The following is a 72089-nucleotide window of genomic DNA, read 5'->3' as shown; positions in this document are numbered from 1 at the left end:
CGTACCGAAATTAAGGTATACCAAAATCAATGTAAGGTAATGTATGAATTTTTTTTATACCGAAATTAAGATATATCAAAATCAAGGTATACCGAAATCAAGGTAAGGTAAATGTATGCATTTTTGCATACCGAAATTTTCGATAAGGTATAAGGTATGGATAAAATATTAAGGTATACCGTACCACCCACCCCTAATTAAAAATAATAATATTTTAAATAAATAATTTTAGTGTAAATATAATCTCAAACCAAATAAAATAGTATGTTTTTTTAAATTGAAAACATCCTTTATTAAAAAAACACACATTTAAAACACCTGTGTTTTTTTTTTTAAAGAAAAATGGTTAAATTGTGTAACCATTTAGTCTCATGCGGTGTTATTAATAATTTTTGCTGGTTATTTATATTTTTCTTTTTACTCCATTAATGATTAAAATATTTTTATTTTATTTTTATTAAATATAAAAAACATTATAATAATTCAACCTACTAAAAACTCAAATATTTTATTTTATAATTTTTTTATTTATTTTAAAAATCCAATAAAAATCAAACAATATTATAGTTATCCATATAGTGAACCAAATAAAATATATATTTTAATTTAAAATACTTTTGTTTTATAGAAAAGTAAATACATTTTAGAATGGTTTGTTTGTTAAAAGAAAAATGGTAAAAATTGGCAACCATTTAGATAATCTTTACTCTATTTTTTTAATTTAAAATACTTTTTATGAGAAAAAAAAGACATTAAAAAGTTGTTTGTTACAAGAAAATAGTAAAATTTTGTAACCATCTATTTTTAGATTGGACCCCAATAAAGTGGATATGAATAGAGAATGTGACAAAATGTATTGAATCGAAATTATTCATTTCCACCAAGAATCTTGTCACCCTACTATCTATCTAATATAGATCCTATTTGAAAATTAAAACTTAATAAATAATTTATATTTTTTAGATCTATTTTTAAGATAATAATTTTAAATTATAGTATTATTTTTTATTTGTATAAAAATTATTATTTGGCTAATGATTTAGATTTTTGTGTAATTTTTAACTTTATTTGGAAATTAGAAATTCTTTGTATTTATCATCTAGATTATTTTTTTACTGCAATACAGATTATTTTTAATTAATATGGTTTTAATAAAATAATAATAATAATACTATTAATAACATATATATATATATTCTTTTAGAATTAGGCAGTTGGTATTTTGCTATTTTAGATTCATAATATTTGTAATATAAAACTATATCAATTTTAAAAAGTAAATGAATAGTAAAAATAAAATCCTAGGCAAGACACATTTAAAACATATTAAATAATAAGAATGTCAGGAATTTAACCTTAAAAAATAAACCCCAAATGAATGCATTCATATTTCATTCCACTCCCAAACAAATACAAAATCAACTAATAAAATCACACTAATATTTCTTCTTTGATGCTGTCAATTTTACACTACAAGAGTATAGATGTAGATTATTACACTTGTGTCAGTTCCTTAGTTTGAGTTGATATTTCTAGATTGCTTCCTCTTGTGTTTGGGCAATCTACTGGTCAGAAGACGTTACTAATCTTGTTAGTTATATCGACAGCCTTAACCGAAGCAATTCTAAGACACTGCATGACGACACTTTGCAGGACACCCACACCACCAGCTTTTTGAATTGCACAAACATCACCATTGGTGTTGATTATAGCTGTCATTCTTCCTCCCATAACAGCCTCTTCACTGTGTGATGGATCAAGAACCTATACAACCAATAGATTTAATACAACATTTGTAAAAAAATCCATTTTCGTTGGATCTGCAAGCATATTACTGTGTTTTCATTGCCAGCAAATGCAAAAGACACTGCTATAGGAAGATGGTGTATTGTTAAAGGAAGTGGCTCCTTGACCTGTTAAAACAAAGAAAATTAAACATTTATTATGATATCATAAATGAATTAATATTCACCAGTAAATGTATTTAAACAAGTCAATTAAGCTGTAATAAAACTATTATACTTTAGCTATAGAAGTTGAGATATTCTCAAAGGCCAGCTGAATTGTGCAGCATTGGCCCAAATTGGAATCACCTAGGTGCAAAAATTTTGGATCCAAAAATGTATTTGGTATTTGAAAACTAAACTTAGCTAGACACAGATTCAGAAATTTGTTTGTTTGTTGTTTTTCATCCTGTTCCGAGTATAAAAATAAAAATTACAAGTGTTTACTAATGGGACCAACGTACAAACTAAGGAAATATATTGACAACGAAATATATAGTGGCAATGTGGAGTCGATTCTTAATGTGTAGTCATGACTCATGCATCTATAATGTCATCAAAGTATGATGAACCTATAAGATCAAAAGTAAAAAGGTTAGTACAGAAAAATAGCTAACCTTGAGTGAATGCATTACAACTTCCTGACCATCTTCTCCTCCTAATGAGCACTCAGGTCTCCTGAATGTCATCAAAGCAGCAATGTTTGCAGCATCAACAAGATTTCCCTGCACTATCATGTTTATGTTTATGTATCTAAATCGACAAATCATATGCAACCTTTGTGCCGTGCTCACAATAATTTCAAGCTATCATAGAGAGACCAATTTAGACCTGACTTTAAAATGAAGCTAAAATTCAATAATTATTACCTCAAACCATGGTCAACTATCCAATCCAATTCCACAGTATATTCTCCTGGGCATCCTGCTTCAAAAGAAGGATCCGCCATAGGAGAAAACTCAGTGAAGATTGAGAGTGTCCCTTCATTACGTCTGTCTCTATATGGCCGAACTAGTTGTGAAGACACAAATCCCATAACATGAGAGTCTGACCAAGCTGCACCTCTGATTATCCATCTTCTCTGCACAAACATCACTTTTAGTATTCTGGTTCAAAATGAAGACTATGTAAACACAATCCATTGTGAGCCCTACTTAATTAGGTAGGCTTAAAGATGTTCCACATGCTACATTGTACAAAGACTTGCCTGCCAAACTTGATTGTTATCCATCTGTTCTAAGATCAGATTTCAAAGCAGTCTCTATAAATATTTTCTCATGCACTATAATACTCCACGTATTACCTAGCCTTTGTTCCATCTGCTACCAACTGTAAAAGTCGAAATAGGAACCTTATGCTCCTCTTCACAGTTGTAGCCTGCGAAATAATAGATGTGAAGAGATTCATCCAACTTTCAATAATCCTTTTTGATGAAGATTACCAACTAGGGTTTTGTTTATCAAAAAAATTTCAGAGGACTATAGAAATAAAAACTTACCTAATGTCTATGAGAAAGAGGGAAAATATAACCTAATTTGATGTTTAAATAATTTAGTAATTTTATTAAATATATTTGAACTAAGCGTCTTCTTCTTCAGTCTTCAGACCCCGCAGCAGGACAGACCAGAACTAGACTTCTTCTTCTTTTTGGGTTCTTCTTCCCAACCGTCGTTCTTCAGTTATCCTTCTGGGTTGAGCTCCACGGTCGCCATTGTTGCAGCGGCTAGGACTGAAGCAGGCAAACGGCACAAGGTCTGGAATTTCAGCTTTGTTTGATTTTAAATCTCTCTAAGTCTTCCCTATTTCTAGTGAAGTTAATTCTTGTCTTAGATTATGATTCTGGTTATAAATTCCTAAGATATCTCGCTTGTGTTCTGCTATAGCTTTCCAGGTTCAAGGTGAGTCTTTAGTTGTTTTGAATCTCCCGCATGGCTTATTCTAGCTCATCGTCTTAACCATGCTGCTAAGATCATCATCCAACAGAAAAGGCCTATATAGGAAAGCCCTCAATGAATTCTCAACATCAACATTTCAAATTCTTAAAAAACCCGACAATAAAAACATCAAATTTATCATCCATTGCAATACCCAGATTTCCAAGAATGGTCGAATCGGTAATATTAAGGAAGCTGAGGATATTTTTTCACAGATGCCCAACAAAACTGTCGTCTCATGGACTGCAATGCTTACTTCTTATGCTGAGAATGGTCGGATCAAAGAAGCACGTAGAATGTTCGATGAAATGCCTGAACGAAACATTGCATCCTGGAACGCAATGATAACAGCTTATGGTCGTACTGTCAATAGAATTGATGAAGCTAATCTGTTGTTCATGCAGATGCCTGAACGAAATGCTGTTTCTTATGCTGCAATGATTTCGGGATTTGCTCGGGCAGGTATGTTGTCTAACGCTATACAATTGTATTATAAAACGCCTGCCAATTGGAAGGATCCTGTTTGTGCGAATGCGTTGATTTCTGGGTATTTGAAGGTGGGTGATTTAGAAAGAGCTGTTCAGATTTTTGAGGCTATGTCTATCAAAGATGTAGTTTCTTGGAGCTCGATTGTGGACGGATACTGTAAGCATGGAAGACTCGATGAAGCTAGAAAACATTTCGATGTGATGCCAGAAAGAAACATTGTCACTTGGACATCGATGATCGATGGTTACTTGAAGATGGATTGTTTTGAACAAGGATTTGGACTCTTCTTAGAAATGAGAAATGAACATAGTAAAATAAAGACCAATCCCACCACAATTACCATGCTTATTGAAGCTTGTGGGAACAATAATAGATTTAAAGAAGGTCAGCAAGTTCATTCTCTGGCTCTAAGAATGGGACTTCATTTTGATGTTTTCTTGGGTAATTCTCTCATAACTATGTATTGCAAATTCACTTCTTTAGATTCAGCCGCCAATATATTCAGTTCCATCTCCCAGAAAGATGTGGTTTCTTGGAACTGTATGATTTCTGGTTATGTTCAAGCTCAAAAGATTCAAGACGCCTACAATCTGTTTCAGAGAATGCCAAAGAAAGACGTTGTTTCCTGGACAACCATGATCACTGGATTCTTCAGCAAAGGGATGACCCAGAAATCGGTTGAGTTATTCGATATGATGCCTAAGAAAGACGATATTGCATGGACGGCTATTATTTCCGGGTTTGTGAGTAACTTAATGTATAAAGAAGCTATATTTGAGTTTGTTAAAATGCTAGGTTCATCAGTTAAACCGAATCCTCTCACTTTAAGCAGTGTAATTTCTGCTTCATCCTGTTTAGCAGCAATAAACGTTGGTACCCAATTCCATGCTTACGTCGCAAAAACAAACATGGAATCTGATCTATCCGTTGCAAATTCACTCATCTCAATGTATTCGAAATGCGGGAATGTAGAAACCGCGTCTATAATCTTCCATAGGATCATATCTCCGAATGTCGTATCTTACAACTCATTGATAACGGGTTATACACAAAACGGGTTTGGTAAAGAAGCTATTAAGGTGGTGCAGAGAATGCTTGAAGAGGGTCAACAGCCAAACGACGTTACTTTTCTCGAGATTCTCTCGGGTTGTGCCCACTCGGGGCTATTGGAGGAAGGCTGGTATTACTTCAGAGTCATGAGGGATTCGTATGGGATCGAACCGGGTGCTGATCATTATGCATGCATGGTTGATCTTCTTGGAAGAGGTGGTTTGGTGGATGATGCGATGAATTTGATCGAATCCATGCCGGTTGAGCCACATGGTGGGGTGTGGGGTGCGCTTCTTGGTGCAAGCAGGACACATATGCGGCCAGATGTGGCTAAAATAGCGGCTGATCGTCTTTTTGAACTCGAATCGGGTAATGGTACACCTTATTTGGTACTTTCAGAGATATATTCTTGTGTGGGTAAGCAATTGGATGGGGAAAAAATGAGAATAACGTGTAGAACTAAGGGGATGAATAAGAATCCTGGTTGCAGTTGGATTATTACTGAAGGTTAGATTTGAAATGGAGAGATGCAACTCATAAATGGTGATCAATTCATCATGCAGTTTGGCGCATATTTTTTGGTCGAAGATTTTACATTATTATAAACTCTAGCATTTCTTGTAAAAAGTTACATAATGGATCACTACAAAAATGAATTTATGCAGTCATCACAGTTTGTAAAATTAATAGTTATTCATGCAACAGTATAAATCAGATTATTTATAAAAGAAAAAGAATGAGAATAAGAAAAGTGGTCAAAAGAGAGATTAATTAATAGTTATTCATGCATTATTTGCACTATTTTTTTTTTTATATAAAAAGAATGAAAAAGAAATATTTAATTAATAAATATATATATATATAATTTTTATTTTTTATTCCTTTTATTAAATACGTTTTAATTCATCCGTCTAATATATATATATATATATATATATAATACTTAATTTTTAAAGTGTCCGCATTGCCGGGTTGAGAGCTGTGGTTAATTTGGATATATATGTAAAAGTAAATAGATACTTGAGTCGGATTGTGGGTTGATTCACTCATAAACTTAAAACGGTTAAAAATAACATTAAAAATGCTATATGTATGTTTTGAACTTGCAATCTAAGAAAACAAGTACAACCCTTTAACCAATTAGGCTAATAACAATTTATTTTTTAAGTGCAACACCAAGTTAGATGAACGCGAGACATTTTAACAATATAAGTTCAACTTTTTAACTAATTAATATATATATATATATATAATGATGCTTAATTTTTAAAGTGTCCGGATTATTGGGTCGAGAGCTGTGGTTAATTTGGATATGTATGTGAGAGTAAATGGATACTTGGGTCGGATTGTGGGTTAACCCGCCCATAAACTTAAAACGATTAAAAATAAAATTAAAAATGCTATATATATGTTTCAAACTTGTAATTTAACAAAAACAAGTACAACCATTTAACTAACTAGGCTAATAACACTTTATATTTTAAATTAAATACCAAATTAGATGAACGCGAGACATTTTAATAATATAAGTTCAACTTTTTAACTAACTAATATATATATATATAATGATGCTTAATTTTTGAAGTGTCCGGATTGCTGGGTCGAAAGGTGTGGCTAATTTAGATATATGTGAGAGTAAATGGATACTTGGGTCGGATTGTGGGTTGACTCGCCCATAAACTTAAAACGGTTAAAAATAAAATTAAAAATGTTATATGTATGTTTCGAACTTATAACCTAATAAAATAAGTACAACCATTTAACCAATTAGGCCAATTAACATTTTATATTTAAAATTCAACACCAAATTAGATGAACGCGAGACATTTTAACAATATAAATTCAACTTTTTAACTAACTAATATATATATATATATAATGATACTTAAATTTTAAAGTGTGTGGATTACATGGTTGAGATTTATAATTTGAATATATATGTGCGAGTAAATAGATACTTGGTTCGGATTGTGGGTTGACCCGCCCAAAAACTTAAAATGGTTAAAAATAAAATTAAAATGATATATGTATGTTTTGAACTTGCAACCTAATCAAAGTATATATATATATATATATACACACAAAATTATAAAATTATTTCAACAATCATAAGCGGTCTAGCGGTTAAAGTGTTAAAGTGTTAACATTTCATACTAGTGACTATGGTTCAAATCCCTACAAAAAGAAGTAATTATTACATGTGAGTGCGCAAACCTTGGTAGTTGAAATGGAAGTGAGAATGTTGGCTTGAGTAACACAAACATTGGTGAAAAAAAATCTAAGGGTTCGTTTTGGATTGAATAATGCAAACATTGGTGATAAAACCTAAGGGTTCGTCCATGGAGAGAATGTCGGCTTAGAGTAAAACAAACATTAAAGAAAAAGCCTAACTGTTCGTCCACGGAAGGTGATTTAGGGCTTATGATCATGTTTAAGAATGCACTCTCGAATTTAGTTATTAAAAAATCAAAATCATTATAGATATAAAAAATATAAAAACTTAAATGAATTGGTTAGATGATTTTTTTAATATTCTTATTTTTTTTAAATATATTATAATAAGTAATATTAGACCCATTAGAACTTTATATTTGATTGGTAGTTTGATCCAAAATTTAATGTTTAAAGATTTATTTTATCGAAACTATTTTTACTTCTGCCTAATAAATGTTTTCAATTTATATGATTTTGGGTATGTTTAATTAAATAACCAAACAATTTTAAATAAAACGAGTGAATAATGGTAAGTTTTGTCATATTTTTTAATAATTATATAAAAAATATAGAATTAAATTATAAAGTCAAATTTTTAACGTAATTTTTTTTGGATTTTTATATTATTACACGTGCAAATGCACGTGCTACATCTTAGTTGAACTAATAGTATAAATAAATACATTTAAATTAATTTTGTTCTTTTATTATGAATTATTATTATTTTCTTTTTTCGTCCGTGCAAAACTTTAGGCGCCGACATTTCTGGCTAATTTCGGCAGCACTTTTGGATAATTCGTCGGCGTAAGGCTTCGGCATCACTACTCGTCCTCAATGCAATTCGCCTGCACAATATCTCTGCCTTTTTGCCATTAAAAACGTATTGAAAAGGTAAAAACACATACAATTCATTTAAATTTTGCATCCACCTATACCACCATCACACTACTGCACCCACATATACCACCATCATTTAAATACTATTGTAGGTAGCACGTGCGACTTTGAAGTGTGCCTTTGATTCTTAGAGACCCCTAACTTGACACGTATAGCTTCATTTTAAAGCTTTTTATTTGGATAGAAATGAAGAAAGTTAAAAGTTCAAAATACTTGGAAAAAAAAATCTATACCGACAATAAAAAATATGTTAATAAGGGAAATTATAGTAAATCTATTTTTATTTTAAAAACATTATAAAAGGATAACTACAAATAAAGACAAAAATGAGGATTTATAATAGTAGTAAACAACACGATTGAGATACTATTTTTTTCTTCTAATTTTGATTATTATTATTTTGGTGTTTAATAGATTAATATATATTATTATTCAATTTAAAAGTCTTTTATTGTTGAAAAGATGAATGTAATATGCAAGTATAATCCGAACAATAATTTTAAAATAATTAATATTAATATATGAAAAACGCAAAATAGTAAAAGAAAATTAAAATAATTAAAGATCAGACAAACGAATAAAAAGATAAAAGAAGAGAAATTGAATTAATAAATGAAAAAAAATACCAAATTAGTTCATTTATGAGATTACATAAGTTTAAATAATTTTTATCAGTTCATATGTTTAAATAAGTTTTTTTTTTCTAAAATAAAAGATTATATAATTGTTTTGTAATAAAAAAAATTAAAATAGATAAAGTTAAACTTCTTCCAAATAAAACAGCATTAAATGATTCCCTCAAGAAAAGTTTTGATTTCTGCGTTTTTGGCAACGTCACGTGGAATCTGTAACCGAACATAAATAAATATTAATTTATCGGATTAAAAAAAATTAAAAATTAAAATCTAACCTTTCCAAAATTATTTTTTGCTTTTGGAGAAGCACCAGCTTTCAATAATAATTTTACTACATCAATACTTTGACCTTCTTCTACTGCTGTATGCAATGGCTATTGTCCAAAAAAAAAAAAATAATAATTTTTTAATTATAAATAAAAATTTATGCAACATTATTGTGAAAAACAAAAATTATATTAAATTTTAAACTTATGCTGTCACCAAATTTGTCTGCTGCATGTGTCATTGTACATGTCACCTAATAAATAGAGCGTGTATCAATTTCTCTCTTTTATTTTAAATGGTACGTCACCAAACTGAATCTAATAATTTTTCTCTCTTAATTATTTTTTTATTTAAATAAATTATTTAATATTTTCCCTTCTTTAATTTTATTATAAAATTATTATAAATATTTACTTAATTTGAAATTAAAAAAAATAAATTTATAATTTTAACTCAATTCAAATTACTAATCTTCAACCTATATATATAAAACGTTATATAAAAATGAAAGTTATAATATTATTTACAAGGTAAATTATAATATATATCTTATAAGAATAAAAAGAGACTTTTTGTTTTTTTAAGAGAAATAAGAATGATTTAAAGAAGATAAATAATAATTTAATAAATTATGAATATATATTTAATTTTTATTTTATATGTATTTATATTTATAATTTAATATATATTTTAAAAAATATGTACATTTATATATTTTATTAATTTGATTTATTCCGTTCTCCTTATTATTATTTATATTAAAAATACATAAATAAATTAATTAACTATTAATCTTAAAAAATTAATAGATGAAAAAAATTAATTAAATTAAAAAAATTAATCATGTTCATATTTAACTTCTTATTCTTTTTTATATATATGTTTATTAATTTTTACAGTTATTACTTTTAAATATATATATATTAATTAATTTAAATATACAATTATAAAATTAATAAATAAAAAGAGAAAAAAATATAAATAAAGAGAAGAGAGAGAAATTATGAATGAAAAGAGGAGAGATAAATAAATATTTTAAAGAAATTAACTTAGTCACTAATTACTTTCACACGCTACACTTTAGTTATAATATTTTAGCTCACCCTATCATTACTCTTAAATTAATATTATTATGAGCTAATGCTGCATGCAAGGTTGTTTTAACAAAGAAAAAATTCATATTAGAATTTTAATATATTAAAAAACTTTGCAATTAATATTTTATAATATTAAAAAACTTACTGTTTTATTGTACTTATCATTAGCCTGTATCATTCTCTTAACAGTCTGATTATTAGCATAATTGAATAAAAATTCAACCATATTGACATATTCTACAAATAAATATTAATAGAAAATATTAAAGATAAAAATATTTATATATAATTGTTATTTTAAATTAAAAAATCAATAAGAAAACTAACCAAATTCAGTGAATATATTAAATCCACTAGCTTTGTGAAGAGAAATTTGTCTAACCAAATTCAGTGAATATATTAAATCCACTAGCTTTGTGAAGAGAAATTTGTCCAAATTCATTCTTTGACTCTATGTTAGCTCCCTTTTTAACAATAACTATATTGGATAAATGTGTTTAATATTTATTAATACAGTTTTTTTAATTTATTTTATTAACATATATAACTTACCTCAGCACATGGTATATTAGTATATAAACATGCATAGTGAAGAGCAGTATCTCCCCTTATCCCAGGTTCATTTATATTTCCTGTAAAATTATGTAAAATTATCTGTATAAACAACAACAAAAAAATCAACAAAATTATGATTTTTAATGTCTAACATCAAAATATTCTTAGATAATCAATTAGAGGTTAATATATTAAAATGTATCAATAAGAACAAATTGTATATTCAAACCTAATGCAACATTGACATTGTCACACGCAATGGCTTCAGCCATGTCTTTAAAATTGGGAGCAATATCATATTCAAGTATCACTCTCTATAATGTTTTCAAATAAATTCATTATTGACAAAAAAAAAAAAAAAAAAACAAAAAAAAAAAAAATTATGAATGATTGTAAGGTGTAAAACCCTATTGTATTTATAAGGGTTTATCTCTAATAATATTTGAATATATATTATATTGACTTGATCAATTTTTTTTTTTTCAAAATGATAGTACCTAATAATTTGAAAGGAATAAATCAAATAATATAATTTTTCCCTATTTAATTTATTATTATTCAATTATTTGATATTTTAATTAAAAGTAACAACTTAGACCATTTTCAACCCACAAACCCATTCTCAAACCCAAAATGCAGTAAACGTCACATCAAACAGTAATTCATCTCCAACCTAAAAACTCATTTCCAAACCCAAAAGAATATTCTTAAAATATTCCTTTCTTACACTAACTTTTTAACATTATTAATATTATCTATATATTTATCAACTTTACATATTAACCCCAATCTTTTCTCATTCATTTAATAATATTAAAATAAAATTATATATATATATCAATAATTCATAAACAACAAAATAATTCAATAATACATTTAAATAAACAAACATATTATATTAAAACAAACATTATTAATAAAAAATATAAAATAAAATATAAATATAAAATAAATAAAATTTTAAGTATAATACAATTTAATGATTTAATTAAATATTTAAAAAATATTATAACCTTTTATCTTAAAATTAAAAATTAAAAGACCAATAAAATGTTTCAAATAATTCATTTAAATAAGTTTAATATTTAAAGTAATATAGTTATATATTTCAAGGATTTAATTAACTTTTCATATAAAAAAATATGCAGTGTGAATAGTAACTACGCATATATGCGTTTATTTTTAGAAAGAGAATTTATATTCTCATTTTGCAGTGACATTTGCCGTTCGGTTGGAGCACAAAATGGAGCTGCAAGAAGGTTGGAGAAGCTCTTACTCTAATTAAGCTGTTATTTTTATTATTAAAATATCATAATATTTTAATTATATATATAATTAAATTAAAGTATAAATAATCTTTTAAAATTATAAAAGTGTTATATATATATATATATAACAAAATAATATATTTTTAAATTATATATTAATATATACTTAAATATAAATATTATATTTAAAGAAAACAAATTATATATATATATATAATTTTAAAATATTATATATATATATATATATATATATATATATATATATATATATATATATATATATATATATATATATATATATATATATGAGAATAAAATTAATAATTAATTTATTTTATTAAAAAGTCTTTTTAATTTATCAATTTTGAAATATATTAATTTAAAATATTAAATTAATGGAATCTTAATTTGTTTACTAAAGTAACAGAATTAACTATTTTTATTTTTATTTTTTTATTTTAATCATAATAATTATTGTTATTAATTTTTTCAAATATTCTAATAAATAAGAAAATAAGTTGGTGGGATGAGAAATAATTAATAATTTTCATATTTATTAAATATATTTTAAATCTTCTAATAATACATAGGAAAATAAGTTGGTGGGATGAGAAATAATTAATAATTTTTATATTTATTATATATATATATATAAAAAGTTATAAATATTTTTAATATATTTAAATTCGAATAATAATTATTTTATTTTTTTAATTATCTATTATGTTTTTTTAAAAATAATTGAAGAATGTATGCCAAATAGCCTGAAATTAAGGAATAGTTAAAAGAAGGTACACCGTATGCTGTAGTTATTTTATATTAAAAATAATAATATATTAAATACAAAACCTAATACTAAATAAAAATAAAGAATCCAATGGTAAAAAAAAAGTTTTCATTTTTTTCACAGTGACTTTGTCATCAGTTCTTAGTAATTTTTTTTAGTAATGTTAATAATATTTTCTTGTTAAACTAGCTAGCTGTATATTTACATGATTTTTTTTTCACTTTATTTTATTAATTAATGAATTATTATTTTATTTTATAACAGAAGATAGATATTAGATTAACTAACTGATTTATTAATCTATAAATACAGCTAGTCATTCAATCTCTTCCTACTTCAATTTACTTCAGACGGTAGCGGTGGCACTTCAGGCGGCAGCGGTGGCACTTCAGGCGGCAGCGGTGGCATTTCAGGCGGCAGCGGCCGCGACACTTCTGGCTAATTTCAACAGCATTTTCGGCTTTTCGGCTATTCGGTCCGCGCGCAAGGCTAGGCAAGGCTTCGCATCACTGCCCTACAAACAGTTAAGAATTATGATACAAAAATATTATAGGAAATTTTAAAAATATACCTATATATGCAAAAAAGAAAAAGACGGTATACTGAGTCGTGGCAGCGTACCAGCATTAATCATCGAAAATCAAGAAATAGTCCATAAACGCAACAAGAACGCCAAGATTATAAATATAAGGATCTTCTCCGTAGTTGTCTTGAGTCCGATCTTATCTACCAAAAACAACATAATTTGGATGGTATACGGGAACAACATAATATGGATGGTATACGGGATTTGTATGACATATATCACGAGGAGGAGTAGGTTTTCTTAGGCCTCTTTTGATCTTTAGGTTATTGGGATAAAACCCAAGTTTTATCCCAAACCCTAACAATCCTATCACAACTCAAATCAATCATTTTATTAATTAAAATACCAAAACTATCCTTTAATTAAATTTAATATTATTTTTATTAATTACCTTAAATAAAAATTAAAACCCCATATAAATCTAACTATAACATATCATATTATTTATCATAACATTTAAATTTTAAATAATTAAAATAAATAATTAATTATACTAAAAAATAAAATTTATATATTAATCTAACAAATATTAATTATTTTATAAAAATATCTCATCTAAATTAAATATTTATAAACAAATTTATTCTAACTTTATTTTTTATATAAACTAACTATAAACCATAATTTTAAATAAATATATCAATTAATTTAAGTTCATATTTTTTCAATTTAATAAAATAAAAAAATATTAGAATGTAATTTAAAAAAAAAATATTACAACTCTAACAATCTTATATAAACACATCTATTATCAAAATTTTATTTGTATTGATATAATACATGACATTCAAATAAAAAAAGTAATGACAATAAAATCTTAAACAACCCATATAAAATTATCATTTATTCATGTCTAATACAATCATACACTTTTTTAGAAAGCTCATCTCGAAATTGATCAATTTCATTACGAGGTAAAACATTAGGCGACAATAAAATATCATCGTCTACTAGTACTTCAATGTCATCGTTGGGGTTATCATCCACTATGACTTCTATATTATTCTTCCGAACAAAATTATGTAAACCTGCAGTTGCTTGAATTATTTGAAGTTGTTTCTTAAGATTAAATCCACGTAATGATTTTCCGTTTGAGATAATTCGCCACTTATTTTTCTAAATTTCGAATGTCCTCTCTATGGTTGATCTGAGCGAAGAGTGTTGCATATTTAACATCTCTTTTCTCGTAGAAGGAAGTACTCCTCCGAAATGATGAGGATGATAATTTGTTCGAGGATATGGGGCTAAATACCCTATTTGATTTGAATACCCAGAATCAACCAGATAATATTTTCCTGTAACAAATTAATAATTAGTTATAGTATTATTTACAATAAACTCGATATGTGTTTAATTAACGAGTATGTCGTGCTATATCAAGCACCGTTGAGTCGTGCATTGATCCTTCTGCACCAGACACAAAATAAGTGAACATGAGATCATGGTTACATATTGCTATTACGTTAGTGGTTGTGTGCCCCGATCGTCCACGCCAACAATACGAATTTTCTACTTTAGGATACACTTCCACGTGAGTACCATCTATAGCACCAATGCAATTCTGCACATATGACAACATAAATTAGATAATTTCTTACATAAGACAACACATATAAAATTAAAAAAATAAATTGAAACCTTAAATATTTGACGTAATGGTGTTGTTGTAAACTTTGGATGTATAATATTTTGATCAATTGGTTGTATCTCAGCAATACTTAGTCGATGAAGGGACTTTAGTACCATTGAAACGTATCGAGATACTGTTTGTTTAGAGTGACCAAATGTTATTCCCACACAAGACATACTATGACCATGTGCTAAATATTGTAAGGTCATCACCACTTGTTCCTCAACTTGAATTGAAGATCGTAAGATAGGCAACCCATACACTTGTACAAGTTGTTCTATAAGTAATCTAAGACAATGAGTCTCCATTCTAATCATGTTTAGACATTTCTCATTGTCAGACATTATCACTTGTACAAGTTCCATACCTCGAGTAGAATGATCCTTCATTGGGCGTGTTAATGAATAATTGAACGTGTCTCCAAATATCTCCATCAATAATGTTAAGAAAGATAGATCATATTTGTCTAACTCTGGTGGTAAATTAGAATGATCCATTTTTTCCTGCAATGTAATGAAAATATAAAAATTAAACTATATAATTATAAAATACATTCATAGATTAACATATATTAATAATAATAATATATTAATTATAAAGGTGACACATAATTACACAAAGTACTTAAATACCTTAAAAAAACTCATACATAATTAATACGATAGTGGTTAAATAACAAATACAACAGATCAATAATCCGGTGGTGGTGGGTAAGGATAGTATGATGGAAAATTAAGGTCACAAGGTTGATGACTTGGGAGATCTTTACTCATTGTTCCTGGACGAATATGCTTATTTTCATCAACTATGAACCGAAGATAGTCTAATTGTTCTTCTTGATCATCAATTGCCAAGAAACTAACCATTAGATCTGGAAGGGCACTGAAAACATTCACTCCAACCCTATAGAGCTCTGATTTGCTACTAATTTTGTGTACTTTAAGCATTGTGTCTATACACTTCTTTATAGAAGGTTGAGACCCCACCGATGGATTTACAGAACCGTGTGCAAACTGCATACTATCATTCGTGTGTTCATACGGTTCCGATATATTTATGTAGTCAGATTTCTCTTTGTGCTTATCTTTCTCTTGAAAGAACATAGAAATTACTTTTTTTGCAAGGAGATAACCATGCGTTCTTTTTTTTGGGTGCATTGGATGAACTTGCTTTTTGTTTGCTCTCTGAACTGTCATAATTAGACTCCGTACCTTGGCTCTGGTTACCAACAAGTGGGTCATGAAAACCTTCATCAATGGTTTTATCATAATTGCCAGACCCCTCGTCTATATTTAATGCATGTTCCATATTTTCACCAGTAGCAGCACGATGAGCCCCAATTTTTTTTTCCAACAAGTCATAATCTGCTATTTGTTTGTTTTTTAATTGTAATAGCCCTTTCCAATTCTAAAAAAAAATATTCCAATAAAATTAGAATCCAATAAAAATTTATTGTGGATTGACTTTCTAATTTCAATTGAAATATTATTACTTTATGTTCTGCCCACCATTCGTCTGAGGCCGTAATCTCTTTTGTGTCGTTGTTAAATCCGATTCCAGTTGATTTTCTAGCCCGGCATATCAAGTTCCATAAGTTTTTTTTATTCTTGAAGTGGTTTTTGAATTGTTCATTTGTGTGATAAATTCGAAATCTCTCCCAAAATCTTTCAGCCAACATTTCACATGTGGGTTTCCGAAGCCCTCCTTCTACAAGTTTTTTATTCTCTTTTTCAATGACTAATAGTTCAAGAAAGTAGGTTGCTCTTTTGGGACATGTTTCCCACTTCGCAGTATTTGGAGCAATACCTTGCCACTTTGACAAACTCATTTTCCTAACTGAAGGGAAGTTATTATTATAAAATCCAACAGGTAATATTATCTTAATATACTATCATATCTATTGTACCATATATACATCATTTATATAACTTAAATATTATACCAAATAAATACACCGATACAATAGATACATGTATTATTCTTTTCTATAACTTAAATATTCTACCAAAACAATACACAGATTCATATTCTTTTATAAATTACTTCATTCATAGACTGTATTCATATTCTTTTATAAATTACTTCATTCATAGTAATTCACAAACAACAGTATAATCTATATATATATAATGATACTTAATTTTTAAAGTGTCCGGATTGCCGGGTCGAGAGCTGTGGTTAATTTGGATACTTGGGTCGGATTGTGGGTTGACCCGTTTTAAAATTTAAAACGGTTAAAAATAAAATTAAAAATGCTAGAGGTATGTTTCGAACTTGCAACCTAACAAAACAAGTACAACTCTTTAACCAACTAGACTACAAAGACTTTATATTTTAAATTCAACACCAAATTTGATAAACGCGGGACATTTTAATATTAATATAAGTTTAACTTTTTAACTAACTAATCATATATATATAATGATGCTTAATTTTTAAAGTGTCCGGATTGCCGGATCGAGAGCTGTGGTTAAGTTCAAATTTTTAACTAACTAATCTATATATATATAATGATGCTTAATTTTTAAAGTGTCCGGATTGCCGGGTCGAGAGCTATGGTTAATTTAGATACTTGAGTCGGATTGTGGGTTGACCCGCCTTTAAATTTAAAACGGTTAAAAATAAAATTAAAAATGCTAGAGATATGTTTCGAACTTGCAACCTAACAAAACAAATATAACTCTTTAACCAACTAGGCTACTAAGACTTTATATTTTAAATTCAACACCAAATTTGATAAACGCGGTACATTTTAACATTAATATAAGTTCAACTTTTTAACTAACTAATCTATATATATATAATGATGCTTAATTTTTAAAGTGTCCGGATTGCCGGGTCGAGAGCTGTGGTTAATTTGGATACTTGGGTCTGATTGTGGGTTGACACGTTTTTAAATTTAAAACGGTTAAAAATAAAATTAAAAATGTAAAAGGTATGTTTCGAACTTGCAACTTAACAAAACAAGTACAACTCTTTAACCAACTAGGCTACAAAAACTTTATATTTTAAATTCAACACCAAATTTGATAAACGCGGGACATTTTAATATTAATATAAGTTCAACTTTTTAACTAATTAATCTATATATATATAATGATGCTTAATTTTTAAAGTGTAAGTTCAACTTTTTAACTAACTAATCTATATATATATAATGATGCTTAATTTTTAAAGTGTCCGGATTGCCGGGTCGAGAGCTGTGGTTAATTTGAATACCTGGGTCGGATTGTGGGTTGACCCGCCTTTAAATTTAAACGGTTAAAAATAAAATTAAAAATGCTAGAGGTATGTTTCGAACTTGCAACCTAACAAAACAAGTATAACTTTTTAACCAACTAAGCTACAAAGACTTTATATTTAAATTCAACACTAAATTTCATAAATGCGAAACATTTTAATATTAATATAAATTCAACTTTTTAACTAACCAATATATATATATATATATATATAATGATGCTTAATTTTTAAAGTGTCCGGATTGCCGGGTGGAGAGCTGTGGTTAATTTGGATATTTGGGTCGGATTGTGGGTTGACCCGGCTTTAAATTTAAAACGGTTAAAAATAAAATTAAAAATGCTAGAGGTATGTTTCGAATTTGCAACATAACAAAACAAGTACAACTCTTTAACTAACTAGGCTACTAAGACTTTATATTTTAAATTCAACACCAAATTTGATAAACGCGGGACGTTTTAATATTAATATAAGTTCAATTTTTTAACTAACTAATATATAATGACGTTGAGTAAATGGATACTTGGGTCGGATTGTGGGTTGACCCACCCATAAACTTAAAACGATTAAAAATAAAATTAAAAATGTTATCCGTAATATTTTTCACGGTTTTTTATATTATTACTCGTGCAAATGCACGGGCTAAATGCTAGTTATATAAAAAATCGTGAAAAAAAAATTACGGTCTCGTGCAATTTACACGGATAAGAATATAAATAAAAAAAACATGTATTAATGTTTAAAATTCTTAATAAATAACGAATAATATATTAAAATAAAAAATAGAACGTTCTCATTCCAAATTTAATTCACTTCGGTAATACAACATATATTCTCACATATCTCATCCATATATTTTTTCCGAATGAACCTCTCATCTCGTGACTTCACACTTTCAATTTAGTCAATCAAATATTTAATTCATATTTATATCAAAATTAAGCACAACTCTCGACCCGACAATCCGGACACTTTAAAAATTAAACATCATTATATATATAGATCAGTTAGTTAAAAAGTGGAACTTATATTGTTAAAATATCTCGCGTTCATCAAATACGATGTTGAATTTAAAATATAAAGTGTTATTAACTTAGTTGGTTAAAGGGGTACTTGTTCTTTTAGGTTGTAAGTTTAAAACATACATATAACATTTTTAATTTTATTTTTAACCGTTTTAAGTTTATGGGCAGGTAACCCACAATTAATTATATATATATATATATATATATATATATATATATATATATATATATATATATATATATATATATATATATATATATATATATATATATATATATATATATATATATATCCAAATTAACCACAACTCTTCAACATTCCGGATACTTTAAAAATGAAGTATCATTATTTATATATATACCCAAATAAAACGTCATTTCAATGATTTTCTTACCACTTATTCGGTTATAAACGCCTCCTTTATTGATAAAAAAGATGAATTTTATACAAAATATAAAATTCGTAGGAAAATTTATCTCTAACGTTTTTTGCAATATGTTTTCAAATCATGACCACGGTGGGTTACCCACATAGAATGTAGATTTAATTTGATTCACTATTTTTTCAAATTTGCACAAACATAAACTACTTATTGGGTTACCTATACCACTTACTTAATAAAACATGTAAGTTATATAATATATTGGGCATAAATGTTAGAAAACTACAACTACATCATATAAACTACATGAACCACATGACATATATTACGAAAATAATAGTTGATATTAACTATAGGAACCACAATCGACTCCATTTTTGTAGATGGAAGGTGCGACAACAACGAACTGAAGGTTTAGGGTTCGAAAGGAAGAGTGCATTGTTTAACCTCTTTTTTTTTTTCATATGTCGCTCCACGTAGGAAGTCGCTGGGGGCAGCGATCGATGTTTATAATATTTCATTTTTCATATAATTAACAACTTTTTGAATAAGGCAGGCCGACAAAAAGAAAATGAGACAATGTTAATATTAACAACGAATTATAATGGGTGGGACTACGAAGGGACTATATATCCATTAGGTTATGTCGGAATTCATTGGCGCGTGTCTAAGACATTGGGTAATGGGTTACCGTTTGGAATCGGGTACCCGACGAATTGGGGATGAAGATAGAAGTAGAGATACCCGTCGGGTTCAGGGTCAGAGTCGGGTAGTGAATTGAAAATCGGGTTTAGGAATGAGTATTTCACTACCCGTCAAGTAAGGTACCCGTTGCTATTCCTAAACCCTAAACTCAGGAACGAATCTATGTAGGGGCTCGGGTGGGATCAAGCCCACCCCGAAATTTTTTTTTTTTTTTTACGGTAGAAATATTACATTACCCTTAATCTCTTAAAAAAAATCAATATAATTCGTTGTTTTTTTATATAATTATTAAAAAAATAGTAAAATTTTACTTTTATATACTTGTTTTTTTTCAAAATTTTCTCGTTATTATTTTAAGTCCACCTTAAATTTTTTTTAAGTCCACCTCAGTTCAAAATCTTGGGTCCGTCCCTGCCTAAACCCTAAACATACGTGATAATGAATTCGTTCTATATAAAAATGAAGAAAATAAGACAAAAAGATATATATACCTTGGAATTGAGAGAAATAATGAGAGAGGGAACCACGTCATTCCCCATTCCCTCCTTAAATTTTCTCTTCTTTTCTCACATTTTTTCTCATTTACTCCGCAAATTTTCTTCTGTATCACTCTTCAAACAATTTGAATCCTTAAAAGACAGACGACGAAGAATAAAAATTGAGTTTGAGGAGGAGAAGGTGTTCATATGATTATGATTTGTCTGAATTTTCTTATTTTTGGATAATGCAACGTCAGAGAGCAACGAGGAATCCGTACTAATACTGTTGGAAGAGGAGCAATTATGACTATAAGTTATAGTTGTGTTTTTTTGTTGATAAAATTTCACTAATCAATGTTGTTTTTGTTTTTTTTTTTTAACGAGAATTTGAGTCTTTATATTTGTACATTTAAGTAGATTACTTTTTTTCATTTTTTTCAGCGGTGTTTTATATATTTTGTTTGATGAGGTGATTTTTCCAAATAAAAGTTCAAATATTTAAAATTTAACCTGATCATAGCATTAAGTTATATTCTAGAACGCGCTTAAAAGGAATTCAAATAAGATATATCAAATTCAAAATGCAGCAATAATATATAAAAAAAATCAATATAAAATCATGTTATAACTTAAAGTTTTATTTTGAAAATATTTACAACAAATAAATTATACTTAATTTAATGGTTGTTCTCATATTTAATCCCGAATTGAAACAGTACTATTAATTTGTTTGGTTCTATTTTATTTTAGTTTTTATTGCCTCTCTCCTTTTTTTTATATATGAATATATTATATTATTGTTATTATTTTTTATCTTGAGAGTATGAGACGAGGTTTATTTATTCATTTGACCAAATTTTATATGATTGGGGCTGATTTATGTAGAATTGGGTTGGCTAAAGCGCTTCATATATATATATATATATATATATATATATATGATAAAAACGTAATATTATTTTAAAAAATGACAAAATTTAACTTTATCTAATGTTTTATACATAATTTTTAATAAGCAAAAACGCTTTATTCTACATTCAAGAAACTACTATCATATAACGTGGACTGGGCTTAGGTCTTGAAAATTTATTTTAAATAGAAATGAAAGAAAATGAAGTAAAAAATGAAATAGAGGAAATAAGAAAGAAAAGAAAATAACTGAAACCAAACATGACTTAATTAATCAGTACAAAAGAAGAAGAAAATCTGAAATCAAACCGAGAATAATATGCACATTAATATCATCTTTTTTTAATCCCTATATCTAAATAATATATCTTAAAATAGGTTCTTGATAAATTTTTATTCTTTTATCTTTTTCACTTATTTACTATCTCTTTTTTTACTTATTTATTTGCTTACTCATTGACAATTTTATATTTCTAAATATCTTTATATATATATATATATATATATATATATATATTAGTTTAAAAATTATATATTTAAATTACAACTTTTAGAATTTTAAATTATTTTATTATTCAATTTGATGCAGCACTTTTTTTAAATTATTGACTTCAATTTTTAAAACAACAATAAGGTGAAAATATTTGCAAACAATGTCACTATTATTTGTATTTTTTAAACTTTATTTGGTGTAGAGTTTTTATTAATTTAAAATTATATATAAATTATAATTGTTAGTTTTATTAAAAAAATTCAAAATAAAATTATTATTTTAAATTATTATTAATTACATGATTTGGTTATACATTTATTTAGTAAATATTTAGAAAGTTATTCTAAAAAAATATATTATAAAATTAAAAATAGCGCTTATTGACATTATTTATGTAGATTTTTGTTTGTTTTGTTTAGCTTATGTTTTACATTAGTTTTTTTGAGTGATTTGATGCTTATAACTCTTGAATAATTTATATTTTTTACTTAAACTTTCACAATCAATATATATATTTAAAATAATAAAAATGATGAGAATTGATTGAAGGCATTGATTTGAAAGATTGTGATTAATCTTTTAATTGTCGATGGAATGCACATGTTCATTAGGATCTAGTTATATATAATAATGATAATTATAATTTCAATTATTATTATTATTATTTTTTAATTAACTCATTTACAAGCAGTAACTAATATATGTTTAAACAAAAAAATATCTTTTAACGGAAATCTTATTGATCAGCATACAAAATGAAATGAAAAGCAACACTAATCAGTATATATTCAAACTAAAAATATCTTTATTCAAAGAACGGTACTAAACCGCATACAAAATAAAAAGCAGTACTAATCAGTATACAAAATAAAAAACATATGAGAACAGAACAGAAGACTAACCTGGAGTTGCAGCCGTTCACCTGGAATTAGGATGCGACGAAGATCTTAGATTTTTTTAAATGAGTTATTTCTAGGTAACTACAAATTATCAATGATCAAGTTTATATAGTGTTGATGAATGATAAAAATTGATCATGAAGGATGAGAACGAATCTTACCTGCTTCATATTCGCTGAAAATATTCGCTGAAAATATTCACTGATTTCTGATCAGATTCCTAATAAAGGTTGAGTTGAAGGAACTGATCAGGTTAAGTTGAAGGAACTGATCGGTTGAGTTGAAGGAACTTATCGGTTGAGTGAGTAAAAAGATCAGAGGAGAAAGGAAGATCAAATGGGTTAGAAGAGAATCTGAATCATATCTGATTCAGATAATGAGATCAAATGGAATTAGTGGAATTGATAATTGATTTGGGTTAGAGAGAATCTGAATTATCTGACATTTGATAATGTATCAGTGGAAATGAGATTTGAGAAGAGAGGAGAGGATAAAATAAGATAGAAATAAATAAATAATTAGAAGGGTAAAATTGGAAGAAAAAAAAACTTAGATTTTTACCTAATTTGGTCAAACATGAGTTTTTTAAAAGAAACCCAGACAATATCCTGATAACCCAAAGATCAAACGAGGCCTTAGTTTTTCTATATTTCTTTTCTTCTTCTTCTTGGATAATGTCACGATGAAATTCAAATCAACTTTGTCATATATTCATTTTTCTTTTCTTTTGGTTATACAAGGTTTTCTACATTTAGTCTCGTTTATTTTATTTTCTTCTTTTGGTTATACAAGGTTATAATCTAGGTATTCAGAAGGGAGTAGCCAGAAAAGTTTAATGGTCAAAAAAGGGGAAATTTGACGAAATAACCCTCATAAGAGGGTTATTTCCAAATGTAGCATAGGCTAAATGATTTTTCAAATATAACATTTTGCCTATGCAAAAAGACTTTATTGCCCTTAAATTAAAAAAAAACAGTTTCCCGGATTCCCCCTTTCCCTTCCTTTCTCGGGAAATTTGACGAAATAACCCTCCTAATAGGACTATTTCCATATTTAACATAGGCCAAATATTTTTTTTTAAATATAACTTTTTGCCTATGGTAAAAGACCTTTTTACCCTCAAATAAAAAAAATAAAAAAGAGACTTTTTGCCTTTCAGTTTCTTCTCTCCCTCTCCTCTTTTCATATTTCCAAACCGCCTTCAGTTTCTTCCTCTTTCCCGAAACTCCCGACGACGACGACGACACAATCCAACCCCCCAAACCCCACCTCTCCGACGACTATCTGAGCCCCCGACGACTAACCGAGCGACGATCCAAGACAACCCCCCAAACCTTTTGCTGAAATGGAAGAATGGTTTAGGGTTTTAGTGTTTATTGTTTAGGTTTAGGTTTATTGGCTGACTGAATCGTTTTGGGTTTAAAATGCATATGTCGAAGGCTGTTGTAGGTTGTCGTAGACGAATGTGTTAGGATCGGGGACGCCCTTGGAGGACCGGGGTGTTTTCCGGTTTAGAGTAAGGGAGGCCGCTTACAACACACACACAACTTGGTGATAGTCCGGTTAAAGACTAAAACCGTTCTCAGCACTGCACAGCCTGTCACAGACTCTTGAACCGGTGTTCAAGGGCGGAAGTGTCTGTTTCAGGTTGAAGCAACGTTTGCGACTTTAGATGATGTTTTAGGAAGGAGGATGTTTAACGAAAGTGAGTGACCGGTTTTGGAAGTATGATTGGTTTGCGGTTTTCGGTAAGATAGCGGGAAATGAAAGCGAAATGAAAGAACACAAGACAAAGAAATTTGTTTATGGATGTTCGGAGCAAACCCTCCTACGTCACCCCTTCTTCTCAGGTTATGAGAAGGATCTCCACTAACTCTTTAGAGTTACAATTTACACTTCCGGTCGAGCCCAACTTCGCTACTCGCCGGTTACACCAAACTCACACTTTGATGTAATACAACAACTCAATACAATGTCACACAAGTAACTTCCGGTTTTAGGCAAACCGACTTTAGAATATAGAACTTTATCTCTCTAGAATTGAATGCTTTATGACTTTCACAATTTCAACTACCCAATTTCTCGTATTCACAACTGCATTAAATGAAGACGTTTGATCTTCCTTTTATAGCTGAAAGTAGCTAACGGCTACTTTCTTCTCTCTCTTGCGGATTGGTTGATCATTAGCACGCCTATCTGCAGAAGGATTTCTTGCACGCTTCAACTTCCTCAACACCTGGCATTCATGCAGGTGACTCTGATCAGATGATGACATAACCGGTTTTCAGATTGATACACGTGTTGAACATCCGCTTCCGGTTGTCAGCATTGGATCACCAAGGCATCATTGCTTTCCTCCCATGCTTCTGATCGGATCCGATCTTCTTTTATCTTTTCGAGACACGTTTCCTCCGTCATAGTACGTCACTCTTGAGATTTGAATCTTCTGACTTTTGATCTATACTTTCCGGTTTCTGTGTCTTGTACCTTATGATCCGGTTGAAGTGTAGTCTTCTGTTCTTTGCTAACCGGTTGCTTGAGAAAGTGAAGCCGGTTCCTGTGATCATTAACCTTGATCACTTGAAGCCGGTTTCTTTGAAGTAATAGCAGCTGGTTATTGATGCAAGATTTCCGGTTCCGGTTTGTTCAGTACCTGCACATGAAGTTTAACTTCTGTTTAGTTTGTCTGGCCGGTTCCAAAATTAATCTACTTAATTTTTCTATCAATTTCTCCCTTTTTGATTATTTAGAATAAATATTCAAAAATTGTAATGTGTGGCCGGTTTTAAGAAAATTAACTTACTTAATTTTTCTATCAATTTCTCCCTTTTTGATTATTTAGAATAAATATTCAAAAATTGTAATGTGTGGCCGGTTTTAAGAATTTTGTTTGAGAGAAACGTGTTTGAAAAATATGTGTTTGATTTTTGATAAGTGTATGTTTTGAAAAATATGAGAGATAGGTGAACTTGTATATTTTAAAAAATGTAGAGAATATGTTTGAAAAACACACAAGGTAGCAAAAGTGACCAAGTTCTGAAACACATCAAAAACATAATTGTTTAAAGTAATTATGGAAATAGAGTTTAAGGCTTGGATGATCCCCCCTTGTCTTGCTCCTTTTCCAGTTCTTTGTCCAGACGTTTCCTTGCTTCTTCTATTCTTGCTCTGTGCTCTCTAGCACGTCTGTCAGCATCGATTACCAGACCGGCCCATACACTTGAATGACCGAGGACCTTCTTCCTGAGATTGAAGTTGGCACAAGCTGGTTTTGGCGGTGGACGTGGTGGAACAGTCAAAGGTCTGCAGCTTGGAGTTGCGGTGGATTCTCCGGTTGACCTTCTTTTCCGTCTGTTGAGTTCCTCCGAGTCTTCTTCTTCTTCTTCATCCAGCGGTTCCGCATTCAGCGCAACCGGTTCGGCTGTCTTCAATTCTGCCCGCTTTATCACGTCTTTAATGGCACTCCGTTTCTTCTTGTTCTTGTTCCTTGTGCTCATGGAGTGGGATGATTGACCCTGTGCCGATTCCTGAGCGTTTGCCTGCTCCTCTTCGTTGCATTGTTGGGCAAGCTCATGATCTTTATCTTCAAGTTCCTTCTGTACCCGTTCTCTTTCAATCTCTTCTTCTTGCAGTTTCCGAGCGGTTTCAGCGTCCTTCTCGATTTGGGTTTGGGTTGAGCCGACTTGAACTTTTGACAATTCACCGATCTGGATTGCCATGGCTTGCAGCATGTCCAAAAGTGGAGCGGTTGCAGCCTTGACAGACTCGGTAATCATAGTTTGAACTGTTGATTGCATAGTTGTATCCATCATAGCTTGTAGAGAGTTTACCATTTTATCTTCAGCCGTTGAGATCCTTTCTTCGGTTACTGCTTTAAAGTTCCCAAGGCATGAGTCAGCTGTTTCTATCACTGCTTGCTTGATCTGCTCGATGTCCAGAGCCTTAGCCGGTTGGGAGGCTTCTTGTTCCCGGTTTTCAGAAGTACCAGATGTTTCACTAGTTATAAAGAAGGGCTTACTCTGAAATAACTCAGGATTGTTGAATTGTCGTTGGCAAGTGTCCCACCATTTCTTGTCAAGTCGTTCGAATCTTTGCAGAAGCTGTTCTCGTACCCCAATAAATCGCTCTGCCATCTTCATTTCAATCGGTTCCAGCTCCTTTCCTTGGATTTCTTGAAAGGCATTCTCAACTGCCTGTAGCCGCACATTTTCGAGAATTACCGGAGCTTTGGAAAACGCCGGTTGGATTAATTGGGTGTTAGCCAACTCGAGTGCCCTCTCTTCTAGCTGGACGAGAGCGTCCCATTGCTTGTTTCCGCTGAAACCTGGAAGCATGTCGGATAATTTGGTCTCGCTCCGGAGCTTCACCCACCGCATATATGGAGCTAGTGCCTCACTTGCACCCTTGTTCATATCTTGGATGAATTCATCGAACAACTCATTTTCTTGCTCTAAAGTATATGGGTATTCTTCTCCGGTTGTGGCTTCAGTCTGAGGGTCAATCTGCAATGTGCCCGTTCCGGTTTCAGTTGGTTCTTCAATCAGAATGCCCTTGCCTTTATCTGCCTGAGTAGGACCTTCTGGAGCTGCCTTGTCTCCTGCGGAACCGGAAGGTTCCCTTTCTTCAATGTTTTCCTCCTGAGCCGGAGGTGCTGTTTCTGTTGACTTGGTCGTCTCATCGACCGGTTGAATTTCTGTTTGATCAGGTACTTCAACCTGATTTTCTGGTTTCCGACGACTAGAAACGTCGTCTTCTTCGGTTTCTCTTGTGATCTCCTGGACCACATTCTGAATGGCTTCTGAAGTATTCAACCCCACTTCGGCTAATACTTCATCGGCTTGCTTGCTTGGAGACTTGGAGGTTGCAGATTGAACAATTTCTTCTGCTTCCTCCTTAGAATTAGATTTGTTCTCCTTGCTCCCCGAAGATTCGGTTTGCTTTGGAGAATCGGATGGGATGGGAGTTGGAACAACGGTGTTAATGGGGATTGGCTGGAAGACATCTGCGGTTCTTTCAGGTGGATTGTCTGAGGAAAGAGTTCTCTCGGAGTCCGCCGGTTTCTTTGAGCTCTTTTTCGCTGATACCTTCTTCCTCCTTTTCGGTTCTGGTTGAGCTTCTGCCTCAACCGCTTTTCTGGACGGTTTCCTTTGTCTTGTTTCTTCTTCAACCGGAACCGATGAGCTGGCTCCCTTGGATGACTTTGATTTTGCGGTTTTTGGCTTGATCGTCTTCTCCGGTTTCTCTGCCACTGACTCAGAGTCAAGGATGTTGGATATCGGAAGCGGTACGCCTTCACCTAGTTCCACATTAAGGAACTCAAGAATCTTCACGATTTGCATAGCATAGGCCTGCACCCGGCCTTCTTTCTTGATTACCATTTGACAGAACTCTTCGTATAACACGTATCCCCAGTCCACCTTATCGTTGCGGACGATGGCTAACAGCATTCTGAGCTTAAACTTTGTGAGATTATCAAAGTTACCTCCTTTTCCTTGGAGCGATTTGGAGATGATGGTCACTAGCCATTTGTATTCCGGTTTCAGCTTGATTTTCCGGCTGTTGTGGAGCACCAGGTCCTGACCTGAAAGGGATACAACCAACCGGGCAGCATTTGATTCTGCGTCGGTTAAGTCGAACTTTAGGTCTGAACCTGTGTTGGGCAGACCGAGAGCCTCCGCAAAGATTTCTTCAGTTATGAGAACCGCCTTCCCGTTGACGGTAGCCGATATTTTTCTCTTCAACAGTGTCGCCGTCGCCAAGAACTCCGTCACTGCCGCCGGGTAGAGGGTGAACGGACCAGAGAGGAACTTCTCCAACCCAGAATCTCGAAGGAGTTGAAGAACAGCTTTGTTCTTGTCTTCAGCGTGCTGATCGATGTCTTCAAAATCAACCTGCAACATCCATTGAAACGGGGCTTTGCCTAGATCCATTGATAATTTTTGAGAGGGGTGATGAAGATTGATGATGATCGGAGAGAGAGAGTCTTTGAAGTTCTGGAAATCTTTAGAGAGAGAAAGCGCATGTGTTGAATGGGCTGATTTTAATTTATATAGATGGCGGTTCCAGGCAGTTTTGAAGATGAACCGTCGACTTGAAGTTTTTGGCGCCAATTTTTCCCTCCAAAAGTTACTGCCGTAACTTTCGGCGGTAAAGACGGAATTTGATGGGCGGTAAATTTGAGAGGTAAAACCATGGGCGGTTATGATTTTCAGATTTTCATTTTTGCTTGAAATTCCGGTTTCTGTTACATCTTGTTAACCGGAAATTGTTAAGTTAACTTTAATTTTTGAGTGTGAGTTTGAGAAACCGGAATGAAATAATGAGGATGAAAAGTCGAAAAACTAAAGTATTTCATTAATATAGGAAAGGAGAGACATAAGAGCGGTTCTGGTCGTACAACAAAATGACCAGAAACCGGAAAAGAGAATAAAGAAAGAGGTTTATTCGGTGAACCATCCTCCTTCCAGCCTTCTTTCGTACCACTTGTCGATGGTGTTCTGAGGAGACCGTTCCTTGATCCTACACATACACTTATAGATCATGTCTATAGTGATGGTGTTGAAAGATCCAACCGGAACACCTTTTCCAAGGTTGCGACGTTTGGACATGAGAAACCGGGTGATCTGAGGGGCGTAGCTGATCTTTCCCCTCTTGCCGGTCATAAGCAGCTTCAGCTTATTGAATAGATAGGATGACCAGTTGATGTCGGTTTCTCGGATGATGGCTATCATGATGTCGAATGCCTCCCGGCTGTAGTTTTGGTTGGGCATTCGGCCTATGATAGACCGTTGGACCAAGTCTTGAAAGACTTGATAATGGGGAGCGAGGTCTTCCTTCTTCCCGAAGTCCTTAACCGGAGCATAGGAGGAAGAGAAAATCTTGAAGAAGATTTCCTTAGCCGGTAGATGCGGCGTCGGAAAGTCGGAGAAACCTTCCGTTGGAAGGTGAAAGAAAGTGGCAAATTCCTCCTCAGAAAACTGGAGGAATTGACCATCAATGATGGTGCGAATGCTGCCATCATCGAGAACGTGACCGTTGTTGAAGAATTCGCACACATCATCCACGAGAATGAGGTCCGAACCCTTAAGGAAACCTTTCAGGCCAGAGGCTATGATGTGTTCAAAGATGCATTCATAGTAAGAACTGTGCTTGATGTCCTCAAAGTCGATGATCAAGGTGTTTCTGATTTCAGTAGACATGATGAAGAGAGAGTGATGAAAACTTAGGAGAGTTCTTAAGCTTTGAATTCTTAGAGAGAGGAATGCTTGAAGGCGTGAGTTGAAAGATGGAGGTTGAACCCCTTTTATAGCCTGGAGTGAATGAGGACATTTAATGCTGAGATTTGAAAATCTAGCCGTTTATGCTTAGGTATTAATGATTTTGTGGTTTTCCAAGGGAATAAAAGCAAGTCTTGTCAAATCAATTCAGGCATGCTTTTGAAGTTTATATTTTCAAGAATGTAATGATATATTTTTGATACGACGCATTGAATGTTTGTAGATTTTGACTTGGAAAGGGAATGAAATCTATTTCATTAATTGAAGTCTAAAGCCGGTAGTACATCAAAAGTACCGGTTTTGTAAGGAAAAAGAAAGACAAGGGAAAGAACAGGTTTAGACGTTTGATGATTCAGCTGTTTGAGCGGTTGAAGCCTCAGCCGCTTGAATCTTTCTAGCTTTAACCGCTTCCCATCGGTCGATCATTTCCTGTACTCGTTCTTTGGTGAGCACGTGCCTTGGATGCAGAGTGACGAACGCTCCAGAATGGATCTCCAGACTTGCGCAGAAACCGCTCAGCTGAGGAGCGTATCCGGTTTTGTTGGAGAGAATCATCCTCTTCAGGTTGCTGAAGATGATCCAGGACCAGTTGACCGGTGTCCCAACCGTTACAGCTATCATCATCTCGAAGACCCTCTGAGTGTAGTAGTAACTTTTCTCTCTGCATAAAACAGATTTTCCCAGAATCTCGCAGAGAATCTGGTACTTGTGAGAAAGTTTACTCTTAGCACCCCAGGGCTTAACCGGGATGTTAGATCCAGAAAACCGGCGACACATCTCCTCCATTGTCACCGATGAATAAGTTAGGTCGGTTACCCCTTCATTGGGTAAACCGCAGTAGACAGCGAAATCCGTCTCGCTGAAAAGGAATTTTTGCCCGTAAACCTGTGCGACGAGTATCTCTCGATGCACCTCTTTTACGGTTTCGAACAGTTCTTCGACTACAAGGTAGTCGATGATGAACCTGTTCTCAAGGAAACTTCTTAGCCCGCTCCTTTCGATGGCTAAGAACATTTCCCTAACTTCATGATCCTCATACTGGTAGATTGACTCAAAATCTGCCAGTAAGATCTTCTTGGCTAAAGGGTTGGAGTTCATGTTTGTTTATGAGAGAAAAGGATGATTTTATCTCAAGGGTGATTCTTGTGAATAGTGAACTTGTGATGTTTTGACAAGGATTAAGCATGGTTTATATAGCCCGTGGATTCGGCTTGGTATTAAATGAGGTTAAGCATGCCTGATGATGTCATTGCCTATTAAATAGACTTAACTTGTTGAAGTAACTAATGGTTATTTCCAAGGTAAATCTAATAATTACTAAGATAGCAATGATGAAAAATATCTATTGACAAGATGTAAGTTTCCCTCTCTTGATGATGGACACATGTCGTCATCTCGATTGTGGTAAACTTGTTTTTAATTTATTACAGGCTTCATTTTTCAAAACATGCATGAAAACTCGGTTAGTCATCTCAGATTAACCGGAAGAGTTCATTTTATCATACCAAAATGCATATGTACTGAGCGGTTTTCCATGACCGGTTTTAGTAGGATATTTCCGTTTTATGAAGAAAAGTTGATTAATATCAACAATTGTTCAACTTTGGACTTATCTTATCCACTTCAACCTGGTTATTTCAACCGTTAAGTAAACATACATTTGATTTGAAATAATGAAGTAGTCGGGCATAACCGGAGACTTCCTCCCGGTTAGCATGTTTGATTTTATTAATGGCCTATTTGAATATGGTTTGAGAAACTTTAGTTTCTCCCTGAACACATATCCCGGTTTTGTATATAAGCATGCATCATGATTATATCAATTGATTAAGATTAGTAAGACCCAAAATATTACGAAAATGTGAAAACTTAGCTTCCTGTAGCGGTTTCGTGAAGATGTCCGCTACTTGTTGCTCGGTTGACACATATTCCAGCCGGATGTGTTTCTCCTGAACATGCTCCCGGATGAAATGATGTCGAATGTCGATATGCTTCGTTCTTGAGTGCAACACCGGATTGTATGTGATTGTTATGGCGCTGGTGTTGTCACAGAAGATAGGAGACTCCTTTGCCTCTATTCCGAAGTCCCTGAGTTGCTGTTGAATCCAGAGGAGTTGTGCACAGCAGCTTCCAGCCGCTAAGTACTCCGCCTCTGCGGTTGACGTTGCAACTGACGTTTGCTTCTTGCTGCTCCAGGTAACTAACCGGTCACCCAGAAACTGGCAGGTTCCACTTGTACTCTTTCTGTCGATTTTGCATCCCGCGTAATCGGCATCGGAATAGCTTATTAGGTTGAAGCTCGAGTCTTTTGGATACCAGAGTCCCACTTCTTGAGTTCCCTTTAGATATTTTAAAATTCTCTTAGCCGCCGTATAATGAGATTGCTTTGGATTTGCCTGGAACCTCCCGCATACTCCAACCGCAAACAGAATATCAGGTCGGCTAGCTGTGAGATACAACAGCGAACCGATCATTCCTCGATATGCTGTGATGTCAACGGCTTGACCGTTTTCATCTTTGTCCAGCTTCACGGAAGGACTCATTGGCGTAGCCGCTTCGGCACATGTATCCATCCCAAATTTCTTCAGCAGTTCGGTTGTATATTTCGGTTGACTAATAAAGATTCCGGCTTCCATCTGCTTAACCTGAAGTCCTAGAAAGAAACTCATTTCCCCCATCATACTCATTTGAAATCTATCAGTCATCATTTTCGAAAATTTGTCACATAACTTTGGATCGGTTGATCCGAATATGATGTCATCAACATAAATCTGAACAAGTAAAATTTGCTCCTTTCTTTCAAATTTAAATAGAGTTTTGTCTACTGAACCGATTGTAAATTTGTGATCAAAAAGAAATTGAGTCAAGGTATCATACCAAGCTCTTGGAGCTTGTTTCAAACCATAAAGGGCTTTATTTAGCCGGTAAACGTGATTTTCGTGTTCTGAATTTTTGAAACCTGGAGGTTGATTAACATACACCTCTTCATTTACTTTACCGTTTAGAAAAGCGCTTTTTACATCCATTTGATAAACTTTAAACTTTTTGAAAGCTGCATATGCTAAAAATATTCTAATGGCCTCAAGTCTAGCTACAGGTGCGAATGATTCTTCAAAATCAATGCCTTCTTCCTGTTTATAGCCTTGAGCCACTAACCGGGCTTTGTTCCTCGTAACTAAACCGTTTTCATCGAGTTTATTTCTGAATACCCATCGTGTGCCTATAACCGGTTTATTTTTCGGTCTAGGAACTAGGTACCAGACTTTATTTCTCTCAAACTCGTTTAATTCCTCTTGCATTGCCAAGATCCAATCTGGATCTGACAGTGCTTCATCCACCTTTTTCGGCTCAATTTGTGATATGAAAGCAGAGTTTCCATAGTGATCCAAATTTTGTTGCCTAGTTCGGACGGGTGAGGATATGTTACCTATTACTAGTTCAAGAGGATGATTTTTGTTCCTTCTGAGGTTAATCCGAGACGTGTCTACCAAGCTTTCGGCTGGCTGATCAAGGTTAGACTGATCGGTAGGTTGAACAGAGTCAGACCGACCGATTTCTTTAGTAGAAACTGAAGCGTCAACTTTCTGCGGTAAAGCAGCTTGATCAGGTTGAATTTCAACATCAACCGCTTGGTCCTTGACAAAGCGTCTAAAAACCGGAACCTCGTCTTCATCATCAGAATAGATATTGAAATTTTTCATTCTGTTGTGAAGGTCGAAGGGTAATGCAGTGTTTCGCTCAACCGATTCATCGAAAACAACGTGTGCGGTTTCTTCAACTGTTAAAGTCCTAGTATTATATACTCTGTAGGCTTTACTTACAGCTGAATATCCCAACATTATTCCCTCATCGGATTTAGCATCAAAAGCGGTCAAGTACTTCTTGCCGTTATTATGAACAAAGCATTTACTACCAAAGATTCGAAAATACCGTACATTTGGAATTTTGTCAAAATAGATTTCAAAAGGAGTTTTTGAAAACCGTTTAGTTACTAGAGATCGATTTTGTGTATAACAAGCGGTGTTGATAGCTTCAGCCCAAAACTTTTGAGCGATACCCGAATCGGCTATCATTGACCTTGCGGCTTCCTTGAGAGTTCGGTTTCTTCTCTCAGCCAGGCCGTTTTGTTGAGGAGTTCTGGCACTAGACAACTCGTGCCTAATACTGGAATCATCAAGAAAAGTAGTTAAATTGCTATTAATGAACTCAGTTCCTCTATCACTTCTAATTTTGTTTACTCGAATAGATTTTTCATTTTGTATTCTCAAAATCAGTTTAATCAAGTTTGAAGCAGCTTGATTTTTAGAAGCTAGAAAAGTAACCCAAGTAAATTTAGAATAATCATCAATAACTACCATAGTATAATGCATGCCTCCTAAACTAGTTACTCTAACCGGACCGAACAAGTCCATGTGCAACAGTTCCAAACATCTTTCAGATTGATAATTTCCTTTACTTTTAAAAGATGATTTCACTTGTTTTCCCATTTGACATGCAGCACATACTTTATCTTTTGAAAATTTAACATTTTGAAAACCGTGAACCAGTTCCTTGGAACAAATAAAGTTAATCGTTTTGAAGTTCAAGTGGTTTAACCGTTTATGCCAAAGCCAATTTGGATCATTTCCGGCTATCATACACACAGGTTTTTCCAAATCTGTTTTCCAGTTTACTTTGTAAATGTTTCCTATCCGGTTACCAGTTAACAAGGTTTCATCATTTTGATTCTTGACTAAGCATGAGTTTTTATGAAATTCAACCTTAAACCCCACATCGCACATCTGACTTATGCTTAATAAATTAAAACTCAGCTTTTCTACTAATAACACATTATTTATGGAAAGTTCACCATGGACAATCTTACCCTTGCCCACAGTTTTACCTTTTGAGTTATCCCCGAATGTGATGAATGCTCCGGTTTCATACTTGATGTCGGTTAGTAGCTCCTTGTTTCCGGTCATATGTCTTGAGCATCCGCTGTCCAAGTACCATTCAGAATTCCTCAACCGATTGCTTCTCCTAACCTGCAGCAAACAATTATTTACAACTTTTTGGTACCCACATTTAGTTGGGTCCATGGTTGATTAGTCCCTTTGGGATCCAGACTTGAATTAGTCGGATCACTTTCCCGGTTATTGTTTTGATAATGTTTGGCTTAACTTCTTGGTCATTGCTCAAGAATGCCTTATGTGGTGATGGACTTCTTCGATGTCGGTTTTTATTATTTTTATTCGGTTTTCGGTTGGCTTTCATTTTCTCAGGATGAAGCCATTTTTCAGATTCGTTGGGACCTACATACTTAAGCGTTTCTTCCGGTTTTAGTTCATTTTCTGTTTGTGAACTTTTGACAAATTTTAAGAACGGAAGATTATTTTTCGTTAGTTTCATCCCGTTAGATTGTTTTACTTCATTTTGTTTACTTGGATCATAACCGATACCATATCTACATTTCGGATGTCGTTTATAGTTACACATTTGTTTTACTGCTTGACGTGATCTCTCCCACGCAGCCGTAACGTACATTGCTCGCTCATCAGTTTCCATTCCCGGTTGAACTGTCTTCTCATCATCCGAGAATAATTCATCCGGTTCATGTGTTTTAATCTCATATATTTTATCGTTTTCATCATTTGTTTGTTCGTTTTTAGTTTCTACAGATGCTGGCATATACGCAGATATATTTCTGAACTCAGCAACCATTTGGTTGAGTGCAGAAACTAGATCTTCCTTAGTAAATTCATCAGAAGAGAAGTCAAATACCTCTTCGTCGTTTGCCATGAAGCAGGTTACTTTCTCTTCACCTTCTTCATTGTCGGAATATGCCCATTCACTTCCACCGTCTGATGCAATGAGAGCTTTTTGGATCTCCTTTCCTTCATCAGCACGTTGATCATCATTTCTTCGGTAGTCGTTTCGCTGGTTATTGTTGTTTCCCCGATAATTGTTTCCTTGATAATTGTTTCCCTGATACCGGTTGCCTTGATAGTTATTCCCTTGATAGTTTCCTTCCGGTTTTCTATCATCTCTTCTTGGTTTTCTACATTCCGACCTGAAATGTCCAAAACCATCACAGTTATAGCATCTTTTGTTTGATTTATCTACATAGTTATAGTTAAAGTCATTGTTAGATGGTGGCTGGCTCTTCTTCATGAATTTTCCGAATTTCTGGGCTAGCATCGCCATCACATCATCGGTTATTTGATCGGTGTTTTTGACTGGAGCCGGTGCGGTTGATACTGGAGCCGCCGGTTCCACCGATGTAACCAAAGCTCTTGTTGCGGTAGATGTTGATGTTTCATCTTCGATCCGAGAATTGATCTCGAACTCGTAGGCTTTCAAGTCCTCAAACACATCGTGCAGCTTCATCTGCCCAAGGGTGTTGGATTCCCTCATCACCATGGTCTTGATATCCCACGTGCTTGGCAAGGATCTTAGAGCTTTGATTATCACTTCTCGGTTGTCATACTTCTTTCCGAGTGTCTGAAGCTCGCTTACTACGCTGGTGAACCGGTTACTGAATTCTTTCATGTTTTCTCCCGGTTTCATCCTTATGTTCTCATATTTCTGCGTAGCCACCAAGATTTTATTTTCCTTGGTTCTTTCGTTTCCCTCGTGAATCTGGATAATCGTTTCCCAGGCTTCCTTTGCATTTTCGCACTCTGATATTTTGTTCAAAGTGTTGTTATCTATGGCTTTATAGATGTGCCTCATGCAATGGTTGTCCAGGTTGCTTCTTCTCCGATCTTCACTTGTCCACTGGCTTTCCTCCTTGTTAATCTTGATCGGTCCTTCTTTCAGGACTCGGCTCATCTCATCATCTAGCGTTATCAGATGTAGATACATCTGCTTCTTCCAACTGCTAAATGCTTCGCTGTTTAGCATTGGCGGCTTGTCGCTGTGAGTCATGCTTCCCACCATTTTGGTTGCTTGAGTGCTAAGAACCTGGCTCTGATACCACTTGTTAGGATCGGGGACGCCCTTGGAGGACCGGGGTGTTTTCCGGTTTAGAGTAAGGGAGGCCGCTTACAACACACACACAACTTGGTGATAGTCCGGTTAAAGACTAAAACCGTTCTCAGCACTGCACAGCCTGTCACAGACTCTTGAACCGGTGTTCAAGGGCGGAAGTGTCTGTTTCAGGTTGAAGCAACGTTTGCGACTTTAGATGATGTTTTAGGAAGGAGGATGTTTAACGAAAGTGAGTGACCGGTTTTGGAAGTATGATTGGTTTGCGGTTTTCGGTAAGATAGCGGGAAATGAAAGCGAAATGAAAGAACACAAGACAAAGAAATTTGTTTATGGATGTTCGGAGCAAACCCTCCTACGTCACCCCTTCTTCTCAGGTTATGAGAAGGATCTCCACTAACTCTTTAGAGTTACAATTTACACTTCCGGTCGAGCCCAACTTCGCTACTCGCCGGTTACACCAAACTCACACTTTGATGTAATACAACAACTCAATACAATGTCACACAAGTAACTTCCGGTTTTAGGCAAACCGACTTTAGAATATAGAACTTTATCTCTCTAGAATTGAATGCTTTATGACTTTCACAATTTCAACTACCCAATTTCTCGTATTCACAACTGCATTAAATGAAGACGTTTGATCTTCCTTTTATAGCTGAAAGTAGCTAACGGCTACTTTCTTCTCTCTCTTGCGGATTGGTTGATCATTAGCACGCCTATCTGCAGAAGGATTTCTTGCACGCTTCAACTTCCTCAACACCTGGCATTCATGCAGGTGACTCTGATCAGATGATGACATAACCGGTTTTCAGATTGATACACGTGTTGAACATCCGCTTCCGGTCGTCAGCATTGGATCACCAAGGCATCATTGCTTTCCTCCCATGCTTCTGATCGGATCCGATCTTCTTTTATCTTTTCGAGACACGTTTCCTCCGTCATAGTACGTCACTCTTGAGATTTGAATCTTCTGACTTTTGATCTATACTTTCCGGTTTCTGTGTCTTGTACCTTATGATCCGGTTGAAGTGTAGTCTTCTGTTCTTTGCTAACCGGTTGCTTGAGAAAGTGAAGCCGGTTCCTGTGATCATTAACCTTGATCACTTGAAGCCGGTTTCTTTGAAGTAATAGCAGCTGGTTATTGATGCAAGATTTCCGGTTCCGGTTTGTTCAGTACCTGCACATGAAGTTTAACTTCTGTTTAGTTTGTCTGGCCGGTTCCAAAATTAATCTACTTAATTTTTCTATCAGAATGCGCATTCGTCTGCGACAGATGCGCATTCGTCTGCGACAGGATCGGGGGCTCAACCTCGGAGTTCGTTGCTTCGGAGAAAACTCACCCTCAACCTCAACCTTCGTTCGTTCTGCTTTTTTCCGTCGTCGGGGGCCGGATAGTTGTCGGGGGAGAGGAGAAGAAGAAGAAGATGATGATGGTGGCTTCGTTCTGAGTTGCTTCGTTGGTTCTTTCGGCTTCGTCGTCGGGGGAGAGGAGAAGAAGAAGAAGATGATGATGGTGGCTTCGTTGGTTCCTTCAGCTTCGTCGTCGGGGGAGAGGAGAAGAAGAAGATGGTGGTTGCTTTGTTTCGGAAATATGAAAAGAGGAGAAAGAGGGAAAACAGAAAGGGAAAGAAAAAGAAAATGTTATTTTTTAATTGAGGGGCAAAAGAATATTTTCCCATGGGAAAAAGGTTAAATTTGAAAAAATTATCTTGGCCTATGCTAAATTTGGAAATAACCCTCTTATGAGAGTTATTTCGTCAAATTTCCCCCTTTCTCCCCTTCAGTTTTTCCCTCCCTCTCCTCTTTTCATATTTCTAAACGACGAACTCTCCCCGAAGACGACCGACCAATCCAAACCCCACCTCTCCCCGACGACGATCCAAACCCTCGAAACCTCACCTCTTCCCGACGACGTTCCAAGTCCACGAAACCCCACCTTTCCCCCGACCCCGACGACTATCCGAGCCCCCGACGACATATCCGAGCCCCTGACGACGATCCGAGCAGAACGACTATCATTGAAGGTGAATTTTTCTCGTTTTATGTCTTTTACCTTCCATGCATCTGTCGAAGGATTTAGTTTTTTAGTGTGAACGACTATCCAAGCAGAAGCAGAACGAACGACTAGGGTTTTAGTTTTTATTGTTTGGGTTTAGATTTAGGTTTATGTTTATTGGCTGGCTGAATCGTTTTGGGTTTAAAATGCATCTGTCGAAGGCTGTTGCAGGTTGTCGAAGGCTATCACAGGAGAATATGCATCTGTCGTAGGCGACTGTGCATCTGTCGCCTGCGACAGATGCACATTCGTCTGCGACAGATGCACATTCGCCTGCGACAGATGCACATTCGCCTGCGACAGATGCACATTCGCCTGCAACGATTGCGATATGTATCCCTCAATCTCCATTTTGTGTTTTGCTTACTGGTCTATGCATGTGCTATTTTGATGTCTATAATCCATGAATGAGCATTAATTCACTAGCTTGTACGTATGAATGTTTTGGGGGAACACAGAATGGGCGTTGAGGATGGAGTGAACCCGAATAAAATGGGTAATAATAATAATAATGTGTGTGGAGAGGTGAATGCACAAAGGGATAATCAGAGAGAACCTTCAGAGGATTTTCTAAACGACGAGGAGACTGATAATGGGCAAAACGATTGACGTGATGAGGGGTGAGTTTGATTTAAATGCTAGGTAAAAGAGGAACAATTCTAAATTTGAATCCAAAGAATGAGATTTTGATTGATTGATATGTTTGTGAATTAGAAGGGTTTTATTTTCATCACTGAGTGGTGGTGTTTGTTGTTGCTGTTTTTTTTTTGTCATAACCATTTTTATTGATATCAGATTACTAGAAATGATGTTTAATTGTTGATATATGTGTTGAGAAATTAAGTTCCATTTAAACCAATCAGACATGTCATGATATTGATAATTAATAATTTATTGTCCAATCTAATAATCATTAATCAAAATATTTATATTATTGATGTTTTGTACATAAAATGAGTGTTATTTGAAAACAATCAATTGGAGTTGGATACTAAGATTTAATCATTCTCATCATTATTTGAATTATCACCATGTATCATTTATTGTAAGACACTTAATTTGAATGTTCTAAACAATTGTAAAAATGTCTTTGTTTTTCTGACAAAGTCTTCGCCATCAAATGAACATCGCTCTTTTCATTGTTATATTGCATTGCATTGTCGAACACATATCAGCAAAGGGGAAAGATGAAGAGGCAGTCGAACACATCGTTATACTGCATCGTTATACTGCTCTTTTGGATCGTCGTCGGGGGCCAGATAGTCGTCGGAACTTGGATCGGGGAGTCGTCGGGGGAGAGGGGTTTCGGGGGAAGATGAAGAGGCAGTTTGGAAAGGGGAAAGAAGGACAGTTTGGAAATATGAAAAGAGGAGAGGGAGGGAAGAAACTGAATTTTTTTATTTTTTTAATTTGAGGGCAAAAGAGACTTTTGCCACAGGCAAAAGGTTATATTTGAAAATTTTAGTTGGCCTATGCTAAATTTGGAAATAACCCTCTTTCGTCAAATTCCCCCCCAAAAAAGTATTCAATCATCTTTTTTTTAAACCTTAGGCCTTGTTTGTTTTGGATTATTGAAATGTAAAAATAAATGGTAATTGTTGATCATTTTGAGAAATTGAGCATTTTTTTATTATTATTAAAAAACTTAAAAAAGTATTAATATAAATAAATAAAATAAAAAATAACAATTTAAATAATGTGTTTACTCACCTCAACAAAATGGTGTTGTGGAGAGAAAACACAAGCATTTACTTCAAATTGCAAGGTCATTAATGATTGATTCTAATTTAGATTTTAAATTCTGGCCTTATTCATTATTGACTGCAACTCATCTAATAAATAGAATTCCCACTAACATTTTAAATGGAAAAACTCCAATTGAAATGTTATCGGGAAAGAAAGCAAATTATAACTATTTTAAAGTTTTTGGTTGTTTGTGTTATTCTGCAAATGTTTATCCAAACAAATCAAAGTTTTCAAAAAGAGCCAATAAATGTGTTTTCATTGGATATCCTTAAAACAAAAAAGGATATACAGTTTATGATATTGAAACAGGAAATGTTAGCATTTCAATAGATGTTATTTTTCATGAAGATATTTTTCCATTTTCTGATAAAATTATCCAAAACAAAGAAATTCTACAAGGAAACAAATCTTTTGATTTTCCATATTTCTTTGAAACAGAATTAGATAATTTAGATTATGATAATGATTTTAAAAATGTTCAAACTGAAATTTCAGAACATCAAAATTTAAATTCTAATTTTGAACCTGAATTGAATACAAGTGAAGGGATAACTTCTGCTTCTCAAGATGAACATGAAGTTAATCATTCACCTGTTCAAGATGAAATAAAATATGTGTCTCGAAAAAGTTCAAGATTTATAAAATAACCTGTTTGGATGAAGGATTATGTTGTAAGTCAAGTTGAGACAAATGTAAATAAAAAACAAAGTTATTTACCACCATCATTTCCATTTGTATCAACTTGCAACAATGAAGAATATATTGAATTCTTGGGAAACATTGATCAGTTTGTTGAACCAACTTCATACAAACAGGCAATTTTAAATCCAGATTGGATTAAAGCTATGGATGATGAACTTACTGCTCTTCATAAAAATAATTCTTGGGTTATAACAGAACTTTCTAAAGGAAAGAAAACAATAGGTTGTAGATGAATTTTTAAAACAAAATTAAATGCTGATGGAAGTATTGATAAATGTAAAGCCAGACTAGTTGCAAAGGGATATAACCAAAAAGATGGAATTGATTTTCATGAGGTATATGCCCCTGTAGCTAAAAATTCGACTATTCGACTACTTCTTGCTTTAACAGCTGCTAAGAAATGGCATTTACATCAAATAGATGTAAATAATGCTTTCTTGCATGGCTTAGTTAAAGAAGATTTATATATGAAAGTTCCAGAATGTTTAAAAGGAACACTACCAAAACAAGTGTGTAAATTAAACAAAAGCATATATGGCTTGAAACAATCGTCTAGACAATGACATTTTCAAATTTGTAACATCCTTACTGATAGTGGTTTTAAAAAATCTAAGAATGACCATTGTTTATTCATAAAAAATGATAGATTTAATATTGTTTGCCTGCTTATTTATGTTGATGATATCCTATTAGCAGGAAATTCAATAGAGCAAATTGATGAAATAAAAAATATGATTAATACCAAATTTCCTATTAAAGATTTGGGTAAAGCTAAGTTTTTCTTAGGTCTTGAAATTATACAAACTGATGATGGAATTTATGTTAACCAGCGAAAATATATTCTTGACATTGTTTCTGATATGTCCTTGATTGTTGCTAAACCATCATCTATCCCTATGACTAGAGATACTAAATTGGTTCAAGAACCAGTGAATGATACTCTTTGTGATGTTGAAAAGTATAGAAGATTAATTGGTCGTTTACTATATTTGAATTTCACTAGGCCAGATATTGCATATGCAGTACAAAAATTAAGTCAATATATTAATAAACCTTATAAATTACATTTTGAGGCTGCTGTCAAAGTGGTCAAATATCTTAAAGGAACACCGTCCTTAGGAATTTTTTTATGCATCTAAGAATGATTTTGTTATTTCAGCATATTCTGATAGTGATTTGAATTTCACTAGGCCAGATATTGCATATGTAGTACAACAATTAAGTCAATATATTAATAAACCTTATAAATCACATTTTGAGGTTGCTGTCAAAGTGATCAAATATCTTAAAGGAACACCATCCTTATGCATTTTTTATGCATCTAAGAATGATTTTGTTATTTCAGCATATTCTGATAGTGATTGGGCTTCTTGTTATGATACTAGAAAATCACTTACAGGTTATTGTATTTACATTGGCAATGCTCTAGTAGCATGGAAAACAAAAAAAACAGCAAACTATATCTAGATCATCAGTTGAAGCTGAATATAGATCTATGGCTGTCACAGTATGTGATTTACAATGGCTAACTTATTTACTTGCTGATTTTCAGATCAAAGTTAATCTGCCTATTGTTTTGTATTGTGACAATAAAGCAGCGATGCATATTACGCAAAATCCAGTGTTTCATGAGAGAACGAAACACATCGATATTGACTATCATTTGGTAAGAAACAAATACAAAGATGGTTTTATTACTCTAACCTATGTTGCTTCTAATGTTCAAAATGCAGATATATTTACCAAAGCTCTTGACGTTAGACAATTTCAAGATTTAAGGCTTAAGCTAAAGCTCAAAGACTTTCATCTTGAGAGGGGAGTGAAGAAATAAAATAATAAGTTGTTTTATTTCTAAATATTGTTTAACAAAGTTGTTATGATTTGAGTAAATTTGTTAGGGACTTAATTAACTGTCAAAATATTTGTTAAGGCAGTTGCATTAGTTATTTTGGTATTGATTAGTTAGATTAATTAACTTTCATTCCAACATTATAACGAATATAAGTCTAAGGACTTATTTAGACTATAGATAATAGTTTAATACTCATTTTGTAATTGAGACAATATAAATAATGACTGAATAATGAGAAATACCTTGATCGGGTTATTTTCACTTTCTCAATTTCTCCATTCTTGTAATCTCTTTCACTCTCAATCTCCAGCTATAGATTTTATCAAATCGATCTCCGATCGATTTGTTCAAGTTCAATATATTAATATTTATTATTTGTATAAATATTTTTGAAAAAAATATTAATATATAAGAACAAGTTAAAAAATCATATTAATCCTTATTTTTTTTATTTGATTTTTGTAGCTTTTACAAAAAGAATGAGTTTAACGGCACCGAACATGAAAACTACTCAAGTTTCAACTGATAGCATTAATGTTCAAGTATCTCCAGCCATTGAAAATGTTCCATCAAATTCAAGTCCTAGCGTAATTATAACAAGTGTAATTACAACAAATATTGATGATACCATTGTTGGGAAGAAAAGAAAGTTATTTTCAAATGTTTGGAATGATTTTCAGAAAGAAAATATAAATGGAAAAGTTAAAGAAATATGCAACCATTGTAAGAAGCAATTAGGAGGTGATTCAAAAAATGGCACAAAACATTTGTGGGCTCATCTTCGGACTTGTCCAAAATTGAAGATGAAAGATATCAATCAGATGAATCAAAAATATCTAAAGGCTGAAAAGGGTGAAGATGGAATAACAAAGATTGTTAATATAACTTTTGACCAAGATGTGTCACAAAAAAAATTAGCAAGAATGATTATTAGACATGACTATCCTTTTTCGATAGTTGATCATGAAGGTTTTAGAGATTTTGTGAATAATATACAACCGTTGTTCACTATGATTTCTAGAAATACCCTCCGAGTCGACATTTTGAGTGAATATCACACTTTGAAAGCCAAAGTGATGAAACAAATTGAGTCAAGTCAAAGTAGAATAGCTATTACCACTGATATGTGGACTTTCCAAAATCAAAGACAAGGTTATATGGCTATTACTGCTCATTGGATTGACGAATCATGGCACTTGCAAAAAAGACTTATCGACTTTGTATATGTGCCTGCCCCACATACATGAGATGTTCTTTCTGACATTTTAAGAGACACTTTGATGAGTTAGGTTATTGATAGGAAGCTCACTACTTTGACGGTTGATAATTATAGTGCAAATGATACAATTGTTAAAGATCTTGTTTACAAAAAACTTAATGCATCTACATTATTATTGCATGGAAAATATTTTCAGATGCGATGTCTTGCTCACATCCTTAATCTGATTGTCAAAGATGGATTAAATGTTATTGGAGATGGTATTGAAAAAATTCGAGATAGTGTTGCTTTTTGGAGAGCAAGTCCAAAAAGAGAGGAGAAGTTCATTGAAAATTGTGGTCATCTATAAATTTCTTATTCAAAAAAGTTAGCCCTTGATTGTAAAACTCGATGGAACTCTACTTTTCTTATGCTTCAAAAAGCTCTAATTTATAAAGATATTTTTGAGAGGTTGATGTTTAGTGAGTCTTCTTATACCTTTCTTCCTACACAAATGGATTGGGAATTTGCGAGTATCGTTTGCTCAAATTTGGAATTATTCTATAATATCACAAAGTTATTCTCAAGAAGTAACTATCCCACTGCTAATATATATTTCCAAAAACTTTGTGAGATTAAATTTTCTTTATCCAATTGGCAATGTGATTCTAATCCATTAATTAGGGACATGGCTCAACAAATGAAGGTCAAGTTTGATAAATACTGGTCTGAGATTCACGGGCTTATGGGAGTTGCTACACTTTTAGATCCTAGATTTAAGTTGACATTGTTACGTTATTGCTTTTCGGAAATTTATGAGATTGATGAAGTTTTGGAAGTAAATAGGATTCGAAGCATTTGTGCTGATTTACTTGTTGAATATCAGACTTTGATGAAAAGTAAGAGTGTGTTTCAAAATCGTAACAATGAGTGTGGTTCTACTTCTTCTCATACCATGACAATGAATAGTGGTGAAACTTCAAGTGATTGGAATATTTCGGCTGGATATAATGAGTTTGTTGTTCAATTAAATATGTCAACGAATACTTCTAAATCAGAGTTGGATTTTTATTTAGAGGAAGTGGTCATCATTGATACCGGTAATTTTGATATCTTATAACAAAATATCCTACTTTATAAATGATTTCCCAAGACATCTTTGCCATACCTATATCTACCGTTGCATTAGAATCTGCATTTAGTACGAGTGGTAGAATCGTAGGTCCTCACCGCAATCGACTTCTTCCCGGAATGTTGGAAGCACTAATGTGCACTAGAGATTGGATTTGTGACGACAATTCAGGTAAATACAAATATTTATATGTTATACTTAATATAGATCCACTCTTGTTACTAATGTATGTATTTTTTATATATTTAATTCTTAGCTACATCTTCATTTGATGATTGCACATCTACTATATGTGATCCTGACGAAGAATTTACTTTTTAAGTAATTAATTATTTGTCGAAGATTTGAGGTATGTTATTAGTTAAATACTTTAATCTTAATTCTATTTTTTGTATTTGTTAATGTTGATTGTTATTTCTTTTGATTTTGTAGGTTGTAATTTACATGTGTTGAATAAATGTATTCAAGAAGGATGCTTTTTATGAGAAAACTAATTTGATGATTTCTGAAGTTTTTGTGTTTAATTAAGAATTATGTTCTATCACTTTTAAGTTTTTTTTCTGTATTTTTGTAGTATGGATGAATTTATATTATGTGTGGATGATTTTATGTCTATTGTTTAAGGATATAATATTTATTAATAGTTTTAGGTTAATTATATTTTGTAGTAACATATTATATTTAATTTATATAATTTTAGTTAATTAAATATAATTTTTTAATATTTCATATCGGGTAATGGGGTATCCGTCGGGGATCGGGTACCCGATGAATCGGGGATGGGGATATAAATAGAGATACCCGTCGGGTTCGTGGTCGGGGTCGGGTAGTAATTTGAAATTCGAGTTCGGGGATGGTACTTCACTACCCGGCGGGTAGGGTACCCATTACCATCCCTATCTGGGTTGCAATATAACTGTATCTACAGTAAATTTGTAAGGTGTTTGGTTTTAAATTTTTATATATATAGTAAATAAACAAACTACAAATTATATTTTATATTAAGTATAAATAGTACCAGTTAAAAGCCTATACTAAAGTTTTTATTTCATTAATACCACTTTTTCTCTTCCTTCATCTTCTTATTACATTTTCCTTCACTTCCCTATATCTTTATCTTTCTTCATTTGCCTGAGTTATCAGCAACACAAACTGGTTTTAATATCGAACCAGACATACTATTCTATTATCCGTAAACATGAGATCAATATCTAATTCAAAAGGAGGATTGGAAGGGATGGCGCATAACTCCGTGTCTATCTAGTAGATGAAATTGTTTCAATGACATATCTTGTATCTTGCAAGTAGAAGGTTTACTTCAAAGCCATTTTGGATGTTTGTTTGGGAGACTCTGCATGTTTAACTCTCATAATCCTCATGATTTATACTACAACATCTATTGAAATTGGAATCTCAGGGCCCAACTAGTGACTGTAAACTATCTTTTGGAATTGGAATCCCAAGGCCCAACTAGTGACTGTAAACTATCTTTTGGAATTGGAATCCCACAGCTCATCTAGTGACTATAAACTATGTTTACAATTCATTGATTTGAATAAGGGGAATAAGAATATAAGAAATTAGTGACTATAAATAATTATTTACAATTTATTCACTACATACAATTAAACAAAATAAAACAATAAGCTTCATCAAATAAATATTAAAATAATAATTAAAAATAATTTATATAAAATGGTAAAATAATCTTTTATACTTTTTTCTATTTTTTTTATATAACCAACCAAACACAAAATAATAAAATATTATATAATTTATATTCTTTTTATATTTTTAACAAAAAAAATATAACATACATAATTTATACTTCTTAATACTTCTATAACCCTTAATACCCTCTACAATTAATAACTTTTATAATTTGTACCTATATACATAATATTCCTTATCAAACGGATGCTAAATACAATAATATATGATCATAATATTTGGTTGACATGTATCTCATCTTTTTTTTGAGAGTTAATATTAAAAATATTAAATGTACTACTATTGGATTTGAATTTTCTTATTATTTATAATTAATGGAACATTTAAAAATTGTTTGTAGAAAATAATCATATTGTTTAGTATTAATTTTTTATTTAATTGTGTAGATACAAAATAGTTATTTTTTAGATTAGATTAAAATAAATGGATTGGTTGAAATAAAAAAGAAGAAAATAAGATAGAAAGCCTATAATGAGACTATCTTCTCAACCAAGACCTACTAAACAAATGAAATTGTTAACTGGCAGGATTGGGGGATTCACACAGAAATCAGATTGCCAAGAAAATTAGACGGTAGAAAAGAACAGAGCTGGGGAAAGAGGGTCATGGAAGCTCAAGCTCTTCAGCAGCAATGGATGATGAGTTCGCAGGCTCAGACTCATTATAACAATCCTAATTCGGCAGCAATGTCAGGCGTAGGATATTCGCTTTCGTACCATCAGCCAGCCACTCTCGAAGAAGTCCGGACCCTCTGGATTGGCGATTTGCAGTACTGGGTCGACGAGAATTACCTCAACAGTTGCTTTGCTCATTCTGGAGAGGTTCTTCATTCCTCTCCCCCCTCTATATATATTTGTACCCTTTTGTTCATATTAGCTTTTAACTTCATCCAAATGTTATAATAATCAATTTGCTTATACATAATTGCTTATCAGTCTCCTTTTCCAATTAGTCTTCATTTGGAAGATTTGAAATGAGATGCAACAGTACTTTGCTAGTTAATTAATGTCTGAATAGGCACAGGTTGGAATTTTGTGAAACAATTCGTTGCTTTTAGATTGTATCCATATATTTATGGAAGTTAATAGCTCCTCCTCTTACAAGACAGTTCATTTTGCACATGGAACAGGTTATTTCAATAAAGATAATACGTAACAAGATGACTGGTCTTCCAGAAGGCTATGGATTTGTGGAGTTTGTCTCACATACTGCAGCCGAAAGGGTTTTACAGGCTTACAACGGGGCTCAAATGCCTGGAACTGAGCAAACCTTCAGGTTAAATTGGGCATCCTTTGGGTCTGGAGAAAAACGAATGGATGCTGGCCCTGATCACTCTATATTCGTGGGAGATTTGTCACCGGATGTTACAGATTATATGTTGCAAGAGACATTTCGAGTTCCATATCCATCTGTTCGAGGTGCTAAGGTGGTAACTGATCCAAATACTGGACGCTCAAAGGGATATGGCTTTGTTAAATTTGCAGATGAGGCAGAAAAAATCCGTGCAATGACTGAAATGAATGGCGTCTATTGTTCAACTCGGCCCATGCGTATTAGTGCAGCAACACCAAAAAAAAGTATTGGGATTCAACCGCAGTATCCAGTAACAAGGGGTAAAATAGGCTTTTTTTCTCATTAGGAATATAATTGCATCTTTTCCATTCATTGATGAAGAGTAACCGTTCTTGGTAACTGGTATCATGCAAAACATACACATGAGTTCTAATAATCTGGTTTTTAATGTCTTAGTAATATTCATAAAAGCTTGTTTGATGTAGGGTCTTATTTGAAATAATCTTATTTTGAAGAAAACAAACCAATTTGAAATAATCCATAGAACCCTTCATCAAACAAGGCCTGACTCATGATGATATTCGTTCCCTGCAGCTTACAATCCAACTGTACAGGCAGTTCCAGTGGATACTGATGTCAACAACACGACAGTAAGTCTAACAATTGTGTATGTTTTCTCCTCTCTGTTATTATGTTTGTCTAAACTATTCATTTGCTGCAGGTTTTCGTTGGTAATCTTGATGTTAACATTACAGAGGAGGAACTGAGACAAATCTTTTTGCAATTTGGAGAAATTGTTTCTGTCAAGATCCCACCAACTAGAGGCTGTGGATTTGTGCAGTTCACAACAAGGTTTGATTTGCTTCTTCTCTATCAAATTCTTTCTGCCTTTATTTTGATATCCTCTTTTAAAGCATCCTCATGTTACGTTGTCAGGATGTCTGCTGAAGAGGCTATCCAAAAGATGCAGGGTTCCACCATCGGTCTACAAGTTGTCCGTCTTTCTTGGGGCAGGAGCCCAGCTGCTAAACAGGTTTTTTTTCTGTATCCTAGCGAGGAAGCTGTTTGTGAAGACTTGGTTTGAACTCTCTTTATATATTTAGATAATATCTACAATCTATCCAAAGTGATTTTTTTCTTGACATGTCTTGTCAAATTTGTATGCCCAAGTAATACAAATCTAATACCAAAGAATCCAATCATCAAAAAATGTTTTCATTTTTTCCATATAAAAGAAAGACCTTGTCATCATCATGTTAATTGGTGGTCATGATTGTGATATATCTATAACTAGAATTATGTATAAATCTTGAATAGAGAAGTATAATTGATAAAAGGATTGAAGAATTATATTGAGATAAGGAGTGTTAATGGAGGGAAATAGAACCCTGAATATAGTGGGGATGAGAGTGAAAACTCTAACAACATAATTCAAATAATTTTCCTTTCATAACTATTCTTAACAACCAATATTCTATTTATACTACTCTGTCAATAACCGCCATTTCCACCATAGTGTAATAGCCCTAATATTATTTCCCTTGTATCATTACCCTCTCCTTCACTTCGTTCGTCCGCGAACGACAATAGTTGAAGGTTCCGTTGAAATTCTAAAACATTTAGTGGTTCTTCGAACAATATGAATAGCCGGAATTGCTTCTTTAGGCTATCGAGTGGTTCTTCAAACCATAGGAAGTATCTGCAACTCATCAACGACTTATGACCAAAACTTCTTCGAATATAACTTTTATCATCCGGTGGTTCTTCAAACCACAAAAAGTATCCAACTTTTTGTCTTAAATCAAGACATAATTGAAACAGAGGGTCGTTGGCCAAGATTCGGTCTTCGAGACTCTCAAATGCATCAATTGTCAAAGTAAATTGAGCTATGCCTCGGTTAACTTGATCACAATCGTATGTATCAACGTATGTCAATTGCACTTCTTGTTCGTTAATCACCTTTAGTGGCATCTTGTTCCCAAGACTAATTTTGGGATTTGCAAGGAAATAATTGACAATTTTGCAGTACCGCATATCTCTTCTCCAAACCCAAAATCGTCGCATTTTGTCTCGTATTCCATTTCAGTCTTCACTTTTTCTTCATCAACACTTGTTTGTTGAGCCACTTGAGGAACTGGACTTGAGGTCTTCAATCCGTCAACATAGTTTTTTATTTCTTTAAAACATCCCTTGATTGTTTAAGAGTTTCACCTTAACATTTTTCTCTAATTGCATAATCACTTTCTGCATTGAGGTCAACCTTTCTTCCATTCGGTCGTGTAGTTTATCATTTCGATTCAATCTTTTATCACTTTCTTAAAACTTCAAACACATCTCTTTTAGCTCGGTTTCCGTTTCGAGTTCCGCCATTTCTGACAAATTTAGCTCGGGCCACTTTCCCTTCAAAAGAGACCTTCTCTCAACAAGAGCACCGTCTGTTTCTGTTTCAAATAGCTTATCTCTTCCCTAGCAACAATAATTATTTCTACTACTGTCACTGGCAGAATTTTCAATAGCAGTGCAACAGAACAACAGAAGCACACTTATTAGATGCCTATAACATCTCCAGCCGAACCAATTCCAACTTTATCTGACTTCCACGCAATAATCAGGAATCTCAAAGTTCAGGCCACAAATTCTCAAAATAATCTTGTGTTCTAGCTCTGCCCTTAACAGTCGCAGATACACAGTAGAAACACAACAATATATCCTATCTAACAACAGTTTATATGCTCATATTTTGTTCCGCTATGGTTCACCATTGCCTGAAGCATCTATTCGAAATCAATCATTACTTTCCACAAAATTTAATTGCAAACCTGGTGACATTAACTTCACAATGAATCAGTTCTTACGGATGAAGATTTCCAGCCTTTATGATCGACAGAAAGGCACGTCGTTGATATTCCGATTGGTACTGGATTTCTACAACGGAGTCAGGCCAGTCTGACGCCGATTGATCTTCAGAACCAGTTTGAAGAAGGTAAGTTCAGCCGCTTGGTTAGTTTTTCGCGATCGACGCGATATCGTCAAATGATCATAACACCGCGATTTTGCTTATTATTCACGATCGCGCGACCTACGTTGTTTTCCGCTAACTGTTCCGTCTTCTTCACTGCTTCTTCTGTTGTTTACTCAACGATACTCACACAACAATGAATCGAAGAAGATAATCACAGATCGATTCAACAATTATCAATAATCGGAATCCCGATTCTGTAGCAATTAATAGGCAGTTCGCTCTTTCCAAATTTCGATCGGCTAACAAACCTCACAATTGCTTCTACTCTGATTGAATATGCACATTTGATTGTCCTTTGAATTGTAGTTTTCAGTTCAAATTTCGAATGAACTCAACGGTATTAATCCAAGAACGATGCTCTGATACCAATGATATACCTATAACTAGAATTATGTATAAATCTTGAACAGAGAAACATAATTGATAGAAGAATTATATTGAGACGAGGAGTGAATAATTAATGGAGGGAGATAGAACCCTAACGGCTAGAGTGAATACAATGGGGATGAGAGTAAAAACTCTAACAACAGAATTCAACTAATTTTCATTTCATAACTATTTTTACAACCAATATTTCTATTTATACTACTCTATCAATAACTGCCACTTCCACCATAATGTAATAGCTCTAATATTCTTTCCCCTTTATCAGATTGTTGTGATGTAAACAATAAATGAGAGACGAAATCCTTAAAGAAATTGCTGTGTTTGAAAATCCACAGGATGTATCAGGTGCATGGAGTCTGCAAGCTGATCCAAATCAATATAGCAGTGCTTATTATGGTTATGGACAAGGTTATGATGCGTCATATGCTTATGGAATGTCTCAGGATCCCAATTCCTATGCCTATTCTCTATATTCGGGTTACGCACAGTACCCGCAACAGGTATTTTGTACACAATTTTCTTTCTATTTTCTTTAATGGTTCAGTTTTATGAGTTAGAGAATTACCTGATCTTGAGTTTTTGAATTCATAGTTCAAATGAACAAATGGTGAAACCTAAATGCTTTGAATTGTATTGCAACTGTGAGAACCATTGTGTTTGGTGCCTACAATTTATGGGTGCCATGATTCCTTTTTTCTTTCAGGTCGATGGCTCACATGAAATGGCTGCTATGGCTGGTGCGATCCCAGTTATGGAGCAAAAGGACGAATATGACCCTTTGGCTACACCTGACGTTAACAAGTAAGATTTACATCGCTAAAATGATTTCCATGAATAACCCTGCCTGCCAATGCCAAATAATCTTCCTTTTTCTTTTCTCTGCAGACTAAATGCTGCTTATCTTGCTGTCCATGGTAGTTCAATTTTAGGCCGGCCCTTGTGGCTGAGGACTTCATCAATGCCACAACAATCTTAAACCGTGTATGCTTAGATTTATCAGCTGTGTGTGATCCCAGAATCTTGATTTCATACAAGCTATATTGCACAGGTATTTGTGCATGAATGTTGAAGAATAATAGAATAGCCGAAAATGGATTTGTTGTGCAGCTAGAGATGGATATTGTCTTCACCTGCATACTTTGCAAAGAGAATTTGCTATCTTCTGCTTCTTTATTGATTAGATTAGATGGATTTTTTTTTATGTTTATTTTTTGTGGGCTGGAGGCTGCTTTCACCACTATTTTATATATATTCATTCTCACTTTTATCTTGAGTTTTCTAGTTTGTAGTAGTTGTAGAGAACACATTTGTAATTTCATTATCTATTGTTGCCTAAGAGACTGCTATTCTCCTCTCTCAATTTTATTCTTGCAGCATATGAACATATATACAAATATTTATCTAGATATTTGTGGGAATCTGTTACGATCCACGAATAAGAAAGTGCACCACTCTCGGTCCTATGGAACACTTGGGCCGGTTTATGTTTGTTGTTGAATAATTCTGTTTTGTTTCATTTCTCTCTTATTTCTCTTAAATCGAATTCTGTTATTTCTACAAGTTGTTGTAACAAGTTTGTAACCGACTACTCTTGGGTAATTCAGCCGCTTTAAATGCTGATGTCTACCCCACTTTTTGGCTTATGAATTGAAGCTTGTGAAAGTTGTTACTCTAAGTTATTCTCTCGGTCTTGGACCCCTATCTTGTACTACTAGGTGTATTCTAGTAGTATTTCTCTTCTCACCTTCGGTTCTTCTCTCCTTAATCTCGAATTCTCTTCTCACTCTATATCCGTTGCGCTTGAGTATTGAATTCCACCGTCGGTCCCATCTATCAAGAACCCGTTTTTTGAATTAAAGAACTCGAAAGGTTCGGTTATTGTTCCAAGCTTAACAGAATCTTTTGTGAATGGTTGAACTTTGCATGTGTTTTAAGACACAAATTTTAGTCTTTAGTTGGTGTAAAATATATTTAATTATGTAAATTCGATAAGTTCCATTTTAACACATGTAAAGTATATTTAATTATGTAAATTCGATAAGTTTCATTTTAACACATTGTCTTTAGTTGGTGTAAAGTATATTTAATTATGTAAATGCTATAAGTTCCATTTTAAAACAAATTAATCAGAAATGCAAACCAAAATCAATTTAGCATGTTCATCAACCAATGATTTTTTACGTTTATCTTGATAAGAAAGACATAATAATTAATTTGCAGTTGGTTTTGGTTTTGGTTTGAGTTTATAAAACTGGTGTAACATAGTAGCAGTCAAAAGGATTGTACTCAATTTAGAAAAAGGTATGGAGAATATGGGTGATTTGGTGAAACATTCTTTACAATTTTTATGAAAGTATCTTTAAAAATTAATCAAGAAAGATTTTGAAGCACATTACTAGTTTCCATGAACGCTGAGAGATTAAACTAATACTTTGCCTATAAATAAATGGTATCTATTAATGATACAATATTAGAATAACTTGTTCCTATATAATTTCATTTTTCTCATTTCCTTGCTGACTTTAAGATCAAAGTAGAGCCAGCCCAAAGGTTGAAATCTCAATCTGGGAAGAGGGTCACTTTATGGGTCAACAACATCTACAACTTTTTTGCATAGTTTAAGATTTGATTTCATTTTTGTTGATTCCATACTTCCATGAGCTTTTGTTGAAGACCTCTCTGAAAATGATTCAACAATAGCATGATGAGTCTACTTTGAAAAGTTGTTATTAGGTATAATAGAAAAGAACAACTAATCATGAAATTAAAACCAGATTTTCTTCTGCTTCGCCAAAGGAGACGGATTGGTGTCCCAGAGAATCCTGCATCAGTTCTCAATTGTTTCTCCATGTAACGTCGGTATGGCTCAGGAAAAAGATTTGCGTCGTTCACAAAGAAAACAAATGTTGGCGGCCTAATAGCTGCCTGAAAAAGTCTCACTGATTGGTAAGCCTCGAGTTCAAGAAATAAATGAGATAATAATACCCAATTAAAGAGCAAATGCCAATGCCAGATGATTTATGAAGAAGTGCAATTTTCACCATTAACTCATACCTGAGTGCAGTAATAAACTCGGCCTCTCTTGCCACCCCGGGTCCTTGGTGGGGATTTAAAAGCTAGAGCCTCCTGCAGTACTTGATTCAGTATCGATGTGCCCAGTCTCTTTGCCCTCTCCTTTTCAACAGTACTAGCAGCAACAATGATCCTGTAGCAAGCAACATTATTTAGAAAGAAACCCAGAATTTATTTTCAAATCAATCAGATTTCAAAATAACACCTGGGAGTTCCTTTTTCTTTTAACATATGTCCAGCCAACCATTGAGTAAACTAACCTGTCAACACTGTGACCAGCTATTGCCGTTGAGTAAACTATAGGTGCCCAATTGAGATCTCTGAGCTTTTCCCTCACGTCTTGTTCATAGTAAGTAGCACTTTGCTGGTTTTTATTTGGAATTGTATCCCACTTGTTCACTACAATCAGACACCCTTTCCCTTCTCTTTCTATCTGTTGAGCAATCCTGCAATCCTACAATATTCAGGAAGAAGAATAAACCCTTTACCTGTAAATCTAACTAAGAGAAACAAAAAATCATGATCTTTAGGTTAATTATGCACACATTACCTGTTCTGTAATGCAGGCCATAGCTTCAATAACAAGAGCGACGACATCAGAACGGCGAATTGCACGAAAAGCCCGATTAACAGATAAACCCTCAGTTGTACTGCCAGACGAAGCTACTGTTGCCTTCTTTCGGATCCCAGCAGTATCAATTAGTTTAAATTTCTGTCCATAATAATAGAGGACGAGTCTTAGTAAGAAAAGAGGAATCAAACACAAAGTGGAAAACAACCACCTGATTCAAAATGAATAATAGTTACAGGGCCAATATATTACATACATATATATACCTTTTTGTCTTCTGAAAAGAAAAACTTTATTAAAACTTAAAAGCTACGGTAAACACAAAGATCGTGTTGACCATAGAAATGAAACAACCAATGCACAACAAAGTTGACAGATGTACTGATCCATTTGAAAACAGTTTTAGAGGATCTCATTTGAGCTACTCCTTTTGCATGTAAATAATTTAATTTCAATTTGAAAAACAATAATTACAGATGACATTGATTTATATGAGAGCTTATTGGAGGTGAGGTGAGGTTGGGTTGGATAGTAATGTTCATTTTCAACCCCATTTCCCATTCCAAAATATTTCCAAATTGCATAGTAATGTTCAATTTCTAAGTTTTCCACTTTCACAGCAGCAATTAGCTGTCTATTTTCATTGAAAATACTTCAGAGCAACTTCCAGATGTACCTAAATTTCAGAGAAACTTACACGATCACTGCAAAACTAGATCTTAGGTGGGGAAATCTGAAGTTCATACAAGTCTTGCACCAAAATCCCCTAATTTGCAATTAGAATTATATTAAGTAACTATATAGGAATGTGTTCAACTATGTATAATTTTGTTAATCCTTAGTGTTAAAAGTCTTTATTTTTACAAACAATTAGTAAGTGTCAATTTTATGAACAATTACCAAACTCCTAGAAGCTTTAAACATCCTGACACAGCATAATCACTATGTTTCTAGGTCCCAGAATTTGATGTTAATCATATAGAATAGCATCTTAGTAGAACAATAAACAAAACATAAAAAGAATGGGCTTTACATTTGAAAAGTTTGAAAAGTAAAATATACCTGACCATCTTCTCCAGTGAATTCTGTGTCAATAGCATCACGAGTGGTACCACTGACTGGACTAACAATTGTTCTGTCTTCACCAACTAAAGCATTCAAAATACTACTTTTGCCAACATTCGGCCTGCCAACAATAGCAATTGAGGGAATATACTCCTGTTCATCTTGAAGATCCTCCGAAACCTATATACAAAGCAGATGATTTAGATAAGGTATATCACCATAAACAGATAAAGCCATGAACAGTTACATCATAATCATACATGATATACATTAAGTTACTTGAATGTATTAAGATAACCTTCACTCAGGACTAGCAGGTTTTGATCAATAGTGCTCTAAAATTTTCGAAGTTGCTAAACACATGAATTTCCTCAAACTGTGGAAGGGGATTATTTTTTGTAAGGATACCATTCTAGGATAACAATTTGATAGAGTTCAAACTCAAGGATTTAAGCAATTCAAGAAAAGGGGTGAGAAGCCAAGAGAAATAGATGTCTAGAACCTTTCATAATTTCATTCAATAATCAAAATTATATCATAAGCCTCCTATGTATAATAGTGTAATCCTAACTAACTAACTAGAATAATAAATAAAAATACTTAAATATAATAAAACTAATATTATTAATTTGACAGTTGTATGTTGGCGTGAGATTACTTCGGAACCCTAATCTCTATGCAGTATCACAATTTCTTTAAAAAAAATGTCATAAAAATGCCTCCTTGCATGCAGGATTTGTTTCAATATGCCATACCTTTTAGAAGTGTAACACCTCTACCAAGCTATCTTTACCCAGACAGAACAGTAATTCATCAATATGGAGAAGACGAATAGATATTCCACTAAAAACATGAGTTAGCCACAACTCTGAAGTAGATGAGACAGTAAATGATATGTTAATCATAACTACCTCAACTTTTTGCATAGCCGAACAAACTAGGTCAAGAAGCTCTCCAGTTCCTGTCCCCGAAATAGCAGATACGGGAAAGGGCTGAAATCTGGACCAAAGCTCACCAAAATTGAGTTGTTGATGTAAAGAAAAAAGCCACTTGTAAAAAGGAAACAATAAGCTCACCCAAGACTCCAAAATTCTAAGGATTGCATGATCCCTTTGCGAGGAGATTCACACTTGTTCACTGCCATGATAACATGTTTCTTTGAGTGGTATTTTCTCAGCCAGTCAGCTATTTCCTTGTCAGCTGCAGTTGGACCTGACTGCCAGAGATTAAGATAAGAATCCCTCATATAGTCAGGTTTCAAAGTACTTGACTACATAGGTGAAATAGAAGTACTACATGCTATCCACCAAAATATATCGCATACTTCCTTTCAAGTTCCTGGTTCTCTGGAATAATCCGCAATTTAACCACTTTGAAAAATACTGACTTTTCTCATCCATTCAACCTCAAAATGAAAAATAAAATGGTAAATCACCACAAAATGATAAATTGATGATAAGAAAGTCTGTACCTGTCCATCAACAAGGAACATAATAACAGACGACTCTTCCACAGCAAGAGTAGCTTGTTTTTCAATCATTGAGGGCATCCTTGCAATAGCTGCCTCTCTTGAGGCAAGTGGAATCCCTTCCATCCCAATAGTAGTTGAGATAGCTAACTCTTCCATCACTTCATCACGCGACTTGGAAATTGTCATAACTCCACCTGTATCCACTACCATGAATTCACGGTCACCCCAGAAGGCCCTACCATACAGGCGATCTCTAGTCACTCCTGGTTCATCTACCACAATTGCTTTATTACCCTGAAAGGTTGAAGCTTTGGTATAAAAAGAAGAGAAAAACAGTAGACTTTCAGACAGATTGACATATATTGGGGCTAAATGACAAAAAATATACGATTCTGCTCTAATGAACATGGCATCCCTCTAATGAAAGAGAATAAGAGGTCCAACATACCCCTACTAAGCGGTTAAACATTGCTGATTTGCCAACATTTGGCCTTCCGACAATGGCCACCTTTGGAAGAACGTTGTCAGGAATCTGCAAATGGATAAATTAACCACTTATACTTAAATAAAAGAAAGAGTTTGAGTATAAAATTGAAGAAACTTCCAGAAAGTGAAGATCACCCACGTATCTACTAGAACTTTTACTCTTCTGCTTTCCATGAATTTGCTTCTGAGGATTGACTTCGTCCTCTGAAATCATTGGCAGTAGTTCAAGGTGCAAAGCAGTAAAGATTTAGGACAAAAATCAACAATAAGTGAATTATAAGTTTAGGTAACATGCAATCAATTTATCACATTAATCTCCAGCCTAATCTAACAGGTACAACAAGTTAGACACGAAATCAAATAATACCAAGGTGGGATTAATTGAAGTATTATTGCTCTATTTGTAAAGGGACAGTCATTTTAGCCCAGGTCTTGCATTAATACGACTGTTTTCCTATATTCTTCATAATACAGAATCTACTTACAAGCTAACTTAGATGTTATACCATAATAAAGGATACCCATGTAGAAATCAAAGCAATCAGCAAGGAAATTGAAAAAAAAAAAAAAACGTAATGTATATACTAAACACATGCGGACGCACCAAGTCTTAGTTCTCGAGATAGCGAAGCGGAGTACTCTCGAGCAATGTCAATGGCTTCTTTTTCCAGCATTTCCACATCAAATTCTCCATCTTCTTCCTCCAAATCGGAATATTCGTCTTCCTGAACATCTACTGGAAAATCTTGCGTCACGAAATCATCTTCGTCTTCAACGGGGAAAGTAGTCTCGGTATTCCGGGAACAAAGACAGGAGACCTTCGGAGGGCGGGAGAGGGAAGTGATATTGTATGAAGCAAAAGAGGAGGAGGGGAGAGAGAAAAAGGGAAGAGAGGATAAATGGAAGCGAGGAGTGGAGGACGAACGAGAGAATGATTTGGGTAGTGGAGAAGAGAATAGGTCAATGGAGGACATGGTTCTGAAAGGATAAAGAATCGCTAAAGATGGTATTTTTACCTCTGAAGAATGGAGCTTGAACCCAGACTGAGGTTTATCCTCTTCTTCAAAACGAATGTGAGATAGTGTTAGAGACAGTGGAGAGAGGATTTTTCTTCTGGGAAAGAAGTTTGTTTTTACCCTCGAACTATTATTATTTGAGAATTTTTAACCTTACTACTTTTCTTTTTGAGTTTGAATAAATAAAAATTTATAAATTTACTTAATTATTCATGGATCAATAAGTAAAACTAAGTGTATCGAATTATAGTTATATGATTCAAAGTATTTTAATCTTTTTGAATTTTAAAAAAAATAATTCAATACATTTGATATGAGACATAAATGTTATATTGAATTTTAATTGGATTTGGAATACATAATATGCATATGTTATCGTTGTCAGAAAACTAAGAAGTAGATTATATTTTAAGATCGGGATTCATATTAGATTAGATTTAAATAGAAGTATTAAAATCAAGACATAAGAATTATTGGGCAATTGCCTTATTTTTTTTTATAAAGGAAGAGAGGAATAGCTCATTATATCCATGCCACTTCGAACTCCAAGTCTTAAGTGACAACTATCTTCACTTGCTCTATAGCCGAAATAGATAGATTCAAAAGGGCGAAGGAAAAAGAGTTATTTAGATTCCGATTCAACTTCTCCCACGTGAAAGAAAGTCGATATAGTGAAACTAGCCTATTAAGTGTTGTGTAAGAGCTCTATGCTATCTATAGAATAGTGGTCATTAAAATTCAGTCAATTGTATATCATAAGGTATTGGACCAATCGAGAAGATACCCTAAATTTTGGTAATTAATTTTTGACCGCTTAGTGTAGGATCAATACAGTTTATTGCTACAAGTCCTGTATAGCATTTGTGTAGTCTCGGTCGATACTCTTTTAAGGAATATTCTAACTATTTTCTTCTCAATTTTTTTTTTCATTAAGAAAGAAAGGTTTACTGTGGACCTGTGGACCATGGTTCTCCCTGATATGGTAGGAGGGTCATACAGGTTTTAAAAAAATTATACATCTCATTCTATTATAATTTAAATGAAATTATGTTATATAATTAATATATATTAACAAATTTAACAACTTTTTAACCAAATGAGTCATCCTCATGGAATTTCTCTTAATATATATGCTTTAGATTATTATTTTTTATATAAATTTAATTAATTATTGTTTTAAAATGCTAATAAAAAATAGAATTCATTATCTTAATTATGGTCACCACTCACTACATTGTCTTCTACTATTGAGCTAATTAAACAAACTCAAACACTAATTTGAGGTTTCATTGTATTTTTGGCCTATTTTAAAGTTATTATTAATTGTTATACCAATTGAATTTAATTTGACTAGCCTATATCTCTAAGTATAACACCACCTTTAATTTCGATCTAAATTTTGGAAACCAAAACCCTTTGTCATGTCATAGCATCATGAATTTGAGTTAATATTGAAAAAAAATTTGTTTTAAACTTAATTGTACCCCATGGCAATTCATATATATATTATATACAGTCCCAATAGGAGTTTTATTACTTGTAGGGAAATAATAATGAAAGTTAAAACCTTTAACTAAATTCTATATGTATAAATACTATGCCATGAACAACACATGCAAAAGACCTTAAATGTGAAAACCAATCCCAAATAAGAAACCAACTAATTAATTCCCAATCCTTTAGCTGACCATCTCCGAGTTCGTGTCATCGGAAGGCCAAACCACGGTCTCCATGAGGCGTTCGCGCATCAACTCCAGGTTCTCATCCGATATCAACTGATATATTTGTGCATGATCACATTTCTACGAACAACAACAACAAAAGATAATAAACAAACAATCCATATATATGATCACCACGAGTCACAGACCAAATCAAATGAACAAAAGTACCTTAACCCATTGCCCGTATAAATGAAGTCGTGTCACCATCACTCTTTCTGCAAGATCCTGGTTCTCCTGTCGAATTAAAAAATTACCATTAGAATTAAGTTTAACTTGTTTTATCCGAAAAGAAAGTAATCGATTAGTACCTTAACAAGAGTGCGAATAAATCGCTTACCATCATCTGGCTTGTTTAAAACAACAAAGCTGAAAGATGATCAATTAATTAATGATTTGAACTAGAATATGAGATATTAAAATTGAGCATAAATAAAAAGAATCACTTACTCATATAACCACCTATATTTTGTAGGATTCATCTCATAAAGTTGATGTAAAACAGTCCTTACTGCTTTATATGTGAAATAGTTCACTAATTGCTGCAAATTAAATTAGTACATTAATAATAAATTTGAGATTAATTTTACACCTTATTAAACAAAAGTTAGTTAATATACCGTTTTGACATCCTCAAAACCATCCTCGTACTGGCCAGCCACTTCGCCGACAATCTTAAGACCGGGATGTATCCTCCTCCTGCGGTTCCTGGTAGTTGTATTCCTCGTTGATTTGGTCGAGTATTGAAGCTTTCGATAGCTTGAATCGAGGAGAAAAGAACTGCTTAGTTCCATTGAAGGAGACAACTTGATCAAGTTCTTGTTCAAAGACATGTAAGAAGGGAGAACAATATCCAAACACAAACAAGGTCGAGTCATGTGAGAATAATCCACCATCGTTAAACCTCCCGACATGATGATCTATCTGAGTGAAATGAATTCGAGAAAGATGCCCACACCAAAAAAAGATTTTAGAACTTAATTTGAGAAAGATTTTTCAACAATTTAAGAGAAGGAAGGAAGGAGAGGTGAAATGTGAATGAATGAATAACAAGAGAATTTTGCAATTTTAAAGTTCTATTGTAAAATGGAGAACATTCATTTTTTTTGTTTGGTCACCCACCAGACAATATTCTGAGGTCCAAAATTAAGATCCACGACACAATATTTATATTATTTTAATTTTTTATCATTTTTTGATGGTGTACACAGAATCTCGTTAAATATTCTTATTAATCTGAATATTATTTAAATAAAAGAAAATCAAATCTATAAATTGAGATTAATCACAAGTCAAATAACAAATGTAAGTCAATAATGTTTTATTTTTCAAACAAAAAGTTTGACTGGGCTTCTCTGGCCGGCTATTCAATTCCAAATTTAGCTGGTTTTCTCAGCTGTGAACTGACAATTTTCTTTGAGAAAAAAAAGAATGTTCATACTGTTTTTTTTTTTAATTTTTTTATTTAATCTTTTTTTAAATATCTGATTGGAGTGTTGATAAAATAATATTTTAAAATATACTTTAATTATTATATATTAATAAATTTAATAATATTTGTTCGTTCAAATTCAACTCCACTTCAACTTTAAATGTTTCCATAGAGACTATAACCGTGACTTCTCAAATTCTTATTAACTTTATAAAAATGAAAGTTAAAAAAAAACTAATTTTGCCTGTTTCCAATTGAACTTGTGTAGTTCATGTAGTCAAAAGAAGAAAACTTATGACAAATTTTACTACAATTTGATACCCTACAATTTGATACCCTGGATGCTAAATATATAGCTAAAACTATATACTTTTTTTTTCTTTATGAAATTTGGGGGAAGTGGTCAGTTGATTTGTCTCCTTATATACCTGATCATGCGTAGAAATCGACCAAACTAAAAACTATGACTTTCACTCGTTTCAAAGTAGAAAAACAGAAATCGCTACACAGGATGACGAAGCGAGAAAAGAAATCACGGCTCCAAGTCGATTTTAGAAGGACTAGTAGATCAATTAAGACTTTCAAGTATATCATTTTGAGTTGTTTTTATTTTGGTTTATGTATTTTCTTATTAACTCAAAAACTTGTATCTTTTTTTTCTTAATTTTTTCTTTTTTTTGTAGAAGAGAGGATTATTCTTGTAAAAAAATATATGTAAATCAAATTATGATTCTCTAATAAAAACAAGAAATATTTCTTTATTAATAGATCAAATACAAATCAAAATGACTAGATCTTAAGAATTAAATGACTTATTTCTAAATTAAGTGTATGGCATAAATGCTTAGATGAATTGAAATAAATGCTTAGCGGAATCCTCCTGTACGATTAATTATTAAAATCATTTTTCTAAAATAAATCAATACAATTTATAAAAACAAATAAATAGGCAAGCATTAATTTGATCATTTGATCTCATTTCAAATTATGCATTGAACCAACAAGGGAAAATATTGAGCTAAGGGAAAAATAAGAACAACTTTTTTATAAACTCATATTTTGTCCATTAATTTATAATTTTCAAATAATTATGAACCAAAATATTAATTTTGGTTAAATTTTTATTATATTTACACGAGATTAAAATAAATAATTAGTTTAAAAGTTATATCTTATAATTAAAATGGACTATTTTAAATCAAATTAAATTATATAAATAAATAAAACAATTAAATAAATAAGTTTGATGAAGATATGTACGTAGTATTAATATTGTATTTAATTTGTGTAACATGAATTAAAAAAATAAAAGTAAAAATCTCGCTTAAAAAATGTGGCGCGAAAGACCAGCAGAGGCAAGCACAAGTGCAAGGAAGAGATGAAAGGGCTAATATCAGGGTGCAGTCAAAGCCCTTGTTGACTCAAGCGCGCATGGATAGTGATCTACACCCAGACCAGGACCAAACCCAAGGGCAAAGGGGCTCAACCTTGGGCTGAGTTTGGGTGCATGGGTCCAAGCCTGGAGGAACCTATAACTGGTACATAAATAATCTCACTAGTGATAGAATTAAGTATTTAAGGAGAAATAATTAAAGATAAGAAATGTGCCACACTTTTTAGTACAATATATTTTCATAAGTAGAGATCGTCTTAAGATAAACAACTAGGGTTCTTAGTAAATAAATCGAATAATTGAACTCATTCTCTAGTCCTAACTAGAGGTAGGTCGGTACGGTATACCTTAATTTTTTATATATATCTTATAACTTACCGAAAATTTTGGTATGCAAAATATTCATACCTTTACTTTACTTTGATTTCGATATACCTTAATTTCGGTATACAAAAAATCAATACATTTACCTTACTTTGATTTCAATACGGTATCGGTAATATACCTTTGATACATAAAAAACATATTAACTTAAAAAAAATCAATCTAATCGTTAAGGTAGGAATTTCATATATTGAATAATACAATATAATTATATTTTAATATTATTTAAAAATTATATTTTTATAATTAAATTAATATCAAATCTATTCAATTATTTCTTTATAAGTATTATATATATATTTTAACTTATAAATACTATTTCAGTATTTCGATATATCTCGATATACCAAAATTTTAAAAATCACATACTTTTACCGTACCAATAATTTCGGTATCGATATCATACCTTACATTTTTTTCGGTATACCTTAAAATTCGATATTTTCGATATATTGTGGTACAGTATTTTCGATATACCTTTAATATCGATAATTTTTTTCACCTTAGTCGTAACCGAATATGTATCCAAAATTCTTCAATATCATAATTGGGGATGAGAACATAGGACGGACACTTTAAAAGGAGAGACGATCATTCCTTACTATTAAAATACAATTGGGATAACCCACCACGCCCTTCTTTGAGTTTTGAGTGCGGGGATTGAGCAATTGCACATCCAAATATCAAACATTCACAAAAGGGTCAAATCTAAGGGTAAATAAAATCATAATCATCTCAAATCATAATCCAACTAAATTAATAATTAGAGAACTAAATTAATAATTAGAGAGACACATGATTATATTTTGTGTTTATTTTTAACCACTATTTAATAACAATTGCAAAAATAAAATACTCTTCTAATAATCTTTTATAATTTTTTTTAAAGAAAAACTAGTATAACACTTCACCACCATGATCATCCATTAAAAACGTTATGAGTGAGATGTTAGAATTTGTATCTCCCAAATCTGACCTCCTTGAAACGATATGTAAAAACGTAAAAATAAGAACACAAAAAGACACATATTTATAGCGGTTCACTCAAATTGAGCTACGTCCACATCAGCCGCCACCAGATTTCACTATGAAAAAAAAAGAAATACATAGTTTTTGTCTCACACTTTATCTCTCTAGAATTTTGTCTAGTTTTTGTAAACCCTTAATAATCACTTCATCCCTGAAAAATTCTCATCCTAGTAATTTTTTTTGTAGCACCCAAATCTTTCATTGAAAATTTTTCAGACAACTCTTTTTTGAGCTTGTTAATCTCATACAAGCTTGCTTCAACAATCAAAATGTCATCAACGCAGATGAGCAGAATAATGTATAATTTATCAAACCTCTTGATATAGCATCAATAATCAGCTTCACACCTCAAAAAAATGTTACTTTTCATGAAACTATCGAATTTCTTATAACATTACCTTGAAGCCTATTTCAAACCATACAGACTCTTCTAAAGCTTACACACAAGCTCATCTTTTCCTTTGATTTCAAATCCTTCTTGTTGACACATGTAAATCTCTTCATCTAAATCACCATGAAGAAAAGCAGTTTTGACATCCCTTTGTTGAAAATGAAGGTCTTCTTTCACAACTAAACTCAAAATAATTCTAATTGTCATCAATTTAACTATTGGATAGAAGATCTCATTGTAGTCAATACCTTATTTCTATTAAAATCCTTTCACAACCAATCTTGCCTTGTACCTCATGATTTTATCATGTTCTTCTTTAATCCTAAAGATCCATTTGTTGTGAAGTGCTTTCTTTTCCTTTGATAGCTCAATGAGCTCCTAAGTCTGATTCAACGTCAAATAGTCCATCTCATCTTTCTTTGTAGACTCCACTTAACCGATTTATCAGATTGTATTGCTTCCTCATAACATTTAGGTTCACCTCTATCTGTCAACAAGATATAGTTTAAAGATGGAGACCACCTCTCGACTAGTTTCGAATCCTTGACGATCTTCTCAACTGTACAACCGGTGTTTGCTAATTTTCCTCTAGAGCCACGTTCTCAACGATTTCATTTTCAACAACACACTGGTCTTCTTCGATAGTCGGTATATATTTAGTTGAAAATTTTCTCAAATCAACCGTACCTTTCAACTTGGAATCACGAGATAATGTCTTCCCAACAGAATCTTTGTAGAGAACCTGTTAATTGAAGATAACATTTATGTTACGAATGATCTTTCGATTTTGATTATCCCAGAAATGATAACCAAACGCGATATCACCATAACCAATAAAAAAACATTTATTAGACTTTGGATCAATCTCGCTTCATCACATTCATTAATATGAACATATGATAAACAACAAAACACTTTCAAATAAGAAAGATTTACCTTTTATTGTTCCAAACTTCTTCAGGAAGTCTGAATTCAAGAGGAACAAAGGGTCTCCTGTTTATCAAATAGGCAACAGTATTGATAGTTTCTGCACATATGGTTTTAGGCAGCCCTACATGCAATCTCATGCTTCTACCACACTCATTCAATGTTCGATTCATTCGTTCAACTACTCCATTCTCTTGAGGCATCCGGGGAACAATCTTCACCATACTGATCCCAATCACATTACAATACTATTTGAAATCTGAATTTATATATTCACCTTCGTTGTCAGATCTCAAACACTTAACCTTTTAATTTGTTTCATTTTCAACCAAAGCCTTCCACCTCTTGAAAATAACAAATACTTCAGACTTATGCTTCATAAAATATACACATACCTTTCTTGTTGAATCATCTATAAACGTCACGTAATATTGTGATCCACCAATAGAAGAAACACGTGCAGGTCCCCACACATCAGTGTATACCAACTCTAGCCTTTCTTTCTTGAGCTTCTTCCCAATCTTTAAAAACTCACTCATTTCTGTTTTCCAATATTGTAGTTTTCACATAACTGATGTTCAACAAACTTCAGTTCTGAAATCTGTCCATTCTTAAAAAGAATTTTCATCCTTTTTTTTGCTCATATGGACCAACCTGCAATACCATAGCTCACTATTATTCGAGTCATCAACTACAACAACAATTGTTTCTCTGCAAGTTAAAGTCGTGTATAACGTTACAATTTTATGACCTCGAGCAACAACTATTGCTCCTTTTGTCACCTTCCATGCATCATTTCCACAACTAAAATTGTGACCTTCTTCATCAGGTTGTGTAACATAAATCATATTGCGCATTCAACTTGGAATGTGTCTCACCTTATTAATCTTCCAAACATAACCATTTGCCATCTTCAATTTGATGTTCCCCATGCCAACAATATCAAATGACTCACTATCTACGAGATAAACTTTCCCACAGTTTCCAACCACATAATTCTCTATTAATTCTTTGTGGGCAATGGTGTGGAAAGACGCTCATGAGTCTAAAACCCATGAATTTATCAGGCTATCAACAGACAGAAGTAACGCATCAGTGGTAGTTTCTGTAACAACGTTGACTGCATCATTTTTATCATCAATGTTTCACTTCGGTGCTTTGCAGTTCCTCTTCAAATGACATTGTTTAACCACAATTCCAGCACTCAAATGTACGTCCGTCGAGACTTGGACTAACTCCTCCCGCTCCTCGACATAAATATGCTTTTACCTCGGTTGAACTTTTTATCATTACCTCTGCCCTTGTTTTCCACATTCAGAGCAGAACCTTTGAACGTTTCACAAGAATCAATTTTATTAACCTCTTTATCAAGAGTACGATTTTTAACTTTAACAAATTTCGGTTTAGCATTTCAACTGAATTACTAATTGTTACTCTCATAGGTTCCAACTATTTGATATAAAGCAGTAATTTTTTATAAATTATATATTTTTTAAATTTACAAAATTTATATAAACAAAATAAATAATAAAAATAAATAAATAAAAAACATCTAAAATAGAAAGAACAAAAATTACTGTGATACATATACTATTATTTTGTATATTTTTTCACAATTTATTCATAAAAAATAATATTTTATAATAAAAAAATATTTTTAAGTGACTTAAAATAATATTAATATTATATTTTAATAATATTAATTAAAAAATATTATTATATTATTTAATTCAGTCTTTATTATAATTCTTTAATTTATTTTGAAAAATATCTTTTAAGTATTAATATATAATAATAAAAATAAAGTTAATAATAAAAAATATTTGAATATTTTATAATAAGTTTAGTATTATAATTAATAAAAAAAGTAATAATATATTTTTTTTTATTATAATAAAAATATGTTATCAAAAAAATTATAATTATTTTTACATAAATAATTTTATTAAATTTAATTATTTGATATTTCTATATCAATATATATATATATATAAATAAATATATTTAAAATTTAAATAATTATATAAATAAAATAAATAAAATAAATAATGTAATAAAATCTAATAAAAAATTATAATTTATAATAATACTAATTTTATAAAATATATAATTAAAAAAATTATTATATATAAAAAATAAATAATAATAAAAATATGATATAAAAAAATAAAATACATAATAAATAGACCAAATTTTAAAACGAAGTCATTAATTATGTGAATTAAATATTGTTTTTAGTGTTTTATTTAATAAAATAATATAATATTTATATATAAAATTTACTATTATAATAACATTAAAATTTTAAATAATAAAAACTTATTATTATTTAAAATATAAAAATATACACATTATAATAACATTAAAAATTTAAATAATAAAAAAATATTATTATTAAAATATAAAATATATAGTTTAATTAATTATTTTTATTTTATATTCGAACATATACATTACTAATATTTTATTAATTATTTTCTATATATTATAGTAATGATTAATAAATTTTTTTAAAAATATAATAATTAATATTTTAATTTTATAATATTTAGTTTATTATAAATATTATGATTGTTTTTATATTTTAATTTATAAAAATAATGTTTAATTTATATTTATATTTTATTATTATTTTTTAAGTTATTAAAAATTTAAAGTTAAAAATTAATATATATTTTTTAAAATTAAATAATTTATTTACTATACATACATATATAATTTTTATATTTATTTAGTTTAAATAATATAATTATATTTAGACTAATATTGTATTTAATTATTTTTTTCTACATAAATAAAACTCGAACACTTATGTATTTATTTATTTTCTAAAATTTCTTCTTTATATATTTTTCAATAATTAAAAACATATATTTAAATATAGAATTTTTAATAAATATTTATTTTTAAAAATTATATTAAGATATATAATTTAAAATTTATTTATTCATTTATCGTTTAAAACAAATTAATAATTAATAAAAATATAAATTAATTTTAATTATATTTTAAATATATATTTTGAAAATAAATAAATATGTAAACTTAATAAAATATTTCATTTATTAATTATGTGAATTAAATATTATTTTTAGTGTTTTATTTAATAAAATAATATAATATTTATATATATAATTTACTATTATAATAACATTAAAAATTTAAATAATAAAAACTTGTTATTATTTAATATAGAAAAATATATACATTATAATAAAAATAAAAATTTAAATAATAAAAAATTATTATTAATTAAAATATAAAATATATAGTTTAATTAATTATTTTTATTTTATATTTGAACATATATATATATATATATATATATATATATATATATATATTTTATTAATTATTTTTTTATATATTATAGTAATGATTAATAATTTTAATATAAAAATAAAATAATTAATATTTTTATTTTTATTTTATGATATTTAGTTTATTATAAATATTATGATTATGTTTATATTTTAATTTATAAAAATAATGTTTAATTTATATTTATATTTTATTATTATTTTTTAAGTTATTAAAAATTTAAAGTTAAAAATTAATATATATTTTTTAAAAATAAATTTATTTACTATATATATAATTTTTATATTTATTTAGTTAAAAAAATATAATTATATTTAGACTAATATTATATTTAATTCTATTTTCTAAATAAATTAAACTCTAATACTAATATATTTATTTATTTTCTAAAATTTTATCTTTATATATATATATTTAAATGTAGAATTTTAATAAATATTTATTTTTTAAAATTTATTAAGATATATAATTTAAAATTTATTTATTCATTTATCATTTAATACAAATTAATAATTATTAAAAATATAAATTAATTTTAATTATATTTTAAATATATATTTTGAAAAATATATGTTAACTTAATCAAATATTTCATTTATTAATATTTTTTAATATAAGTTAAATTAATATTATTTTATAAGTTATTAATTTGTAATATTTCATTTTTAAAATATAAAATAAGTTAAATTATTATTTATATTATTTTATAATAATATTAATAAAAAACAATATTATATATAAATATAATAAATTTATTTAAACTTAAAAAAAGTACATAAATAAAATAAATAATGTAATAAAATTTTATAAATGAATAAATATCTTAAATATATATATTAATTTTTATGAATTATGTATATATAATTAAAAAATTATATATACAGAAATTAAACAATATTATTAATAATATGATATAAAAATATATATGGTAAAAGTTGGATATGATATTTTCAAAATATTCTGCCTCAATGGATAAGGCACATAAAAATAATAAATTAATTAAATTTTAATTATTAATTATTAATTATATTTATCAATAAACAAACAGTTATCAAATAAATAAATAAATTACTTTTTATATTGAAATAATACAAATTTTTATTATTTTTTTTTATATAT

General features: G+C 31.8%; 4 protein-coding genes, 1 long non-coding RNA gene and 1 pseudogene across 5 annotated transcripts; 2 read left to right on the top strand and 4 right to left on the bottom strand.

Annotated features, from left to right (window-relative positions):
* Positions 1-1569: 1569 nt before the first annotated feature.
* Positions 1570-3103, bottom strand: LOC124922441 (annotated as a pseudogene).
* Positions 3104-3400: 297 nt separating this feature from the next.
* On the top strand, positions 3401-5878 carry LOC124919858 (pentatricopeptide repeat-containing protein At1g53600, mitochondrial). Its single transcript, XM_047460218.1, has 2 exons — positions 3401-3536; positions 3668-5878. The coding sequence occupies exon 2, from the start codon at positions 3742-3744 to the stop codon at positions 5767-5769; it is 2028 nt and encodes a 675-aa protein (XP_047316174.1). The 5' UTR covers positions 3401-3536; positions 3668-3741; the 3' UTR covers positions 5770-5878.
* An 8975-nt stretch (positions 5879-14853) lies between these two features.
* LOC124918789 lies at positions 14854-15253 on the bottom strand. The gene is made up of 2 exons (XR_007097521.1): positions 15202-15253; positions 14854-15124 (listed from the first exon to the last, which is right to left on the bottom strand). It is a non-coding gene; the product is annotated as an uncharacterized LOC124918789 (long non-coding RNA).
* A 33248-nt stretch (positions 15254-48501) lies between these two features.
* LOC124921268 (polyadenylate-binding protein RBP47B'-like) lies at positions 48502-54029 on the top strand. Its single transcript, XM_047461899.1, has 8 exons — positions 48502-48810; positions 49119-49602; positions 49877-49932; positions 50004-50134; positions 50219-50315; positions 53027-53191; positions 53395-53492; positions 53577-54029. Exons 1-8 carry the CDS (start codon positions 48595-48597, stop codon positions 53665-53667), a joined length of 1338 nt encoding a protein of 445 aa, XP_047317855.1. The 5' UTR covers positions 48502-48594; the 3' UTR covers positions 53668-54029.
* Positions 54030-55110: 1081 nt separating this feature from the next.
* On the bottom strand, positions 55111-60436 carry LOC124921267 (GTPase Der). Its single transcript, XM_047461898.1, has 12 exons — positions 59961-60436; positions 59496-59560; positions 59319-59402; positions 58871-59164; positions 58476-58615; positions 58311-58398; positions 57397-57579; positions 56314-56475; positions 56024-56217; positions 55746-55896; positions 55463-55616; positions 55111-55370 (listed from the first exon to the last, which is right to left on the bottom strand). The coding sequence occupies exons 1-12, from the start codon at positions 60328-60330 to the stop codon at positions 55273-55275; spliced, it is 1983 nt and encodes a 660-aa protein (XP_047317854.1). The 5' UTR covers positions 60331-60436; the 3' UTR covers positions 55111-55272.
* Positions 60437-61883: 1447 nt separating this feature from the next.
* On the bottom strand, positions 61884-63119 carry LOC124921132 (chaperonin-like RbcX protein 2, chloroplastic). The gene is made up of 5 exons (XM_047461749.1): positions 62714-63119; positions 62544-62635; positions 62405-62462; positions 62265-62330; positions 61884-62174 (listed from the first exon to the last, which is right to left on the bottom strand). The coding sequence occupies exons 1-5, from the start codon at positions 63005-63007 to the stop codon at positions 62052-62054; spliced, it is 633 nt and encodes a 210-aa protein (XP_047317705.1). The 5' UTR covers positions 63008-63119; the 3' UTR covers positions 61884-62051.
* Between the last annotated feature and the right edge of the window lie 8970 nt (positions 63120-72089).

The sequence above is a fragment of the Impatiens glandulifera genome, chromosome 1, assembly GCF_907164915.1.
Source record: "Impatiens glandulifera chromosome 1, dImpGla2.1, whole genome shotgun sequence".
NCBI lineage: Eukaryota > Viridiplantae > Streptophyta > Magnoliopsida > Ericales > Balsaminaceae > Impatiens > Impatiens glandulifera.
The sequence above is the reverse complement of the archived record's forward strand: the minus strand, read 5'-3'. Positions and strand labels throughout refer to the sequence as shown.

Excerpts from the sequence above, each read along its gene's own strand:
- LOC124919858 (XM_047460218.1), top strand. The coding sequence starts at position 3,742 with ATGCTGCTAAGATCATCATCCAACAGAAAAGGCCTATATAGGAAAGCC.
- LOC124921268 (XM_047461899.1), top strand. The coding sequence starts at position 48,595 with ATGGAAGCTCAAGCTCTTCAGCAGCAATGGATGATGAGTTCGCAGGCT. Across the intron at positions 48,811-49,118 it reads GCTTTGCTCATTCTGGAGAG|GTTATTTCAATAAAGATAAT; the intron begins GTTCTTCATTCC and ends CACATGGAACAG. Across the intron at positions 50,316-53,026 it reads GGAGCCCAGCTGCTAAACAG|GATGTATCAGGTGCATGGAG; the intron begins GTTTTTTTTCTG and ends GAAAATCCACAG.
- LOC124921267 (XM_047461898.1), bottom strand. The coding sequence starts at position 60,330 with ATGTCCTCCATTGACCTATTCTCTTCTCCACTACCCAAATCATTCTCT. Across the intron at positions 58,616-58,870 it reads TGTTCCTTGTTGATGGACAG|TCAGGTCCAACTGCAGCTGA; the intron begins GTACAGACTTTC and ends AATCTCTGGCAG. Across the intron at positions 55,371-55,462 it reads GCGAAGCAGAAGAAAATCTG|AGAGGTCTTCAACAAAAGCT; the intron begins GTTTTAATTTCA and ends AATCATTTTCAG.
- LOC124921132 (XM_047461749.1), bottom strand. The coding sequence starts at position 63,007 with ATGTCGGGAGGTTTAACGATGGTGGATTATTCTCACATGACTCGACCT. Across the intron at positions 62,331-62,404 it reads TTATTCGCACTCTTGTTAAG|GAGAACCAGGATCTTGCAGA; the intron begins GTACTAATCGAT and ends TTAATTCGACAG. Across the intron at positions 62,175-62,264 it reads TATACGGGCAATGGGTTAAG|AAATGTGATCATGCACAAAT; the intron begins GTACTTTTGTTC and ends TGTTGTTCGTAG.